Below are 72,089 nucleotides of genomic sequence, written 5' to 3' on the forward strand. Positions count from 1 at the left end.
AACCTGGAATACGTCAATCACGAATGCGTTGAACTTTACATGAACTCATTGAAGGAAAGTTGGTCAGCAGATGGTCAAATGTTCTACGCGAATGCGCAGTGCAGTTTGCGATTGTGGTTCTTTGAAGCATTGTTCATCGCGATCGCAGGATCTTTTTCGCAAACACGTAGCATATTAACTAGGCAGAATTTTGACAAAATTGGAATTTTACATTTTTGGCTCCCAAACCATCTAATACTCGACCCAGCTCATTTGGAAAATATCTTTGGATATCTTTGGCGATCTTTGAGTTGAGAATACAAGCTTGGAGCTAGGGTTCTTGCACACACACTTGGGAGTTGAAGATTTGAAGATTTCGGATGAGAATTTCTTACCTATTTTTACTCATTTCTTCATTTCCTTAATTTGTATTGAATATCTAAGTATGTAGTATTTGTTCCAATACTTGAAACTTGTTTATGGGAATATTCATTGTTAAAGTTTGGATTAAATCCCTTGTTATGCTTATGTATTGAATGATTTTTATTAATATTGAAGTGAGTTAATTGTTTCTTTAATTATTCTTGTTCTTTAATGTTTTCAAAAGGATAACTAACCCTAGGACTCGTCCATTAACTTCGAATTAATCTTAAAAAAGGTAATTTGGGGTTGAGAAAGATTAATTAACAAGAACTTGAGGCGTTAACCCTCATTTTATATATTCTACCTAAGGATAGGATTGAACTACTTGTAGCCATATTCGGGTGTACTTAATCTCTTAATTGTTTTACGGATAATTCAATTTGGAAGTCTGATTAGTCTTCGAAAAAAGCGAATATAGAATTATTATCCGAGGCTAATTAACATAAACTTACTCATATTTATAAAATCGTGAAATACATTGTTTCGTTACTTGAGTGTAATTCCCCGGGTATCCATGCTTGTAGCCATTGATCATTTTACTTGCTTTCTATGTTAGTTTAAATTTTCACAGTAACAACAACAACAAACCTAGTTTGATCCCATAAATGGGGTCTGGGGAGGGTAGTGTGTACGCAGACCTTACCCCTACCTCATAGAGATAGAGAGGTTGTTTCCGATAGACCCTCGGCTCGAGGAACAGTTAAGATAAAGCAACCAAGTAGCAAAGAATATTAGCAACAATGTAACATAGTAACAGGTGTGAATGCCACAACATGCATAATAAAGAACCATAAATAGGAAATTACAAAAATAGTCCTGGTACTACTGTCGGCCTAAGAGGAACACACTACTATCTGTCAACCTACAACCCTAATCATCGACCTCCACACCTTCCTATCATGGGTCAAATCCTAGGTAAGCTGAAGCAATGACATGTCCTGCCTAATTACCTCTCCCCAATACTTCTTAGGCCTACCCCTTCCTTTCCTCAGACCCGTCATGGATAACCTCTCACACCTCCTGACCGAAGCATCTATGTCTCTCCTCTTCACATTCCTGAACCATCTTAGCCTCGATTCCCACAACTTGTCCTCCATAGATACCACTCCTACCTTGTACCTAATAACTTCATTCTTAATCCTATCTTTCCTAGTATGCCCACACACCCATCTCAACATCCTCATTTCAGCTACTTTCATCATCTGGACATGGGAGTTCTTGACGGGCCAGCACTCAGCTCTATACAACATATTCGGTCTAACCACCACTCTATAGAACTTGCCCTTAAGTCCAGGTGGCACATTTTCACATTAGTTATAATATTTTCTCAAAATCTTTATTAGTGTTTGGCTTAGCATAATAAGCGAAAATTCTCTTACTTGCCTCATCGCCTACATATTGTTCTCTGTAGGATTCGATCACGGCTCATAGTTGGGTAAATTATATTGCATGCGACCGTGTCCGCGTACTCTTTGAGGAGTGAATTTGGACGTCATCACCCACCTTGGTCTCTACCTCGGCCCCAGCCTCTCACGGCCCTGACTGGAGGCAGTGGTGCCTGCTCTACTGATTTGGCTGAGCGTATTCTCACCATCTGTGAGAGAATAGAAGAGTAAAGGTTCAAACTTGAGAAATAACAAATTTGCACAACAAGAATGAAAGAAAGTGGAATTTTCCCAGGGTAGCCTCTCGAAGATAAGTATAGACGTCTCCGTACCAATCCACAAGACTTTACTAACTTTCTCATGACCTCTAGAACCTGTGAACCTAGGGCTCTAATACTTGCTTGTCAAAACCCAAAACCCATCATCTGGTCGTGATGGCGCCTAGCTCACTTGCTAGGCAAGTCAGCATAACAAAATCGGAAGAAGATAACAGAATTAACGAATATAGTACAAAATCTAAAGCCAAATGTCAAAAATAAACTATATCAATACATAAAAATCCCCCTGAACTTGTAATATAGAGTCGTGAGCTGTATAATATAGGTAAAAGTATGAAAATATTAAATGAAAATACTATCTGAATAATGACAACAACAACTAAAATGGAAAGAGACGTCAAAGACTGCGGTCAGAATCCAACTCTACCTCGTCTCTCAGTAACTCACAGCAAATCATAATGGCTCTAGGCTGGGTCAAACACCTGGATTTGCACAATTAAGTGCAAAGTGTAGTATGAGTATAACCGATCTCATGTACTCAACAAGTATCATAGCTAATCTTAGCAAGGTAATAGTGGCAAGAACTACCAGTGATACTCGCTAATAACTTGCTCGGTTCATAATTTCACAATTACACAACAATGGTACCATCTAATCATAAAACACAGATAAAATCACATTGGTGCACAAAGAGATAATGTGCCAAGTCTTGTATCAATTATCAACCCAGCATATAGAGAAGATATGCACCGTGCTCTCACTAATCAAACCAAACAGCATATAGAGAAGATATACACAACGAGGCATGTTATACATTCTAGATCTATCATATAGAGAAGATATGCGAACAAAATATGTATACATCCAAGGTATTTGCAAATAAAGAAGAGATGAAATAACCAAACATTGATCAGTTTTCTCATACCGTGTGTACACCATCAAGAGAGAAACATGAGAGGGTGACCCTAGGGGGGTGGATCTGTATCCACACGTTGCACAGACAACTCGTGTGTTATATATAACAATCGCACGGACCACTCACATGCTATCATATCTTAGACCTGCATGGACCACTTACGTGCTATCAACCTAGTCCACATCACACAGAAAGCATATAGAAGAATACATGTACATGAACAATAGATATCAAATTACATACTCATGAACTGATATAAGTGACATGCTAAGGTGTATGTATGTGCAAAGTGTACGACCATAGCCCAAATAAGGTGATTATGCCACAAAATAGCAATTATCATGTTTTAAACGGATATTAACCTACTTGTAACCTTTAACATGATTCAGCTAGTTCACAAAGGGGTAAAAACATAAGAAATATGATAGCATAAAGCTTAGCAATTGATTCAAGGCATAACATAGCCTAAGCACTACCCGAGCATGGATAAAACCCCGGAGTACGCACATGGGCGCATCCCCTCGCATGTGCGCCACCCATAGCACATAGTTAACACTAATAACTTAGACAACTAGTGCCTCAACCAAGTTTAGGCAAGATACTTACCTCAAGGAAGCCAAACCAATACTTTAGAAATCCCTTCTCGCGCGAATCGACCTCTGAACGGCTCGAATCTAGCCAAAAACAACTCAATAACATTAAATAAGGTCATACAAAATAACCCCAAACAATAAAGCTTTGATCTTTATACAATTACACAAAGTCAACAATAAAGTCAACCTGGGCCTACACCCCGAAACCAACATAACTTATAAATTCCAAACACTCATTCGAGAACGAGTCCAACCATACAAGTTTCATCCAATTTCGACCTCAAATCGGTCCCCAAATCTCCAATTTTTACTCTCCAAAACCATAGCCAAAACCCCCAAATTTCTCCTTTAAATCACATAGTCAAGGTGTAATAATCCTTGGGGAAACAAGATCTAACATCAAAATCAAGTAGATATTACTTACCCTTCAAGTGTGGAGAAATATCCCCAAAAACTGTCTCTAGCTGAGCTCCAAACCTCCGAATGATTTAAAAAAATAGACCAAACCCTTGAAATTATATCCTGCCCAGTGATTTCCGCTTTTGCGGACCACAATCTCACTTCTGCGGCTCTAATTTTGCGGAGATATGCTCACTTCTGCAAGACCACTTAACCCCCGACCAGCCGAACTTGCGCTCCAAACTCTGCTTCTACGGTATGGCTTCTGCGATAAAGTAATCGCAGATACGATATCGAATCAGCGCAAATATTATGCATATGCGGACTCTATCGCCCATCCATTCTCCTTCACTTCTGCGCCCCATTTCTCGTAGGTGCGACTTCGCACCTGCGCACATCTTCTTCACAAGTGCGATTGCACCAAACCTACCATCAACCAGCCATGCCCAACCACTTTTCGGGTGGTCTGAAGCCAACCCAAACCCCTCGGTACACCGCTCGAGCATACCAACCAGTCCGAAAATAGAAACGGACCTACTCAAGGCATCAAATCACACAAAATAACATTAAAACCATAAATCATACCTCGATTCAAGCCTAAGGAACTAATCGACTTCCAACTTTCCAAACTTCATTCAACTCGGAATGGCCTCAAATTTTGCAAAACTTCAATCTCGGAACCAAAATCCAAACCCGATATCACCAAAGTCAACCCCTGATCAAACTTATGAACCTTCCAAATCTTCAACTTTCCAACGATTGCCAATTCAAGCTAAAACAACCTAGGGACCTCCGAATTCAAATGTGGACACACGGTTAAGTCCAAAATCACCTAACAAACTATTGGAACCATCAAAACACAATTCCAGGGTCGTTTACACGAAAGTCAAACTTTGGTCAACCCTTACAACTTAAGCCTCCAACCATGGAATTAAGTGATCCAATTCATCCCAAAACCTTCTTGAAACCAACCCAACCATCCCTATAATCACATAGCAACAAATACACATACGGAAAATATCAAATAGGGGAACATGCTAAAATGTGCAAAATGACCGACTGGGTTAGTACAAGGATACTCTGCCGAATTTTTATCGTTAAATCTAAAAAATAAAGTATAAACCGTATGAATTATATAAATATTAATTAATAATTCATATTAAATGAATTAATAAAATAATTAATATATCTCGAGAATTAAAACTAGAAAAATATTGTAGGCATTTATGACTAACGAATAAAAATCTGAATAGTTGTCAGTACAAAGGAGAATCTGCCGAATCTTTATTGTTAAATCTAAAATATTAATGTATAGGATGGAGAGTTTAGCCAAAACTTCCATCTGCAATGCATTGATGATTTTTGGGAGCTTATTAGGGATCACCCGCTACATCAGCACACTCTCGTGTGCCTCGCTCGGACTGGTTTTTATCGAGTTGTCGAGGTCGGCCGGTTATAATTCGACTGGCCATTGATAACGGCTCTAATCAAGCATTAGAGACCAGAGACACATACATTCCATTTTCCTACTAGCGAGGCCACTATCACATTACAGGAGGTAGAGGTTTTATTTGGGCTATCCGTTGACGGTCTTATTATCCACTACCTGCCTGCGATTAGAGAGTATAGGAGGCTTGGCTAACTACAAATGCTGGAGAGGCTCACTAGATTCTGTCAGGTTGAAGAGTCTGGAGTTAGCCGATTAAAGTTATTGCCTGTTTAGGCATCACCTTGAGGCTCTACACGAGCAGATCACGCATCAGAAACCAGTGGAAGGTATTGAGCGACAGTCTAGGTTGTTGTTGTTGATGATATTTGGCGGCATTATTTTCCCAAACACCTTGGGGAACTTTGTGAGCCTACGTTTTTAGGCTCGTCTAGAGCTGTTAGATGATTTACCCATGTACAGTTGGGGCAGTGCTATTTTGGTGTACCTATATAGGCAGTTATGCATCGCGTCGATGGGTAGCATGAGGGACGTTGCTGGATTTATTCGGCTTGAACAGGTGATAAAATTATCAATTCTTTTCATGTATATCATATATGTATTAAAAATTCCCAGTTTTATGTCCACAATCAGTATCAGGCTTGGGCTTGGGAGAGATTCTTGCAAATACAGCCCCCTCCTCGACCACTAGCTCCAGATGCACCACCACCACCACTGCTGCTACCCCGTGCTAGGAGGTGTTAGATAGGAGAGGTTGTGCCCGCGACGTTGAGGATCGAAATCATCTCCTACTCTATATGGATATGTTGGATTTACCAGATGGTGATCAGGTAAATATTCGACTTAGTACATTTTTTAATACCAGATTTATCTTGCGTTTAACTTTTCTTGACGTCCCATTAATATGTCTGGATATAGAGGAGTAGCATCCGACGGGGAGAGTCTTGTGACAATTTGGCTGACCACAACATATACCTGCTCATCCTAGTTGGCCTGCCACTCATTACGAATGGGATGATCATAGTCCAGTTGAACAAGCATACTTGGCCTGGCTCGAGGCCCGGATAGAGGAATGGGATTAGAGGCTTTTCATGTTTCTTCTAGACCCTCCACATGGCGGTGTAATGGTGAGCACCAGTACATGGCTTGGTATCATCGTGTTACTCACACTCTGATAGGTAATCCTGATCATCGGGAGGGTCGTCAATACATTCCATATGTCGGGAGGCACGAGGCACTGGTACATTATTTGATATACTTATGTTAATGTTAGAATTACTTAATTTTTTAATTAATATGGTACATCCTATGTAGGCTATTGGCTTACACTGTATTCAGCAGTTATCCGACGAAGCGGCACACTACTGCACCATTGGGCTCGTCATGTTTCTACGCTTGCTATTGCCACATTGGTAGCTGCACGAGAAGATGCGCAATTAGGTTTTGATCATGCGTATGTACCGCCATAGGATTACCATCATGGCTCTGACGTTCCCCCAGCACTTGGTAGACGTACCAGGTATGGCCAGAGAGGACAGGGTGGCCCGCGTGGTCGGGGTGGTCGGCGCAAATAGGGTGTCCAGCGAGGGGGCATTGAGGCACCTCTGGAGGATATTGCAGAGGATATTCCAGGTGACCAGGGTGAGGCACACGATGCTGGTGATGATATGCCTACATTAAAATTGTTGTTGCCGAAGACTTCACAGTTTAGCCAGCCGTCTACTTTATCAATTGCGGGGCGCCTAAATTCTATCATATGATTGGATTTACACTCTCCTGATGATGTTCCAGGCACATCAAGGGATGCGAAGCAGCATCCAATCACACCGAAGGAGGTCCTCCTATGCAATATGTGCACAGCAACAGACGTTTGAGCTACGGTTCTGATCATGTTAGTACCTTTTCCTATCGACCTTTAAAATATCGCTATTGTAGTATTATTGTTTAGCAAAAAGATAATTATTTTTCATCATGTAATGAAGGAGACATCACCTCCGGTGGAGATTTCACAGCCTTTATCTAGTCCAGTCCACCTCGGAGTTCCCCTCAAACTTCCTATCGATGAGCCAGTGTTCCTGGCCACTGAGATGCAGGTTTGAATGTATTAACATTATTATTAATTTATTTTACTTTAAATATTAGTCAATTATAACTAATATGCTTATGTGTGTGTGTGTGTGTGTGTATATATTGTGTGTATATATATATATATATATATATATATATATATATATATATATATATATATATATATATATATATATATATATACACAATATATATACACACACACACACACACACTAGTGAGGGTATGCCCAGGCTATATATGTACTAGTGATACCTAGCTTGTCAAAGAAGTGGATCTTTGAAGCATGAAACATGTAAACTGAAAATAGTAATCAAGACAAAGTTTATCAATAATACTATAAACAAATATGGTATACACGGCATTTCTTGCACTTTCTAAAACACTTGATACTCTATGAAAAATATTTAGCAACTCGTTTTGTCATATACTTCAAATTAATCTCCTCAACAATCCTTCATAAGTGATGATATGTTATTTTATTCATCCTTTTACAATCTGCTCATTAGGAAAGTAATTTTTTAGCTCATCAATTTGTGAGAAATAATATAGTCCACTAACATACTTGATATATGGGGAATACATCACATAAGCAGAATGTGAGCTACTTGTTATTGGCTTGTGTTGAATTCACAGATGAAGCAAACAATCATTTCTAAGGCATACAAACATCAAAAACCGGTGCATATCCATTTTCCAAAAGCTCGGAATATCAAATAACAAATCCAGACAAAGAAGCTAGTTAACAAAGGCAGTGAAACAACTTTTGAGTTTTAATTTTTCTTTTGTATAAAAAGTGATATATATTCTAAATTTTTACGTCTACCTAATAGCCCATAATAAACACAGTATTATGCTGGGTAAATTGGCTAACAAGTGCATGATAAATTGCTCATTTTATAGTAATAAATTAAGTTACGATCCAATAGTTTATATTTGAGTGCAATTCTTGTCCAATAATGTAACGACCAGACCGGTCGTTTTGAGATATAGCGGGTCATTCAGCAGTTTGAGGCCTTGAGTAGCTTCACTTTAGGTATTATGAATTGTATGTGTGGTCGGAGTTGAACTTTGGGAAGTTCGGAGTTGATTTCGAAAGAAAATTCTAATTTTGGAAGTTTAAAGTTGGAAGAATTATAAGGTGTGACTTTTGAGTAAACGACCTCGGAATCGGGATTTGAAGGTTCCAATAGGTTCGTATAATGATTTCAGACTTGGGCGTATGTTCAGATTGAGTACCGGGTGGCCCGAGAGCATTTCGGCGCTTATTATGGAAGGTTGGCATTTTGAAGGTTTAAGAATTTCCTAAGTTGGGTTAGAAGTGGGCTATGGTTTTATCGATGTCCGTTCGGGATTCTGAGCCTTGGAATAGGTTCGTATTGTGATTTATGACTTGTGCACAAAGTTTGGCGTCATTGCGGATTGTTTTGATATGAATCGGAAGCGTTCGTCGAAGTTTGAAAGTTCGAAAGTTTAAAAAAGGATTTCGATCGTCGATTCATAGTTTTGATATTGTTTGGCGTGATTTGAGGCCTCAACTAAATTCGTAATATGTTTTGGGATGTGTTGGTATAATTGGTCAAGATCCCAGGGGCCTCGGGTGGATTCCGAATGGTTAACGGATCAAATTTGGACTTGAAGCAATTGCTAGAATTCTGCCTTCTGGCGCAATCACACCTGCGGAATTTTGCTTGCATGTGCGAGCTCGTAGAAGCAAGATGGGCTTCGCAGAAGAAGCCAGGCATGACTGAGGCAGGGGTCGCAGAAGCGGGTAGGTGGACCGCAGAAGCGGAGTCGCACCTGCGGCGGATCGATAGCAGAAACGGAAAGTGACAGGGAGGGCTGCTTCGCAGAAGCGGCAGTGTTGCCGCAGAAGCGTGTCCGCAAAAGCGGACCTTTTATCCACAGAAGCGAGGGAAGCCGCAGAAGCGAAGGGGAGCATCACATCTGCAGAGCCGCAGAAGCGGCTAATGGACCGCAGATGCGAAAGGTCGCTGGGCAGAGGACTTGGTTTTATACGGGATTCGGCCCATTTTCTTTCATTTTCACTTAGTTGGGGCTATTTTTGGAGAGCTTCAAGGGGAGATTTTTCGGCATCTATGGCAAGGTAAGTTATTTCTACCTACTGTAAGTTAAATACATGGATTCTACAAGGATTTAAACATGAAAATTAGTGGAAATTATGGGATTTTGGTGGAAAACCTAGAAATTGGTATTTTTGGATTTTTACCACGAATTTGGACATGGAATTAGGAACAAATTATATATTTGAGTTCGTAATGTTATGGGTAATGTTTATCTTCAAACAATTTCATAATCCGGGCATGTGGGCCGGAAAGTTAACTTTATTGACTTTTAGAGCGGAGTTAGGGGTTGTTAAGAATTGATTAATTATAAGCATTGGAGTATATTTTGATTTAGTTGCACATTGTTTGACTAGTTTCGGATCGTTTGGCTTGAATTGAAGAATTAGAGAAGTGTTGGAGCCGATTTTGGAACTTTGGAGTGAGGTAAGTCTCCTGTCTAACCTTGTGAGGGGGGAACTACCCCCTAGGTGGTATTTATTGTTATGTGCAACTAGTTGTGGGTACTACGTACGCACGAGGTGACGAGAGTCTGTATGTAGCTAAAGCTTGTTTATGTCCTGGTAGACTTAGGACTTTATCATGTAATAATTGAATTATTTGAACTCTTTCTACTGGATTAATTAACTAAAGTTATAACTGAATTTGGTTTAGCAATAAATATATGTATAATAGGTCGAGCCTTAACATTTTGAGTTGTGGGCGAGTTATTTGAGAAATAGTAAAGATTATATTCGTTCTGTGCTCATGTACTGTATTGTAAACACATGTCTCATAATTCGGTAACTTCCTTCCTTTATTGTGAAGCGGGCCGCGAACACCTCAGCAGTATAATAGATACATCTATGGTTCGTGCCGCTCGACCCTCGGTAGTGTACACATTATTCTGGATCGAGCCAAACGACCTCGGCAGAATCGTGCGTTATATCGCTAGTAGTCCGAATATTCACGAGATAAACCTTCCATTGATGCCCGGTATTTTTATGGTATTCCTTATTTATTTGATATTGACACTTGGTATTTTTTGAGTTATTAAGGTAGAATAGAAGATCGAGAAATTTATACTTTAAAAGAAATAATTAGAAAATCATGAAATTTACAGATATACTCCACTATTGATGTGCACTTCATATCTGTTATGAATTATCATATTATTTTATTGGACCTCTAGTAAGTGTCGATGTCGACCTCTCGTCACTACTTCTCCGGAGTTAGGCTAGATACTTACTGGCTACGTGTTGATTTACGTACTCATGATGCACTTCTGCACTAAATGTGCAGGATCTGACAGGTTCATTTGGTGATCATCTTGGCGCGTAGGCGCATCTGTTGAGGAGACTTTATGTGAGCTGCAACTCAGGCGACGCATCGCAGTCCACCGAGTCTCCATCGTACTATTTATTTTATCCTGTCTTATTTATATTTTGGATAGATGTTGTATTATTATTGTACTCCTTAGAGAATGCTCATGTACTTGTGACACTGGGTTTTGAGGGTTCTTACGGGTTGTTCATTATTGTAGTTGTATAAATATTATCATTTACCCTGTAAATTCAATTTCGTACTATTTAATTAAGGAAAATTATGATTTTAAAATACTAAAATTAGTAATTAAGTTGATCAATCACCGTTGTCTTGCCTAACGGCGGTGTTAGGTGCTATCACGGCCTTTAGTACATTTTGGATCGTGACAAATAACATTTTCTATGACGAAGCAGTAAGAAGTTATGTACTTATTTTGTACTTTTGTTAAATAATTAAAATCTTTTAAGACATAATAGGCCGATAAAATAAATTTATCGAGTATTCCACCGTATATGCATTCTTTTGCCTTGATAACAAGTTCCAACCATATGGAAAATTCACCACTAAATTTGTCTCAACCAATGTACTCCAATTTTTTCTTTTTTTTAACATCATGTAGCATAGATTCAAAATCGCAGTACACAGTGGAATAATTCATTCAAACAAATGAGCAAACACCTTATGGCCATCTCTTTACATTTACCTATTTAAAGAAGAGAGCTCACATTCTTCTCCCAAGATAGATTTTCAGATAAAGGGAACCAACAGTAATATTAAAAAAATAAGCACATAAATATAAATCATCTTCCCAAAATCACCCATTTACTACTTTAACCGATTTAAACAATTTTAATCCAACAGTGATTTCGAAAATTGAGAAATTAAGAATAGCAAATGTAGAGGATCTGCAGAAAAGGTGAGAAGATTAAGGCAAAAATAGGAAAACATAATTCACCTAATAACTATACAGGCAACTCACATAAACCGAGCAGGGAGAGAGTAGAGCGAAAAATGGAGGAGTACGTTGAGAAAGGTGGGAAATAAGATAGCTATTCAAATTGAGTTCCACAAAGACAACATCAAGCAGATCAAAGCAAAGCGAGAGACAAAATCGACAACGATCAACACTGTACTGTGAGAAAATCTGGTTGCTTGCCACGTTTTTAGCAGAGCTACACGTGCTTCTCTGTGCAAATAGTTGTCCACTTAGTTCCATACAAAGACCAGCTCTCGAACGCAGCGTAAGCAAGTGAAAACCACCAAAATTTACCAAAATATCCTCAAACGACCCTAAGCTCCTCTCTTATCCGCTTCTATAATAGTAATAATAATATATATATATATATATATATATATATATATATATATATATATATATATATATATATATATATATATACTAATTACCACTTTATTTTTTTGTAGCTTCCTTCTGGCCCAACAGGCTCCTCTATTGATCCAGCTAGCCTTCCAGACGATCATGCTACAGTGCACCCTCATATAAAGAGGCAAAGGGATGAGGATGATCCTGATAGCGTGGTCGGTCGGCAAAGGGATGAGGATTATTCTTCTTTTCTTACGTATGACCATGTGTGATATTGTTATAATTTTAAATATTATTGATTAATAAAAATTTAGAACCATAAATAAAAAATACACATTGCATACATTAAAATACATAAAAAAGAACCACAAAATTAAAGTACGAATACAACATAATACATAAATCTAAAACTTAAATAAACAATATAATTAAAGCATCCACGTGTTTGTGTAGTCGCTATCGCCTATTATTCTCTGCTTCAACTACAGAAATTTCTCTTGTAATCGATTATTTTCTTCTTCGGCTTCGTTCAGTTTCTCCTTCAATGCCTCTACTTCTTTTTCAGCAGTGTAATATTTTTCTTCGAGTTTTCATATCTTTATTTCGTACTCCCCGGTACCGGTCACGACTCAAATCCTACCATAAGGGTTGTGATGGTACCTAGTCTCTAAAATTAGGTAAGCCGATCACTTAACATCATTTAAATTAGCAAAACATGATATAATAAGGCAGAATTTGATAATAAAGCGAAGATAGAGTTAACACCGGCTAAAATGGCAATACTCAAACATCTCCCTAGAACTAGGTAGTATAGAGTCGCGAGCTCGAACTGAATATATAAGGATGTCTCAAAATACAATATTGTTCGGATATGAAATTAACAGTATACCTAGTCTTAGGGGCGTATTGTATTTGTCGTGTTTAGGCCTTGCTTGCGGTTTTATCAGATATTATTACTGTTTTTAGACTATTTTCATCTTTCATCATTACATATCTTTGTTAAATAATGAAAATGGACTTTATTTGTTATCTTCAAGTTGGATTGCTTAGCAAGTTTGTTTAGGCGCCATCACAGCCTTGAGGTAGGATTTTGGCTCTTGACAAGTTGGTATCAGAGCTCTAGGTTGTGTAGGTCTCACGAGTCACGAGCATGTATAGTAGAGTCTTGTGGAACGGTACGGAGACGTCTGTAGTTATCTCTGAGAGGCTACAGAATGTTAGAAAACTACACTTCTTTCATTCCTTATCGTGCGGCTTATTGATCCGAAGTTTGAATCCTTGTCTTTCTATTCTCTCGTAGATGGTGAGAATGCGTTCATCGAGAGTAGTTAGTCAGGCACCAGCCCCTCAGGCTACAGTCAGAGCCCTTGCTAGGGCAGCCACCGTGGAGCCACCAGTAGCTCGGGTGGAGGAGCATGTTTTTTATTAGGGCGAGCCAGTGGGACCAGCTCAGGTCCCGGAGGGGTTTATTGCTTCCCCGATACTTCAGGATGCCCCTGTTCCTTTGGTTGGTCTTGTGGAGGGTCTAGCATAGACCGAAATACTTCTTGTGGCACCGACTACTTCTCAGACTAGGGGACGGGCACAGACTCCCGCTACTCACACTCTTGAGCAGGTTGTGGCTGGGTATTAGACCCCATGGGTGGAACAGGTTGGGGGACATCCTCATGTAGCTGTTGGCCGGTACTGGAGGCCGATATGTCTAAGGAGGAACATAATAGGTGTGATCAGTTCAGGAAGATGGGCCTTTCACATTATGATTGCGATCCTTTGGCAGATGCACATGATTTCTTAGATGGTTGTCAGAAGATTCTAGGGAATCTTGGTTTAATGGAGTCCAATGGGGTCGCATTCACTACTTTTCAGCTTTAGGGGCTAGCCAAGAGGTAGTGGCACTTATATGAGCATAGCAGGCCAGCAAGGTCACTTCCACTCACTTGGAGTCAGTTCTCACATCTCTTCTTAAAGAAGTTCATTCCGCTCATGCAGAGGGAGGAGATGTGGGGTCAGTTCGAGCACCTCTAGTAGCGTTGCATCAGTCTGACCGAGTATGAGATTAGATTCACTGATCTATCCCGTCATGCAACATTTTTTATCTCCACCGAGGTTTAAAAGGCGAGGAGGTTCATTGAAGGGTTGAACTTCTGTGTCAAGATTGATATGGCCAGTGAGGTAGAGACTGGTACTACATTTCTTCATGTTGTGGATATAGAGCAGGATTAAGCACATTCAAGGTCAGAGCAGGGAGGCCATGGTAGGGAGGGGCAAGAAGCCCCGGTATTCTGGCAGTTTAAGTGGTGCCTTGTCTGGAGGTAGGGATCATTCTAGGAGAAGCCAACCTAGTAGGACAGATCCTTCAGCTTATCAACCTGCTTGTGGTGCTCCAGCTTAGTCATCATTCAGTGCATTACCAGCATCGAGCTCCTACTGTGCTCCTTCATCCCGGGGTTCTTCTAGTAGGTACTCGAGTTATCAGAGGCAGCCTCAAATTCAGCATCCATTATCAGTTTGAGGTTGTTTTGAGTGTGGGTCAGTAGGGAACATCGAGAGGGATTGACCTAAATGTGGTAGAGGCGCAACACATTAGGTTTCTCAAGTAGTGACTTCAGTTCTAGTTGTTACACCACCAGCCCCACCAGCTAGAGAGGGAGCTTAGGCAGTCAGGGGACACCCTAAGGCGGAGGTCAGGCCCGTTGGTTATCTCTGTATCATGTTATTCTTGATTGTCACGTTAAGACCGTGACGTTGGCTATGCCGGGGTTGCCAAGGTTGGAATGGAAAGGCTCTCTTAGGTATACTGCTAGTATGGTGGTTTTATTTCTGAAGGATGAGGGGATGGTTGAGAAGGGGTGCTTGGCGTACTTAGCCTTTGTGAGGGACGTTAGTGTTGATACTCCTACCGTTGAGTCAGTTTTGATTGTGAGGGAGTTTCTAGATGTGTTTCTAGTAGACCTACCGGGCATGCCACCCGATAGGGATACTGATTTTGATATTGACTTGGTGTCGGGCATTCAGCCCATATTTATTCCACCATAACACATGGCTCCAGTAGAGTTGAAGGAATTGAAAGAACAGCTATAAGAGTTGCTGGACAAGGCGTTCATTAGGCCTAGTATATCACTATGGGGTGCACATATGTTGTTTTTAAAGAAGAAAGATAGTTCCATAAGGATGTGTATTGACTATCGGCGGTTGAACAAGGTTACCATCAAGAACAAGTATCCATTTCCTTGCATTGATGATCTATTTGACCAGCTACAGGGTGCTAGGGTATTCTCGAAGATTGATTTGAGCCAGGGTATCACCAATTAAAGATCAGGGCTTCGGACATTCCCAAGACGGCTTTCAGGACACGTTACGGGCACTATGAGTTATTGGTTATGTCTTTTGGGTTGACTAATACCCCAGCAGCCTTCATGCATTTGATGAACAATGTGTTTCAGCCATATTTGGATTCCTTTGTTATTGTGTTAATTGATGATATCTTGGTGTACTCCCGTAGTTTTGAGGAGCACGAGTGGCATCTGAGGACTATGCTCCAGATTTTGAGGGAGAAGAAGCTATATGCTAAGTTCTCCAAGTGTGAGTTATGTATAGACTCAGTGGAATTCTTAAGTCACGTGATATCTAGTGATGGGATCAAGGTGGACATGAAGAAGATTGAGGTAGTTCAGAGTTGGTCTAAACATTCTACTGTTATTGAGATCAGGAGTTTCTTAGGCTTGGCTTGGTATTATCACTGCTTTGTGGAGGGATTTTCATCTATTGCAGCCCCATTGACTCAGCTGACTCAGAAGGGCACTCCGTTCAGGTTGTCAGATGATTATGAGGAGAGCTTTCAGAAGCTCAAGACAGCATTGACTACGGCTCTAATGTTGGTTTTGCCTTCAGGATCAGGATCTTATACAACCTATTATGATGCTTTGAGGTTTTGGTCTTGGATGTGTATTGATGCAGGAAGCCAGGGTGATTTCCTATGTATTGTGCCAGTTGAAGCCCTATGAGAAGAACTATTTGTTGCATGATTTAGAGCTAGATGCTATTGTACACGCGCTCAAAATTTGGAGGCATTATCTCTATGGCATGTATTGTGAGGTGTATAGTATCTGTACAAATAGAAAGACTTGAACTTAAAGTAGCAGAGTTCGTTGGAGCTACTAAAGGACTATGATATCACCATTCTTTATTATTTGGGGAAGGCCAGTGTAGTAGCTAGCGCATTTAGTAGAAAGGCGTAGAGCATGGGGGGTTTGGCATTTATTCCGGCTGTTGAGAGACTGTTAGCTAAGGATGTTCAGGCTTTGGCCAACAGATTCGTGAGGTTGGATATCTCGGGGCCCATCAAGGTACTTACTTGTGTTATGTCGCAGTCATCTTTGTTTGAGTGCATTAAGGTATTCCAGTATGATGATCCCCACTTGCATGTCCTTAAGGACACAGTGCAGCGAGGTGGTGTCAAGGAGGTGACTATTGGTGATGATGGGGTGTTGAGGCTTCAGGGTCGGATCTGTGTTCCGAAGGTGGATATTTTGAAGGAATTGATCTTTGAGGAGGCTCATAGTTCGCGGTATTCTATCCACCTAGGTGCTACGAAGATGTATCATGATTTGAAGCAGCATTATTGGTGGAGAAGGATGAAGAAGGACATCATCGAGCATGTTGCACGATGTTGAACTATCAGCATGTCAAGTATGAGCATCAGAGATCGGATGGTTTGCTTTAGAGGTTAGATATACTGGAGTGCAAGTGGGAGTATATCACTATGGATTTTGTGGTTGGGTTGCGACGGACCTTGAGAAGATTTGATGTTGTGTGGGTCATTGTGAACAGACTGACCAAATCTACACATTTCATTCCGGTCATGACTTCCTACACTTCTGAGTAGTTGGTTCGAATTTATCTTAGAGAGATTATTTTCCAGCGTGGTGTGCCTGTGTCTATCATTTTGGATCAAGGCACTTAGTTTACATCCCATTTTTGGAGGGTAGCGCAGCATATGCTGGGTGTTGCACCCTATTTTGCACTAGTCAAAATAAGATTCAACTTGTTATTTCTATGTTCTTGATAAAAGAGAGCCGCCACCTAATATTTAAAGGTATACTAGCGTATCTATTTAATTACCAAGTCATATTCATTATTAGTCTGCTAACCGGTGAGATTATGGGTAAGGGTTCTTGTTCTTCTAAGGGGAAGGTGTTAGGCACCCTTTAAAATCTACCTGAGGTAACTCCATAGGACTTAGACTAATTTTAAGAGATCAGTTATTTGTACTATGCTTAATTACTTTTAAAGAGCACAGCTTACTGTATATCTAAGGGAAAGCATGATATTAATAAAAGGAATGTGAGACCTTTAAAAGGATGTGAATTTATAAAGGAGTTTAGAGATATGTTGAAAGAGTTTTTAAATATGTATGTAAGTGGTCTATATTTTTATAAAGCTTGTGAAAAGAGATTAAGTTATGAAAATAGTTGATTTATGGAATAGGTATTCATGTAATTCTAAAATGTTTTTGTAAGAAAGTGAACCTAAATATAACTTAGATTCTGAAATCTTAAATTTTGACTTTGAGAAATGGTTTTGAAATTCTTGTCGGGCAGCAGCACTTTGATCTTTGGAAAGAGTCGATTTTCTAGCATTATGATTCGGATCTGATTTCCTTTTGAAAATGGGCCGCTATTTTTTTACTAAGTTCTGGGCTTCAAAATCTTTTAAGAAAAGGAAAGGTGAGCGAGAACATAGTAATGATATGAGCAGATTATAATTAGCGAAATGGGGATTAGTTACTAACTAATTCCTTTTAAATCCTATATTATTTAAAGCTTGCCTATGTTTCATATGATATTAAAGCATGAAAATAAAGTATGTAATCTAATATATGAGTGTTATATACATGACAAACAAGATGCGACAAATCAACAAGGTAGCAGATAAAAGGTAATGAAGCAGTAAACTAGATTAACGAAGCAATAGACAATAATAAAGGAACTAAGGGAAAGAGGACTAAACTCTAGTAATTGGGCCTCAAGAAGGCAGGCCCAGCAGTAAAGAGATGCGGCTACAGCTGATTTGAACTTCTCCAAAAAAATGCAATAAGGCTGGGATTGGGTTTGAGTTCCTTAGGAACTCAGCATGCCCAAATGGATGTATATGTCCAAAAGAAAGAGAAAATCATTAGATACATGCTCCATATTTTCAGCATATTCAACCATGTATGAAATATGTATATATAAACAGATGATAGGAACCAATTATATTAAAGCATCAATAGTCTAACACTATGAAAAATTATACTAATGTGGTGGTCATACATAGCAAATAATTTACATTGAAAACCTTTCGTTGTCATTAAACACTAAACTCTTAAAGAACAAAAAGTGTCAATGAATTAAAGGCTAAGGAGAGAGTTTTACTCAAAGTCAATGCCCCTTTTGAATCCCCTGACACTTCAAAGTTCCCAAGGGACTCAAGGCCCAAAGCAATGCTTGTGTCGGGGAGAGCAGCCTAACCTAGAGTTAAACTCCACTCCCAAATACCCCTAACAAATAACGACTTATTTTTCCCTCTGGATTTAAATGCCAATGAGACCCTTTCAATGTAAACTAACTACCATAATACCCCTTACCACAGAAGTATACTTTCCCTTTTAACAGAATAACATAAGGGTACACAAAAAAATTCTACATTTTCTAACACCAGATGAACAATCTACATATTAGGTAAATCTGAAGGTCTGACCTTCGAGCACACATAAGAGAGAAACAGAAAGCATTATAACATGTTGTTAAAGGCCTAAACATTAGGGGAAAACACATTCAAAGGGAAGGTAAGGTATACAGAGTTCATATATGCAACACCACAAGAAATAGAGATACTCCTGCCCTGGCAGACTAATGATGAATTGATTAGCTTGCTACTAGCATATGCATGATTCAGTAACACTACTTGGAACTTTTAAAGTACATCAGTAAAGGTTCAAACAAAACGGTTATAACTAACCACTTTTATAGAAGTTATCAGAGATATTAGAAACATGATCAAATTCTTAACATGACTACAGATTCATAGATTTGAATATGGAATCCCTAAGAGGCTCAACAAGATCACATTCATAATAGTATTAACCTTACACAAGCCATTATGTTCAAACAGTATTAACAAATAACTTCTCACAAGATTTTGAGACCAGGTTCAGTTCAAATTGGCAATGAGGAGAGGACTGAGTACAATTTAAAACAAGAGCATGGAATCATGAAGCCAAACAGGGAAACATGCAGCATTTAAAATTAACTATGCATGAATACTTTAATGATCCTACAAAGGCAGGGTAAGTTTTACCTATTATAGAATCAAATCAGCAATGCCGGGAAGGGAAGAATTATACTAAATAGGTTTAACTCAAGTGTATAGGCTAAAGTTAGCATCTGAACCTGAAGTAGTCATACTCAACTTACAATTATCATTTTGGCTACAACAAGAATGACTGGGTCCTACTTTATGGAAGATATCTTATTGACAACTGAATGTAAGCTTTACAAAGTCAAGCAGCAACATTAAAGAGATTAAAAATAGAAAAACACTACATCATATAGATTTTGACTTAAACATGTAACCGAAGGTTTTGCCTAAACATGAGACAACTAAGTTCAGCTTAACAAGACTGTTTCATACAAAAGCAACCAATAATTAGACACAATCATGAGACTATCATAGAGATAGCCCAAAAGTTGCCCTCGGAGTTAGAAGATATAGGTATAGAGAAGGAAAGCATCTAAACATTTAGATTTTTCATGCTACAGTTAAATGGTAGATGATATGAACTTATGAACTTTTCAAGTGATCTCAGTTAGGATTATCAAATAATAAACTTAACCACAAGACAAACAAAAGGCAGGGAAATAATATGTAGAGGCAGAGATCACAATAGAATCATCACTGAAAAAAAACTATGAAGTTTAGATAAACATGAGCAGTTATTTAAAGCAAATTAAGGGAAATTAATCATGTAGACTATTTAGACTCAAAAATGAAAGTCATTTGAGGTCACATAGCAGCTTGATCAATATTGATTAAAGATTCAGAAACATGACAAGTAATCACAAGTGGGCAACATATTATCATAAACAGAAAATAACATTTCTATATTGGTTATAAGCATCATAAACGACTATAGTTCTCAAAAGACAACAAGCATGTTTATAATGTTCAGATAAGACGAACAAAAGAGAAAATTTAGAGGTATACTGACCTTTTCTAGGGCAGCAGACCAAACAAGGATATCTCTTTGTTGCTTAAGACCCCAAAACTTCAAGCTCGAATCATCGAAAGTACTTAGAAACGAAAAAAGGAAATCACTAAGAAACCCTAGGTTTCTTAATCTTAGAATTGATCTTAGATGATTGTTGTTTCATCTAATTAGTGATTCTAGGTTGTGGTAGATGATTGTGTAGGTGTTATTATGTGAGAACATTAAAAGCCCCCTTGTCTAGTGCCATTAAGGCTCTAGGGTTTTAATCGGATTCAAAATTGTGAGTGAAAAATGACGAAAGATTGATGATGATAGAAAAATCAAGTGAAAATCTGAGAGACAGAGGGAAAAAATGGTGAACAAGTTACCTGAGTGAAAAAAGCTGACCGTTAAAGGAAACACCCATCGGTCAAAGCTCCAATGTCTAGAGGTCATTGCATTTGACCTCTGTACTTCGAATAATCATGATGAGGCTCTGAAACATGCACATGCATGCTCCGATTTAACAAAACATGAAGGAAATTTAGAGATTTGATGTTTCACATTTTGGTCTGCGATTTCATAATTGGGGCTTTTGAAATTTCATCGATGAAACGGAAAGAAAACAATAGGCTTCATAGCCCAGGGACAAGATGAGGGTTCTGTATGTTTGATTTGAAAGAACAAGAAAAGAATCAGACTAATAGGGTTTGAGCTTAGGGTTTCAAAACTGGGTGCTTCAATTCCAGTGATTGAAAGAGGAAAATAGTAGGCTGGATTCGTAGATAGAGAGACAGAAGAGATGAGTCGGAGTGTTTTCGAGTGACCTTGTACAAACTTATGCAAGGTTTCTAAGATTGATGGTTGATAGAGATGAGAGAAAAGAGATAGGAAAGGGAAATGAGGACGGTTGGTCTCTGAGTGAATGGTTAGGGTTTTGGGGGGAATAGGGGTTGGTCTCTAGGTTAAGGACGAGAGATAGAATGGGAGCAGTTGGATCTGTTGATCAACAGCTCCGATTATTTGAATAATTGGAAATTTAGAAATGATTTAAGTGGAAAAAATCGGTGCCCGTTGGATTACTTTGATCGGATGGTTGAGATTAGATCTCTGGGTGTTTAAATTAAAGAGAAAGCGGAGACCAATTGTGAGCCGTTGATTTGAGGAACAGACGGCTCAGATTCATTATGTTTCTTGTGTGAGTGTTATAGAGAGGTGATGTGACACGCGATGATTGGTGCAAAAGAGATGGCATGGATTGCCACAGTGGAATATGGGGTGTTTGGACTGGGTATATTTCGGACTGGGCTTGATAATTGGGCTTAAATAAATTTAAGAAAAAGCCATTTTACATTTGATTGAGAATTACAATTATAGCCCTTTTGTCTTTTAATCCCTTTTCGAATTTAATTTAAATAAACTTAACAATTTTCAATAAATAAGGTAAAACTTATAATTACTTTATATACTACTAATTGTTTTAATTAATTATTTATAAAAATACTTTATTTTCTAAATTGCAACACTGATTTCGAATTTCACATAATAGTCTAATTAACTAGAAATTAAAGAGTAATTCATTAAATTAATTATAGAACCTATGTATTGTATATATAAGAATTATTTTAACAATCTTAAAATAGTAAATATATTTGTAATTATATAATGTTAATACTACGCAATTAATTTTAAAACTAATACTTAATTAATTCGTAAAAATATGTATTTCTTTTTACAAGAAAACACTTTCAAAATATTTATTATAAATTATTAAGTATAAGTAAATTAATTTAATACAGGAGGGTCAAAATTGGCCGTCAACAGCTGCCCTTCTTTGACCGGAGATGGTGAAAGAGTTTTCGGAAAAAGAAATTGAACCAAGGACAATTTTTTCCTGACTTCAGGCATGTATTGTAGGAATGAGGATTGTGAATTGCAGGATTGAGTTAAGGAAGAATTTAGGAAGATTTTTGGGAAAAATTTTGAATTGCTTACATACCTCGGGCTTAATGAGGATCAGGCCTTATGTAGTTCTGGAGTGAAGACTTTGGGGAAGCAACACTCATAGAAATTGCCCCAGTATCGTATTATGACGATACATCGAGATGGAGGATTGGGCACTCATGATAGCTTGAATTTTGTGGCTTGATTTGAAGGATTTTTGAGTTTTACTTATCGTCTTGAACTTGGATCCTTGGACCGCTAATGGGTTGAATGTCCCTCATAACATTGTAGTTTGGTTTGCTACTAAGAAAAGTTCCACATTGAGGTGTTTGTTCCTGCAAAACAAATGAATTACACGCATACAATACATTGTAATGCAGAATATATTATGATGTGATATACATGATGCATGAATGATGATGCATGGCTGCCGGCGAGCCGTTATTTAGGATCGAGATGATAGGATACTTGATCTTGACTCGATTTTTTAGTCGGATTGTGTACCTTTTTGCAGCTGTCGGAGCATTTGAAAATTATCTCCGCTTGTTGGGAGAGCTTGATCGGTAGAGTGCGTCTTCGCTTGTTGGGAGAGCTTTGCATTGAAAAATGTCTCCGTTTGTTGGGAGAGCTTTGTACTGAAATATAAAGTAATCTCTACTTGGGAGTGATTGACTAAACCATAATCATGCCTGAAGCCACATGACAAAAACGTTAAAACATTTAAAGTAATAGCAAATGAAATAAAAGCATGCCCAAGAGATACTCTTGACTGCGAAGCTAAATTGTGGTCGTCGATGGGCACAACATCTGTGACGATGTTTGCGACTATCTATTTTGGCATCCATTGTGACGGGGCGGTGATGTGAATTGCTTTTGTCGGTGAAGTTTGCAGTTTGCTATATACAAGGCTTCGATTGGCGAAGCCGACATTCGATTTGTACAGGGTGCTCCAATTGATTGAGCTGATGGTTTTCTATATACAGGACATCAATTGGTGAAGCCGGTGGCTCGTTTGTACAGGGTGCTCCGATTAGTTGATCATGCGGTTTGCTATATACATGACTTCAATTGGTGAAGCCAACGGTCCGTTCTGTACAAGGTACTCTAGTCGTTTGAGCAGGCGATTTGCTATGTACATGTTTTTTTGTATCAACTCTCTGATTCTGAGGTACCTGCAAAGGATTCAAATATTAGCCTTAGTTGTACCAGAAAAATTCGAGTAAAGAAGTATGAGAGATTATCTTAGGCAGCTGGCGGGTCCGTCATTTGCCCTAGTGTGGTCTTAGTGCTTCCTTGCTCCCTATTGATCCTACACTTAAAGAAAATTTCTTAGTGTGGATGGGAAAGTTGGTTTGTGTTGACAACAGTGTTGGTTTGCCCCAGCCTTTGACATGATTACACCGCGAAGTTTGGTAGATGGAACAAATTATTATATATACATTTTTTAGAAATCATTTTGAAAATACTTTGTTTTTAAGGCAAATGTCGTCGTTTCGTATTATGACATGTTGTGAAAGGTTTTCCACGCGTAAGCGTATGTTCTTGAAACTTTGTCCTGTTAATGTCGATCTTCTGTGATGTTTCTGACAATGCGGTAGCTTGCTGTCACGACTGCATCCTAATTTGAACTAATGCATTACAAGGCTTTTCCTAAGGTTATGACCGAACCCTTTCAGGTTGACTACGTATCCAAAACGGAATCAGGTCTGAATGTAGTTCGTGGGTTATGAAATATGATGAAGATGACTGAGCCTGATTCAGGCAGCCTACGTATCCAAATAGAATCAGGTCAAAGCGTAGTTCGATTACAACAGATGCAAAATGATGAGATTAAGAATGAAAATGGCCGAGTCGGACTTAGACAACCTACATATCCAAATGGAATCAGGCCAGAACGTAGTTCAATTACAAAAGACAACTGAATCTGATGAGGATTGCCTGCGTATTCCTTTCTGAGGAAATCAAGTCGGCGTAGTTCCTGAGTAACATACAAAAGTGATATTTGGTTTTCCTATTACAAGATAAAGTTGGAGAGAAACTGAACCCTACGTGGGTTGCCTATGTATCCCTCCGTGGGAAGTCAGGTTGAACGTAGTTCTGTTACATCAAAAACCTAACTCTATTTGTCTTCAGACAAAGTATCTCTTGATTGCGTCTGAGTTGATAGGCTTTGTGTTGATTCTTTCATCCATTTTTGCCAAGATTAGAGCTCCACCTGACAGTGGTCGGTGAACCACGTAAGGACCTTGCCAGTTTGGTGCGAACTTTCCTTTGGCTTCTTCTTGATGGGGAAAGATTTTCTTCAAGACCAACTGCCCCGGTGCAAACTGGCGAGGCTTCACTCTCTTGTTAAATGCACTGGCCATCCTGTTCTGATATAGCTGGCCATGACATACTACATCCATTCTTTTCTCATCAGTGAGCATGAGTTGTTCCTGTCTAATCTGTATCCACTTTGCATCGTCTAATTTTGCCTCTTGAGTGACCCTTAAAGACGGTATCTCAACCTCTACGGGTATCACAGCTTTAGTGTCGTATACCAACATGTACGACATTGCCCCAGTGGATGTTCTCATGGTAGTCCGATAACCCACTAAAGAGAAAGGTAGTTTCTCGTGCCATTGTTTGTGATTGTCCACTATCTTCCGTAGAATTCTCTTGATATTCTTGTTGGCTGCCTCGACTACCCCATTCTTTTGTGGTCTGTAGGCTGTGGAATTACGGTGGATGATTCTAAACTTCTTGCATATTTCTCTCATGAGATCTTTGTTGAGTTTAGCAGCATTGTCAGTGATGATAGATTTCGGTATCCCAAATCTGCAGATGATGTTATTTCCGACGAAATCTGCCACTACCTTCTTCGTGACGGCCTTGTAAGTAGATGCCTCCACCCATTTGGTGAAATAGTTGATAGTTACCAAGATGAAACGATGTTAGTTTGATGCGGCAGGCTCTATAGGTCCAATCACGTCCATGCCCCAAGCGGCTAACGGCCAAGGTGAACCCATTACGTTTAACACATTCGGCGGAACCCGGATGAAATCCCCGTGAATCTGGCACTAGTGACACTTCTGTATGTAGTGGATACTGTCACTTTCCATAGTCATCCAAAAGTATCCAGCTCTCAAGGTCTTCTTGGCTAATGTGTACCCGTTCATGTGGGGTCCGCATGTTCCTACATGTATTTCCTCTAATAATCTGGCTACATTAGTGGCGTCTTCACATCTCAACAAACCTAAGTCTGGGGTCCTCCTATACAGGACTTCCCCGTTGAGGAAAGAATGATTTGCCAACCTCTTGAGGGCTCGCTTTTGGCCATTAGTAGTATTCTTTGGGTATTCTCTGGTTGCAAGGAATTTCTTGATATCATGATACCATGGTTTACCATCTTATTCTTCATCTACATGGAAGCAATAGACATGTTGATCTCTGATCTCTACCTCGATAGGGTCGATGTAGTTCTTGTCTGGATGCTGAATCATAGATGATAGGGTTGCAAGGGCGTTGGTGAACTCGTTCTGAATCCTGGGGACGTACTTAAACTCAATCTTTGTGAACTTCTTGCATAGCTCCTTTACGCAGTGTAGGTATAGAAGTATCTTGACATTCTTGGTGGACCATTCCCCTTGGACTTGGTGTATCAACATATCGGAATCTCCTATGACCAAAAGTTCTTTAACGTTCATGTCGACTGCTATTTTGATCCCAAGGATGCATGCTTCGTATTCAGCCATATTATTGGTACAAGGGAATCTTATCTTTGCCGATGCTGGATAATGCTGTCTAGATTCCGAAATCAGGACTGCCCCAATTCCGACTCCTTTGAAGTTTGCTGCTCCATCGAAAAACATTCTCTACATAGGGTACGATTATGCAGTATCTTCTCCAGCAAATAACACTTCTTCATCGGGAAAATACATAGTGAGTGGCTCATAATCCCCACCCACCGGATTCTATACGAAGTGGTCGGCTAAAGCTTGTCATTTGATAGCCTTTTGAGTTATGTACACAATGTGAAATTCACTAAGGAGAATTTGCCATTTAGCTAGCTTTCCGGTAGACATCGGCTTATGGAAGATGTACTTGAGAGGGTCGAGCCGAGATATTAGATGTGTAGTGTAGGATGACATGTAATGCCTTAGTTTCTGGTCAATCCAAGTTAGGGCACAATAAGTGCGTTCTATCAGAGTATACTTGGTCTCGCATGGCGTGAACTTCTTACTTAAGTAGTAGATGGCCTGCTCCTTTCTCCCATTTTCATCATTCTATCCCAACACACAACCAAAGGCATTATCAAAGACTGACAAGTAGAGCAATAATGGCTTCCCGGGTTCGGGGGAATCAGCACTGGTGGATTTGAGACATACTCCTTGATTCTGTCGAAGTCTTTCTGGCACTCTTTTGTCCATTTTGTGGCAACATCATTTTTCAACAATTTGAAAATGGGTTCATAGATTACCGTGGACTGGGCTATGAAGCAACCGATGTAATTCAATCTACCCAGGAAACTCATGAAATCTTTCTTGTCTTTGGTGGTGGTAATTCGTGAATGGCCTTGATTTTTTGATGGGTCCAATTCTATCCCCTTCCTACTTACAATGAAGCCTAACAGCTTTCCAATGGGGACTTCGAACGTGTACTTTGCTGGGTTTAACTTCAAACAATACCTTCGCAGGCGTTCAAAAAATTTCCTCAAGTCGTCCAAGTGCTCCGAACTCTTTCAAGACTTTATGATGACATCACCCACATACACTTCAATCTCCTTATGAATCATGTCATGAAAGAGGGTCGTCTTAGCCCTCATGTAGGTGATGTCGACGTTCTTGATACCGAACAACATGACTCTAAAATAATAAACTCCCCAAGGTGTGGTGAAGGCTGTCTTCTCTGCATATTCTTCGTGCATCAAGATTTGATGGTACCCAGCAAAACAATCCACAAACGACTGCAATTCATACTTCGCGTAGTTGTCGACGAGGATATGGATATTTTGTAGCGGGAAATCGTCCTTTGGACTAGCTTTGTTAAGATCTCGGTAGTCAACATATATTCTGATCTTTACGTCTCTCTTGGGTACTAGGACAATGTTTGCCAACCAGCTTGGATAGTTGGTGACCCTCACTAAATTTGCTTTTATCTGTTTGGTCACTTCTTCCTTTATCCTCAAACTTAAATCAGGTTTGAATTTTCTGGGTTTCTGCTTGACCGGCGGTCTGGTAGGATCGGTGGGCAGTCAATGTGAGACAATGTTAGTACTTAATCCAGCATGTCATCATAGGACCATGAGAACACCTCGATGTACTGTCGGAGGTACTTAATTAGTTTTTCCTTCTGCTCGGCTTCTAGGTGAATGCTGGTTCTGGTTTCTTTTACATCTTCTTCACTTCCAAGATTGACCACTTCCGTTTCTTCGAGATTGGGATTTTTCTAACTCTCCAACTGCTCGATCTCCTGCGGGATATTGTCGGGCATCATGCTCTCGTCGTACTCTTCATAATCTGGGTCGTTGCGCTCGACGGTATTGTTACATGTCATAATCACGGAATGCGGGTTTTTAGCAGTTTGATTACAGAAAAGAAAAGCTAAGTATAAATAAAGCGGTAAATAAAGTTGCAATATTTGAAAATGATTCTTTTTATTTCATCAAAAGAGGAACGTTTTAAGCGTTTAAAAGAGGCAAATGACAAAAAGGTACAGACACGGTGCAGGCCTCAATTGATCGTGCGCTTTTCAAAAGAAAACTTTTAAAGTTCCATACTACCAAGACTCCTGGAGAACCAAAGATGGACTGGCGGTCCAATTCCGTAGCTCTTCCACTAGTTCAGCATCCCTGATAGTCGGTGTCTTGATGTCAGCCCTTCACAGCATTCTTCAATCATATTCACGAACAGTTTTCCCATCCCGTCGATGATATCATCTTCAGGTACTGAACTCTGTCCCAGTCCTGCAACATGCTCTGGTACAAAAACCTTTTTCCCGGAACTAACGGTATGAGCTTTCCCTTCCGTAGGCTGATATCATATGCATTCCCTTCCTTTCTGCCTATTATGTTCGATTGGCTCTGTGATTCCGTCCGACCTGGCCCCCAGCCCTGTTCCTGGCCTGTATCTATATTTCATCATCTCCCTCATAGCCATCTTGGTTCTATACCGTGGTTGCATTCCCAAATTTTGTTCAGTCTCTTCCATCTCGGTAGTCTGCATGATTTCCACTGCATGGAAAGCAACTCCGTCTAGCCCTTCAATGAACAGAACAGCATACTCCAAATAAGCGGAGGGACCCCACTCGCCATGAACCATGATCTCCTGACATCCCCACTCAAATTTCATGCATTGGTACAAAGTGGATGGCACAGACCCTGCCATATGTAACCAGGGCTTGCCCAACACAAGTTGTAGGAAGAGGAGATGTCCATTACTTGAAACAATATGGGGAATTCGACCGGCCCGATCTGCAAGGCCAAATAAATTTCTCCAATAACATCCTTTTGCAAACCATCAAATGCTCTCACCCTTACGTGACTTTCCTTGACTTCCCTCAAATGAATTCCTAACTCTCGTAGGGTGGAGAGTGGACAAATGTTGACTCCTGACCCTCCATCGACCAACATTTGGGACACCACTTTGTCCCCGCATTTGACACTGATATGAAGAGCCTCGTTGTGGCTGGCGCCTTTGAGAGGAAATTCGTCTCTTCTGAAAGTGATCATGTTTGCTTCGACCATTTTTCCAATTGTCGTGGCCAACACTTCACTAGTGGTGTTACTTGGTACACTTACCCCACTTAGTACTTTCAACAGGGCATCCTTATGACTGTCGAAACTCAATAATAGATCCATAATTGATATCTCTGCTGGAGTTTTCTTCAGCTACTTTTCCATAGAATACTTTTTGCCTGACATTCTCTTCCAAAACTCGGCGGCTTCTAGGTCTGTTATGTTCCTTCTTTGAATTTGTTCTTCCCCGATTCCCTCGATTGACATCTTCATGAGCATAGCATCTCCCAAACCTAGTCATACCATGGGTTGCGGCAGAGTCTGTGATTTTGGCCTTTCCCTTTTGCTGGTACGTTCATGGGACGGTTTTGTATTCCCAACCTTCCTCATCTTTTGTAGTAATGGCAGGTTGTCGTTGCTAAGTTTGAACAGTCATTGTAGGTCTCACTTGTACTGTAATCATTGGAGCCCTTTGAGGAGGGATCCTGTCAGCTTCTGCATTTCCTATAATGATAATCGTTCCCTTTAGGTCATACTCTTCTTCCAATGTGATCATGTTAACTCCCTGGTTTTGGTGATTTGGTAGTGGATTGCAATTCACATTGGGCGGTGCCAGAGTGCACTGAATGGTTCGCTCTTGATCAGCATTTCAATCTCATTTTTTAGCTTAAAACAATCTTCAGTATCATGTTCAGGTACATTAGAATGGTACACGCATCTTTTAGTAGCATCAAAATACTTGGAGGGGTATTCAGGAACCCTTCCTTCAACCAGATGTATCAATCCTACTCTTCTCAATCTCTCAAACAATTGGGCTAGAGGCTCAGCAATCGGGGTATAATTTCTAGGACCCCTCTCTTCAAGTTGGGACGAGAGTGTGGTGCATAAGCAAGTCAATTTTGGTGAGTAGTGGTTTGGACATGAGCATATGGTCGTTGTGTGTTTTGGTTGTTATTGGCTTGAGGAGGGTTGTATTGTGGTTGAGGGTGGTAATATGGCTGGGTGTTATAGACTGGAGCATAAGTGGGTGGAGGTAAATGATTGTTTGGGGAATAAGAAGTGCTTCCGTGATGTGAGTTGGGTTGGTAGTAAGGGACGACTACTGAGACATCCTCTTTCTTCTTCTTTCCGCTACCGATTGACCCTAATTGGATAGCCTTGTTGTCCGCTTGCAATGCTGTCATGGATTGTACTTTACCTGATTTTATGCCCTCTTCTAAGAAATCTCCCATCTTGACCAGCTCGGGGAATTTATATCCTATCATTCCCATCATCTTTTTGAAGTATATCCCTTCCTGGGCTCTGATGAAATACTTGGTTAATTCACTGTCGTCCAACGGAGGTTGCGCCCTGGCAGCCTCTGACCTCCACCGACATGCATATTCTTGGAATGACTCGGATGGTTATTTCTGCAGGTTTACCAATGCGAACCTATCGGGAGTGATCTCTGTGTTGAATCAAAAATGATTCATGAAGTCCTCCGCCATATCTTGCCAAGTTCTCCTATTTCGCGGATCATGTCAAGTGTACCAGGTGAGTGCTTCTCCTGTCAAACTTCTTATAAATAACTTCATCCTTAGCTTCTCATTCCTCCCCATCGAAGATATCAACCTTTGAGGGTTTATACCCTGTTGGCATATCTACATCCGGATGAATACACAGATCCTCGTAGTCCAAACTTTCACTTCCTCGGGCCATTTAGAGACTCTTCATTTGCTTTCTCAAGATTTGCAACTGCTTAGATACTAACTCTTCTTCCTTACGCCTGGCCTCCCTCTCCATCTTCGTGTATTGGTCAATCTCATAAGGCACCCTAGTCGTGACATGGGATGTAAAGGTAGGTTCAGAAATGGCATATACAGGGGGAACGTACCGCTCATGGGTGGCGGCATGTGCCATAGGTATGTGCTGGTTGGTAGTAAAAGTGAATCCCTCACGAGGAGGGATATGAGTTGCATTGGTAGTAATAGGCGGGTTTTGTGGTATCTGAATGTACTATGGTACGTAAGGAATGTGGATAGGGGGATTTGGTGGGTTAGCTGGTGTCACCGGAGGTATGCCTTGAGTGGTAGGAGCTGATGTTGGGGTGTTGTTGTTTTGGTGTGAAGTGGACGGAAAGTGGTCAGGGAGTGAATCAAAAGAAGGGAATCTAGGTGGTTGAGGGAGTGTTGTCACAACCAGGTGCGCTAGTTCCCTGATATGCTATACATCTTCCCTTAGAGACTCCATTTCCTAGTCCATCCTGGCCACGTGTTCATCATTCCTGGTGTCGTCTTTTTCCCCCGATCGCCCTGAGATGTCGGCTATGACCAGAGCATGTTCAGTTGGGTTTTCTGCGGTTGACATCTTTCCTTTTGACCTTAGATTGTATGGTGGTTCCACCAGTTTTGGTCGACACAAACCAACTTACATTCTTTTTAGGGGTAATAATAAAGCAAAAGAAAAATAAGAAGAAAGAAAAGAAAAAGGAACAAGAGTCACTTTCTTCATTTATACAAGCAGGAAATCACATAGAGCAATTAATTCATGCATTACAGCTAGCGTGTTTCCTAGAATTCATAGGGACCTCTCATTGCTGGAGGTAGGCCTAAATTACAGATATTTGACAAACATTTAGACTTGACACATTTAGATCCGAAGCAATTTGTTTTCATTGATAATTTAGACGGATACAAGTGGGAACAAAGATTACATCATTGTTTCACATAATTGCATGGGCTTGGACAACTCGCCCTTTTGGAAAGTAAAGAGAGAACTGGGGATAAAGGTATAAAGTGGGAAAGAAAGGGGAAATCAACCAACTCTAATAACCACCCCCTGAGTCATTTCCCACATCCTCCTCTTCTTCCGGCTCCTCTTTTGGATCCTCCTCCGGGTCTTCCTTAAACTCCACCTCATCATCGTTGAATTTTGGCTCCTCCGCTGGATCTTGTTATGGCTCTGTACTAGACTCTATTTGGATGCACTCCACTACCCGGTCATCGTCTTCAGCATGTGGCAACATGTAGTCAATGGATCTTAGGACTACTTGACGGTGCATTGAAGTGGTCACAAGGTAATGTGGCAGGATCTCATGGTAAATCTGCAAAGCAACCACCGCGTCCTCTAACCAGGCTATACCCTCTCTGCTTGGCCGGGCCAGCTCTTTTTCCTTATCGATCTAGACATAATACACAGGAGTACACCACGAGTTTTTACCCATAGGCATAGTCCAGAGTACCAAATGAAAGTAGATCGATTTTTTTTCATTCCTGAAGAGGTGCATATCTTGCCCGGATCTTCTTCCATAATGGTACGGAACAATAGTATCATTGGGGTAGATACACAAATCACCTTAAATCTAAGAAGCCGAGTCGGTGGGTTGGTCCGGGTGGAGAGAAAAAAAAATTGAACTTAAAATCTTTTCTGGAGATATCCATTTTCCTGGAGAGACAGATAAGATATCTCGACATACTGGCATTTTGATACAACCAGGAACAGGAAAAAGACATTCCAAGGAATCCAAAAAAGTGAAAAATATAATTATGCTAAATAGGTTTAACTCAAGTGTATAGGCTAAAGTTAGCATCTGAACCTGAAGTAGTCATACTCAGCTTAAAATTATCATTTTGGCTACAACAAGAATGATCGGGTTCTACTTTTATGGAAGATATCTTATTGACAACTGAATGTAAGCTTTACAAAGTCAAGCAGTAACATTAAAGAGATTAAAAATAGAAAAGCACTACATCATATAGATTTTGACTTAAAATGTAATTGAAGGTTTTACCTAAACATGAGACAACTAAGTTCAGCTTAACAATACTTTTTCATACAGAAGAACCCAATAATTAGACACAATCATGAGACTGTCATAGTGATAGCCCAAAAGTTGCCCTCGGAGTTAGCAGATACAGGTATAGAGAAGGAAAGTATCTAAACACTTAGATTTTTCATACCACAGTTAAATGGTAGATGATATGAACTTATGAACTTTTCAAGTGATCTCAATTAGGATTATCAAATAATAAACTTAACCACAAGATAAACAAAAGGCAGGGAAACAATATGTAGAGGCAAAGATTACAATAGAATCAGCACTGAAAAAAAACTATGAAGTTAAGATAAAGATGAGCAGTCATTTAAAGCACATTAAGGGAAATTAATCATGTAGACTATTTAGACTCAGAAATGAAAGTCATTTGAGATCACATAACAGCTTGATCAACATTGATTAAAGATTCAGAAACATGACAAGCAATCATAAGTGGGAAACATCTCATCATAAACAAAAAAATAACATTTCTATATTGGTTATAAGGCATCATAAATGACTATAGTTCTCAAAAGACAACAAGCATGTTTATAATGTTCAGATAAGACGAACATAAGAGAAAAGCTAGAGGTCTACTGTCCTTTTCTAGGGCAGCAGACCAAACAAGGATATCTCTTTGTTGCTTAAGACCCCAAAACTTCAAGCTCGAAGCATCGAAAGTACAGAAACGAAAAAGGGAAATCACTAAGAAAACCTAGGTTTCTTAATCTCAGAATTGATCTTAGATGATTGTTCTTTCATCTAATTAGTAATTCTAGGTTGTGGTAGATGATTGTGTAGGTGGTGTTAGGTGAGAACATTAAAAGCCCCCTTTTCTAGTGCCATTAAGGCTCTAGGGTTTCAATCGGATTCAAAATTGTGAGTGAAAAGTGATGAAAGATTGATGATGATAGCAAAATCAAGTGAAAATCTGAGAGACAGAGGGAAAAAATGGTGAACAAGTTACCTGAGTGAAAAAGCTGACCGTTAAAGGTAAAACCCATCGGTTAAAGCTCCAATGTCCAGAGGTCATTGCATTTGATCTCTGGACTTCGAATAATCATGATGAGGCTCTGAAACGTGCACATGCATGCTCCGATTCAACAGAACATGAAGGAAATTCATAAATTTGAAGTTTCACATTTTGATATGTGATTTCATAATTAGGGATTTTGAAATTTCATCGGTGAAATGGAAAGAAAACAATAGGCTTCATAGCCCAGGGACAAGATGAGTGCTCTGCATGTTTGATTTGAAAGAACATGGAAGGAATCAGATTAATGGGGTTTGAGCTTAGGGTTTTAGAACTGGGCATTTCAATTCCAGTGATTGAAAGAGGAAAATAGCATGCTGGATTCGCGAATAGAGAGACAGAAGAGATGATTCATAGTGTTTTCAAGTGACATTACACAAATTTGTGCAAGGGTTCTGAGATTGATGGTTGATGGAGATGAGAGAAAAGAGAGAGGAAATGGAGATGAGGGAGACTGGTCTCTGAGTGAATGATTAGGGTTTTGGGGGGAATAGGGGGGTTGGTTTCTAGGTTTAAGGACGAGAGGTAGAACGCGAGCCGATGGATCTGTTAATCAACGGCTCCGATTATTTGAGTAATTGAAAATTTAAAAATAATTTAAGTGGGAAAAATCGGTGGCCATTGGATTACTTTGATTGGATGATTGAGATTAGATCTATGGTTGTTTAAATTAAAGAGAAAACGGAGACCAATTGTGAGCCATTGATCTGAGGAACAGACGGCTCACATTCATTGTATTTCTTGTGTGAGTGTTATAGAGAGGTGACGTGGCACGCGGTGATTGGTGCAAAAGAGATGGCACGGATTGCCACAGTGGAAGATGGGGTGTTTGGATTGGGTATATTTCGGACTGGGCTTGATAATTGGGCTAAAATAAGTTTAAGAAATGGTCATTTTACATTTGATTGAGAATTGCAATTGTAGCCCATTTGTCTTTTAATCCCTTTTCGAATTTAATTTAAGTAAACTTAATAATTTTCAATAAATGTGGTAAAAATTATAATTACTATATATACTACTAACATTCATTGTATTTCTTGTGTGAGTGTTATAGAGAGGTGACGTGGCACGCGGTGATTGGTGCAAAAGAGATGGCACGGATTGCCACAGTGGAAGATGGGGTGTTTGGACTGGGTATATTTCGGACTGGGCTTGATAATTGGGCTAAAATAAGTTTAAGAAATGGTCATTTTACATTTGATTGAGAATTGCAATTGTAGCCATTTTGTCTTTTAATCCCTTTTCGAATTTAATTTAGGTAAACTTAATAATTTTCAATAAATGTGGTAAAAATTATAATTACTATATATACTACTAATTATTTTAATTAATTATTTAAAAAATACTTTGTTTTCTAAATTGAAACATTCACATAATAGTCTAATTAACTAGAAATTAAAGAGTAATTCATTAAATTAATTAGAGAACCTATGTAATGTATATATAAGAATTATTTTAACAATCTTAAAATAGTACCATTCAGATCTTGGAGGATATGCTGAGAGCCTACATCATTGATTTTGGAGGCCAGTGGGATTAGTTCCTACCGTTAGCAAAGTTGCTACAACAATAGCTACCAGTCGAGTATCAGATGGATCCATACGAGGCCTTATATGGGAGGCGATGTCCTTTTCAGATTGGTTGGTTTGAGCCTGGGAAGGCTAGGTTGTTGGTCATTTATCTAGTTCGTGATGCTTCGGAGAAGGTGAAATTAATTCAGGAGCGGCTTCGTACAATGCAGTCCAGGTAGAAGAGTTATGATGATAGGAGGGTTTACGATGTAGCTTTCATGATGGGTGAGAGAGTTCTTCTCAGATTATCTCTATGAAGGACGTGATGAGGTTCTAGAAAAAGGGCAAGTTGAGCCCTCGATACATTGGTCCATTTGAGGTTTTGGAGAGAGTGGGTGAAGTGGCTTACCGGCTTGCTTTGCCACCCAGCTTGTCGAGAGTTCATCCGTTGTTTCATGTTTCCATGCTTCGGAAGTATCATGAGGATCAGTCACATGTGTTAGATTTTAGTTCGGTGCAATTGGATAAAAACTTGGCTTATGAGGAGGAACCAATGGACATTTTGGACAGGCAGGTTCGAAAGTTGAGGTCGAAGGATATTGCATCGGTAAAGGTTCAACGGAGAAGTCAACTGGTCAAGGAGACGACTTGGGAGACTGAGAATGATATGCGGAGCAGATATTCACATATTTTTTTCCTTCCAGGTATGTTTCTAAACTTGTTCGAGGATGAACGTTTGTTTAACAAGGGAAGAATGTAACGACCCGGCCGGTCATTTTGTGTATTTGATCCACGTTTTCCTATTTGATGCTTCCTGTATGCTTCTTTTTTATTTTGTGACTTGTGAGGATGGTTGGTTTGGTTTCGGGGAAGTTTAGGATTGAATTAAAATATTTAGTTCCAAGGTTAGAAACTTAAGTTATAAAAGTTGATCGAGGTTTGACTTTTGTATAAATAACCTCGGATTAGTATTTTGATAGTTCTAATATATTCATATGGTGATTTTGGACTCCAGCGTATGTCTGGATTTGGATTTGGAGGTTCCTAGGTTGATTTGGTTGTATTTGGCGAAAGTTGGAAGTTGAAGGTTTGGAAGGTTCATAGTTTTACCGAGAGTTGACTTTGGTGTTATCGGGTTCAAACTGTAGTTCCGGGAATTGGAATATGTTCATAATGTGATTTGGGTATTGTGTGCAAAACGGTCATTCCTAGTTGGTTAGATAAGGTTCGATATGAGTTTTGGAAGTTAGAAATTTAATTAGTTTACTAGGCTTGAATTGAGGTGCGATTTGTAGTTTTGATGTTATTTTGTAAGATTTAAGACCTCGAGTAAGTCCGTGCTATATTTTGTGATTGGTTGGTATGGTTGGACGGGGTCCCGTTGCACCTTGGGTGTGTTCGGGTGGTTTAGGACCATTTCCATGAATTTTGGACATCAAATTTTTGCTGGTGTCTGATGTCCTTCACATTCGTGTAGAAGCATCGTGTTCACGATGAAGGAATTTGGGAGCTGGGAGATTTTCTCTTCGCATTCACGGAAGGCTGCCGCATTCGCGAAGAAGGGAGTGGTACTGGGCAGCAGGCCTTCGCATTCGCGAGGCTACTGGGCGCATTCAGGAAGGGAGAGAGCCTTTGGTCTTCGCGTTTGCGATGCTCCTATCGTGTTCGCGAAGGAGGTTTTGTTCTGGCAGTGATTTTGTGCTTCGCAAACACGAGGCACGTGCCGCGTTCGTGAAGGGTTTAACTGGGCAGTCTTTTAAGATGTCTTTTTGGGACTTTTACTCATTTTATCATATTTTGAGATTGAGAGCTCGGATTTGGGCGACTTTTTAGGCGATTTTCACCACTTGAATTGGGGTAAGTGTTCTTGACTCAGATTTGATTATTATTCATGAGTCTACCTTTGATTTTTGCATTTCATGGGTGAAACTAAAAGAGAATAATTAGGGGTTTTGGAAAAACTTTTTTAAAGTGAAAAATGGAGATTTGAACCCCGATTCATAGTCGGTTTTGGATGAAACTTATATATTTGGACTCGTAATGGAATGGGTATTCGGGATTTATGAATTTTGTCGGGTTTTCGGAGGCGGGCCTGGGTTGACTTTTTGGTTGACTTTGTGAAATTCATTAAAAATTCAATCTTTATTGTTTGGGTTTGATTCTATGGCCTTGTTTGATGTTATTGAGGTGTACTTGGCTAGATTCGGCTCGTTCGGAGCTCGATTTGAGAGGAAAGACTATTTTGGGAGATTAGAGGCTACCATGTAGAGGTAAGTCTCTTGACTAACCTTGTTAAGAGGGAAACCCCTAAGATTTGACTTGTTTGCTATGTGTTTAAGGGTATTGGGGGTAGTGTATTTACATAGTGGCGAGCGTATATGCATTTACCGAGTTTATATCATGACTGGTGGTAGAAATGGAATATTTCATACTTTGTTTGACTATGTGCTCATTTGATTCATGATTTATTTAGCATATGTGACTACGTTTGCTCTCTTATTCATGCTAGAAATCATGCCTAGGCTTATGATTAATTGTGAAGGCATGAGAACTTATTCTTGACATGTTAAAATGCATAATTATCCGTATGATATTTTATTAACTTTGTGTGTACCTTTTATAAAAAATTCTTAAACTTATACATACATTTTGATTAATGAATACGTGAACCGGACTGAGGACTTTGGCACAAAGGGTAAGCATGCGAGTGAGATACAGTTTGGCACATTGGATTAATGATTAGTTATTGATTTATGAGGGATGCTATTATACCCCTCTTGCGCTTGGATTTGGGTCCATCCCTCCGAAGTCAGGTGATAACTCATGTTGCTTTGGGCCCTTTGAGCGTGGTCGGTACATGGATATTGTACCGCGTCGATACATGGATTTGTATCGGGTTATGTGATACATGGATTGTGTATTGGAGTATATGGATCTTGCACTGGTTGAGCATGCATTCTTATTATTGATTCGATTTGAAGTATTTATCTCATTATAAATTGTTACTCGATGTCCTTTTATACTAACTGGAGTCCCGGCTCCGTTATTTGAGCATGTCATCTTTCATCGTCATATTTGAGAAGTGATAAGGTTATTTCTGTAATAGAAAAACACGCTTAGTACCATTCAATTGTTGATATTTGTGGTTCCTAATATTCATGATATTATTCACTGTTTTAGTTCTTATTCTGTTATTATATCTGTGTGGTAAGTATTCGGAAGCATCTAGCCTCGCTACTACTTGTTCGAGGTTAAACTTGATACTTACTGGGTACCAACTGTGGTGTACTCATACTACGCTTCTGCACATCTTTTTGTGCAGATCCTCAGGTTGGTCCTAGCAGAGCTTCCCAATTGGGCTAGGAGATGTTACAGAGACTTAGGGTGGGCTTCACTTTATGGATCTACTTCGTAGTTCCCGAGTCCCTATTCCTTATTATATTATGTCTTATTGTTCAGACAGCTTGACATGTATACAGACTTGATCTCATTTTCGTAGTTTACTCGTTCACTTATGCCACCTAGTTGGCGTATTCTATTGGCCGTGTTTAGGCCTTCCTTGTGGTTTTATCAGATATTATCACTGATTTTTAGACTATTTCATCTTTCATCATTATATATCTCTGTTAAATAATAAAAATAGACTTTATTTGTTATCTTCGAGTTGGCTTGCTTAGCAAGTTCGGCTAGGCGTCATCCTAGCCTTGAGGTGGGATTTTGGGTCGTGACAGCGACCATGAACCAACTGGCAACTCACGACTAGAATGTTGATACATCTCCAATGCTTGCTCTCAAACTTTACAACATCTCCAATTTATATCTACACACAAAGTGTAGAAGTATAGCATGCGTATACCAACACATACTCAGTAAGTATCATCAGTTGTGCCCAACAAAGTGGTGACAATGGTTTATCGAAAATATTCACTTTACAAAACTATTTGTTTGTTCCCCAATAGATCGGATACAATCTTACAAGGAATACAAGTTTCTAATTAAAAGCATGCTTGCACTTCAATTCCATGGGTCCATGTGTTGTGATCTAGTTACGACAACACTAGCATCTGTCATCATTCTTACAATGTATCCTAGGGAAGGCTTGGCATACAGTTTGACCAAGCTGACCCGCCTTATTCCTGTGCCTAGCCTTACCTAGATGGAAGATCTTAATACACGACCTGATTCCTATCGATATAAGTCATGTACAACTTGACAATAGGGACTTCACTACATACGAGCTCTAACAAGTTGACTTTGCGTATGGACCTTAGCTCACGCTCTCACTCATTTACAAGTCCTAAAAGGTCTACGGTAGTGGAGTCCTACCAACAATCTTTTTAAACCTAGGGAAGGACAGAAATTATAAAGAGTTGACCGACCCGCCATATAACTCGGACTTGGCCCTACTATTAAGGAAGATAATAGCATACACGGGCAAGATAATGACTAATACTATGCTACTCTAGCGCAACACGTCGCCCTCCTAGCATATCAAGGGCTCGTTCCACACGAGTACACCCTACAAGCCTCAACACTAGGGACCCGCTTTGAGCGAACACGACCTACTTCAAGCCCCAACACTAGGGACTTGCCCCGAATGAGCAAGGGCATTCGATGCTAAATAAACTTCCCTAACTAGATACGCCATACTATAATTTGCTGAAGCACATAAGAAGGATCAAATATAGGCCAAAAACCAAAACATATGCAACCTTCCATAAATACAATACAAGAGTGCCTCAACCAAAAAACTAGAGATTGTTTCTTACATACATACGTGCCCAATAAACTATGGGCATAACAAACCACTACTAAAAGTCTTCATTCAGGATCCTCCATTACTGCCTTCCCCTTCAAATCACTGATGCCTGAACCAGCACCCAAACTGCTCCCAAGGTCTAGCCTGCCACTAGCACCACTCCCGAAACGACCCAATTCATGGGTCAATCGCTCAACTTCTACAATGAGAGGGGTGAGCTCTATAGCCTTTATTGTCAGGCGTGATGTAGCCTCGCCAACTCTCATCAGAGCACGACTTTGATCAACCATGATTCGAGTCAGCTTCGCCAAATGCGCTTGACATAACTCACTCTTAGTCTTCTATTGTACCTTCAAATTAGCCACCCTTGATTGTAACACAACCATTGACTCCTCAGCACCTGCTACGAAATTTCCATGATTGCCGACTTGGACAACCGCAAGATCTGATGGCCAAGAATATATCCGCAAGATCTGATGGCCAAGACAAAGAGACCAAGAGGGAAATACAATATTGCAATGCAAACACAAGATTAGAAAATCAAACAAATAGAAGGTCAAAGCATATGAAAGGATCATCACCTCTAGGGAATGACACACCATGTCCTCAAACAGTAGATATGGGGCAGTAGATATGGGGCAGAATCCTTTTGTCTCTCCAAGACTTTTCAACAAGATCAAGTGTTGGAGGGTGCCAAGTGAGTCAAGATCTGATTCGAAACACCACCTCATCCTTTAACAAGGATTGAAGTACATGCCCTTGAAGAAGATATCATCGCTCAAATTGTCGATACCATCAAGAGAGGCAAAAGGTCAGAATAAGTTGTCAATAAAGGAAAAGAAGTAACAAACAAACACTCTCAAAAGTAAAGGCATTAGGTGCGGCTAGTGGAGAATGAGCATCATCAGAAGGCGTAGCCACCACCGCGGAGGAAAAGGGTAAACTTGAGGGGATGAAATTCGAGATGAGAACAAGATTTAAATCACCCTGAAAAGAAAGGAACCTAAAGCGGTTGGCAGAAATGTCACTTTGGACGCGCGCTTTTTTTTTGCCGGTTCACCCTCAGTGAAAACTAAGGTTGCTCTCTCCCTCTTTTCTTGAGCCAGGCGGTGTAACCCATCCATGCACATTGAAAGGCGAAGAACATGCCTGTTTTTTCTCATCCTTGAATCCTTGAGCCAATAGGATTTTGGTCCCTTGATCTGATAGCTAGCGCTACAACGATACTAGAAAAAGAATAATCCACGAGTATGATGGAATTGAGTTTCCTCACCCACTTCTTGGTGAATTCAGTTAAGCGCACCTCAATAGTTGAAGCTGCAAAGTAAGAGTATGATATTAGCTTGTTAGGTATTTAAGAAAAATGAGGAGAAAAGTGAAAATACTCGCAACAGAGGTTAAACTGGATCCTCAAAGGAGACTGTCTAGGTGCAAATAGAGAAGATAGCCTGATGAAAACAAAGTCCCCCCCACCATTGACTTTTCAGTGAATCCCTACGATCAGAAAATGCAATCCTAGGATAAGGGATAGGAAACACTTCATCAAGTGAGTAGAACCTCCTCTCTAGTTAAGTTATGCAAAAAAATGTGAAACCCCCACTATAGAGTTTTACACCTGCTACATCATTCCTATACTTCAGGAAAATGGCTACCCTTCATACTTTGGGTGACAATTATGCCAAAGCCAGACTACGATCGAAGCAAATTTTGTGGATAATCAAACCCAAGGAAAGTTCAAAGTTAAAGGAGAAATGATATAAAGGTAGAGCAATACAACCTTCGACCGAAGACCACAATCTTTCATTTGGATTTGAAGCCCCCATTTCAATTCCTACCAATGGTAAATATTATTTGTAAAAGAAAAGGAAGGTCATCGTCCAAAATCAATAGAGGATCGTCAGTCATAAATATAGGATTTAGATCCACGGAGGGAGCTGGAGGATCCGAGATATCTTCATAAAAGAAAGCGTATTCATCTTAATCAAAAGTCATGCGATAAGTTTCACTTTCTAGTAGCCTGGTCGATGATCCTTTATGGAAACATACTGTAAAAGTGAAAAAATATAAAAAATAAAAAGTAAAAAACTCACATGGAAGTGCTAATACCCTAAAAAGAGTGGTAATTCCTGAAAATATTATATAAAAAGAGTTTGATGGAGAAATCATGTCAAAGCAAGATGATCATAATAACTCTGATAATCGAATGGATGTGGCTACATCACAGTAGCACCCTATTCCTATCAATGGGAGACACATCTCCCCATGATTCAAAATGAAACACATTTTTGCTTTGTGACATCTTATCCACTTGTCAAGGAGAATATGATTTTGCCTTAGCAATTGAGGGGACTAACTGTAGTGGTCAAAAAATTCACTCTCAAAGTGCCTTGAACACATGATCTTTGACCTAATCCACTGTACAACCCAATACCTAATACAAACATCCCTATAGAAGACCCTCAGCCTATGGCCCTACCTACAACTCAACTTGCTATACTATCAATTTTTAAGGCTTATGACCCCAATCATTGCAGAATATGGGCCTTGGCCCCGCATGTTACGCTCACACGGGCCATGACTTCATATTGCTTGCTGCGTCTTGATCCACTATAACTCACTTTGACTAGGTCTAAAGGGATAAGACGCACGTCCAACAACCTCCACATATAGTCTTTGCGATGATCAATGGATGAAATATTGGACCCAACAATTAAGTTAGCTTAACTAACTAACCGAAAGTCCTACAAGTCAGTCGTAGAGTCCAAGCACCCGGTCTACTATAAATATTGGGTGAAGGACCAAGCTTCAAGGCCATTCCAACTCAACTCAACACAGCATGAACGAGCTCCCAACCTATCCCTACTAGTCTTTATTTTTCTTGTCTAAACACTTATACACATTATATTTTTTATTGTTAAATCTCTTCGGAGCTTATTGCTTGTACCTTCATTATATAGATACTAGCTAGCTTGGCTGCAACCGAACCTCCCCGGAAGCAGCACTGTACTACGTGAAATCGGGCATGATTAATAAAATTACTCTCTCATCTTTCTCTCTATTTTACGTTCTGCCATTTCATATCATTCATCTTTGTTTTACGCGCATCAAATATAGGCCTTGCTCCATAATTAACGACCGAGCAGAATTTAGCCTCTACAGTGTCCTTTACTCTTATGTCTTGGCTTTTTATAATTGTGGTTATTTTAATATAATACATGTCATGTACCTGCTATATAAATGTTAAATAGAGATCCTAGCTTTAAATAGCAATAATGAGACACCGAGGAGTTTAAAAATGAAAAAAGTAACAATAAAAAGGAACTGAGAAGGATTTTGGGAAAGAGATGAACAGTAATAATATGAAAATAAATATATAAGGCATCTTTTATTATTTGCGAATTTGTAGGCATAAATAAAATAGAGAAAAAGGACATACAATCTGAGAAAAAAGATAAAATACTTATGAGAGGTATTATGTCACCCTTTATGACATATGAAATCTTGATAGTCTAATTATATGTTACACTAATATCTTTAATCAAATACTACATTAGACTACTTTATGCGATATATTATGTTATAGATTATTTTCCTAATATTTTTAATGAAACAACTCCTCAGGGAATTTTGTTTTATTGGTCTTTTATTTGAGGCTTTTCTTTCTGAGAAATATAGGTCCTATAGGTTTACTCTCAAATTTTCGTTTGCATATTTGTGCTAGAAAGCTTTTTTAAAATTTTCATTTATTATAAGGGGAGGGTAAAGGGAAAGGGAAAATCGGGAGGGGACTGAAAGCTCAATCGAGTATATGACATTTGAATGGGTTGAGGCACTGAGTAATAATACTAGGTCGAATAAGCGGGTATAGGTGACCCGAAAAATAGAATCGAATAACCCGCTGACACTTGTTGTCTAACCATGGATGGCACTCCATTATGACAGTGTTCTAGGGCACACAGACGAAGTGCAAAGAGAGCAAAAAAATGCCGTTCATTTCGAAAATAGAGAGGCAATCAGATTACAGTTCCTTCAGCTCTAGTTGCCCCATTGTCATTGACAACGGCGCTTCCTATTTCCGTGTTGGGTATTCATCCCTAAATTCCCAAATTCTCTCTGTTCTTGAGACTTTTTTCCGTTTTATTTAGCTTCGGATTTGTCGATTGACAGGTGGGCAGGAGAGAATGACCCTCGCGTAATCTTTCGAAACATTGTTCAGAGGCCTCGCCACAAAACGACTGGTATGCTTTTTTTTTTTTTCTTCCAATTGAGGTCAAGGAGAATAACAAAAATGAACCACATTTTCATGATTCTATACAAGACTGGGGAGATCTTAAATTATGATAGCTGATTGAGAAGGACGGATTTGCATTTAACTTCTTAACTTCAGAATGTGTTGACCGGTTGTCTCCATAGATATGTTAGCATTTTCACCTGCTTGGATTGCCTCTAAACTTCTATCTTGTTAAATGTTAATCCTCTGGCTTTTACTTTCTTTTGATAAGTGAACGGAACATTCAGAAGGTTAACTTAACACCTCTTATGAAATTTTCACAAACTTTTTTTCCCATGAAAAAGAAATCATTTTTCTGTTTTGGAATACTTTACAGTATGAATTCATGTACTTTGATTTCATTTTCCTCTTTTGATTTCTTTTCTGAGTGCTCAATACTCAAAAGCAAATGCACAACCCAGATAGAATTGCTTGGTTCCTATGCCATTATACATGGAGGTTGTGATTGAGACCATAACCATGTTGTATTCCGGTCATTCTTAAAGCTGCATAAGCCCAATTTTTTTTTTTTTTTGGGGGGGGGGGGGGGGGGGCAAACAAACTTGAATTAAGTGTCATGCAGCAAGGGTGATGAGGGAGCAGTATCAAGATAGCAGCTCATAATATTCGGAAAACAGAAAAGTCAAGAGACTCAAGGCCATGATAATTTTTTGTTTTCTTGAGATTCATGGATATAACGAGGAGTCTGTTAACAGGGGCAGATGCCTCCTTCTTCGCAAAAGAATACTACGAAGGAGGAAAAGTAAGAGAAAGTTTATTAATTAGGAGAAATGGTAGACCCAGTTTTGGTTATCCAAAAAAATTAGTAGACCAGGGTTTTCTAGTACATAGTCTTTCCTAGGTGGCATTGACTTTTCATTTGCTTTAATGCACTATAGTAGAACAGGCTGACATGTGTATTGGTGCTCTGCTTAGGTCCTTCAGAATAGACTCTAAACTGCTGAAAATTGAAAGTACCCATATCGGTGCTTACCTGTACCCTTGTCACAAAGATACCTGTCTGAGTCCCTATGTTAAACTTTTATTCCTTGCTTATGAGACGCTTAAGTAGCTGCTATATTTGTTGTTTTTAGCAGTTGTTTTTATTTCTAGTCCCAGAATGATAAACTTTTGCAAGCATGTTCTTGGGAAAATGAGATATTATCTTTTGATTTTCTTATGAGATGCTTAACTTTAAGTTCCTCATTACAGTTTCAAATAAGGCATGAATAGTAGTTAGATTTGGTATATTAGAATCTTGCCATTTTGCTTACCTGGTCGCTCTTATTTATTTGTTGGTAAGTTCAATTTAAAGGTGCTTTTTTTTCTTCTTAAAAACAAAAAAACTAGTAGTTAAAAGGTATTATGAGGGTAAAGGAAAATTTTGGTCCTTGTGAATAGTGAAACTAAATGGAATTAAGCGATAATGTTGAATTTCGATAATTTCCCTTGTTTAAACATCTAGGATGCACGGCATGCTTTCATGATCATCCATTGATGTTTTTATTTCTAGTCCCAGAATGATAAACTTTTGCAAGCATGTTCTTGGGAAAATGAGATATTATCTTTTGATTTTTTTATGTGATGCTTAACTTTAAGTTCCTCATTACAATTTCAAGTAAGGCATGAATAGTAGTTAGATTTGGTATATTAGAATCTTGCCATTTTGCTTACCTGGTCGCGCTTATTTATTTGTTGGTAAGTTTAATTTAAAGGTGCTTTTTTTTTTTTCTTAAAAACAAAAAAACTAGTAGTTAAAAGGTATTATGAGGATAAAGGAAAATTTTGGTCCTTGTGAATAGTGAAACTAAATGGAATTAAGCGATAATGTTGAATTTCGATAATTTCCCTTGTTTAAATATCTAGGATGCACAGCATGCTTGACATGCTTTCATGATCATCCATTGATGTCTATCCTTGATGTGCATGTTAGTGTTTTCAAAAGCGAAAAGTGCGAAAAGATCCAAAGGAGAAGCGAAAACGGGGAAGCGAAGCATTGTTGAAGTTAGGCGCAAAGCTACATAAAATTGAAAAAATGCCAAACACATATGAATTTAGTACTATAATAATGTAATTGCAATTAAAATAACTAACAATATTGACGATATTAATCCAACTCCTCAACTTTATCAAAAAATAAAAATAATAATCCAACTCCTTAAAATTGAGATTCAAATAGCCGACCACTTCTTATTAGGATCACTTTGCGAATCATTGTTTAAAGTGCAAATTTCTCTAAAGCATGACTTCATCAATGAAGTAATAACCCCTCGCTTCGCATCACCTCATCACTTTAAGAGACAAGCGATGTCTTTTAATAACACATGTCAAATGAGAATGACATGAGTATGGATTTTGGGGGCTCCTTCAAAATAGACTAAAAAGCTTTAAAAGTTGAACACACCCATTTTGGATACCTAGCAGTACCTTTTCTAGATGTATACCGTCCATAAGTCCATGTAGCGTAGATTGATGTTCTACCAAATTTTATTGCTCCACTTAGTTATGGAAGAAAAGAAAATAAAGTTGTCACCTTAGGTTTTGTTCTTAAACTTCATAACTATGGCTAAATGTATACACAAGGAGGTATTTAAGACTTGATCCTTAGTCCTTACGAGTGCTACCTAACTGGAATAAACACATCCTCGCAAGGAGCCTAGGACAGAGTCAAAGATATAAGTTGGTGAATCTAAAATCTCCTTTACCCAATCCTAAGAAAACAATGCACTAAATCTTGATATGCAATTATGCACTAACTTATCATGTGACTATATCTCAATTAGAAAGATGCATTTGAAAGTATTAATTCGACCTACTCTTCTAAAAAAATAGTATTAATACGACCTACTAAACCTATGAAATGTCTTCCTAGTGGCTTTCTTTTGTTCAGTTAAAATTTGATTTAAACAGTCACATAAGGGGCAAAATTAATAATTTTTTTATCATTTCAGATAAAAAAGCAGGTTTGGTTGTTCAAGGGAACTTCCAACCTCCAATGAGAGTTAGGACAGGGTAGACAAATGTGCAAGTTAATTCCTTGAAGAAACAATACCTCTCTTTTGATGAAAGACTCACTTTAATTAACAGCGTGTTGAATGGGATTCTCACCTGCATGATCTCATTATTTCATATTCCTTTATTAGTAGAGAAGAAAATAATATGAGAAGTCAGTTCTTATGGGAAGAAAATGTAGAAAAGAGGAAGATGCATTTAGTAAAACTGCAAGCTCTCATGAGAAACAAGAAAGGTGTACTTTGGGTGTGAAAAACTTGACCTGTTGTTTAAATGGCTTTGGAAATATAATGAGGATGACAAACAACTCTGTAAGGAAATAATTATTGTCAAGTATGGTAGGAAAGACTTCTGGTGTCTTTGCCCTGTTTTAGCTGCAGGAGTTGGTTTATTAAAACAAATATGTAAATTGTCGCCAGAATTTCAGCAAAACATAAGATGGAAGGTTGGTATTAGGTGGATAGATTTCATGTTTTGTATAGCTTAACCACCGACAAATACTGTACAGTGGCAGGTTGCTTTACTAACTCAGTTTAGCAGCTTACCTTTAGGAGAAATTTTGATGATTGGGAGGTAGAAGTTAGTCAATTACTGCACTTCTTGGAACCTTCACCCTTGATGTTAACAGGTTGGACTCTCAGATCTGCATAGCTAGTAAAGAAAGGAAATTTTCTGTCAAAAGCTGTTGCAGACTAATTTAGAAACGAGTTGGCCATTGGGACTTAACTTGGTGTTGGGCCATGTTTTGGAAGCTAACGCACCATGAAAGGCTGCTTGCTTTGGATGGGTTGCTGCCTTAGATGCCCAAGACAGGCTACAGGACAAAAGTTTTGTTTTATGTAGCAGATGCTTTCCTGTGAGGAAGCTCAAGAATCTGCAAGTCATCTTTTTTCTTCACTGCAGACAAACAAGGTAGATTTGGGAATTTTTCCCAAGTCTTTTTGGTGTGCAATGGGTGATGCCTCTAAGTATTAAAAACTTATTAGAGTGTTGGCAGGGTCAGAGAGTATGCAGAAGATTGAAGGAGATATGAAAACCCATTCTTCTACATATCATGTGGACTATTTGTTTAGGAAGAAATAAGAGATGTTTTGACAGCCAAATATATCATACTTCTGTTGTAAACAATAGATGTTCACAAAACTTGTATTTTGATGCAGGGATAGCATGTAAGGGATGGCATGTTAAAAGGCACCTCAATATCATCATCTCATCATCTTTCATTTTTCCTTTCTTAACCTTCCCATCTGTTGGAGTAATTCTTTTCAGTCTGACATTATGTGATAGAAGTGTTTGGTCAAAGCTCAAAATAACTCTTCATAGATAAACCGGACAGCTTTCAACTCACACCATCTAACTTGTATCTTCCCGTATAACAACGATGTTTAATTTTCTCTATCTGTGTCTGTTCTGCATAATTGGAACACTAATAATCTGAGTCATTAGGCTGGTTATATTATCCTATGTGATCGACCTCTCTGCCTTGCGTGAAGGATAGAAGTGATACTAAAGGCGTGTTTGGTTAAGATATTAATCTTTTACTGATCATGTAACTAATTGATCATTTGGTAGTTGATTGAAAAATGATCACTCTTTTGGAAGCAATGTAGAGACCAGTTTGGATGTTGAGTTTACTTTTTTTTTTGATAAGGTAAGTGAAATGTCATTAAAGGCATCAAGAAGATGCAAAGATTACAAAAGAAGGAAAATGCCAGCTCTAATACAAAAGACTATAAGGCTAAGGGGCTGACAAAATCCAGAAACATATCATAGTTATTTACAGGAGAAAGATTCACCCAACTAAAAAGGTTAACCAAACATCTATCTTTTAGATAGCTTCTAGGAGTTGAAATACCATCAAAACATCTGTGGTTTCGTTCAATCCAAATGCACCAAAAGATACAGGCAGGCACCATGAGCCAGATGTGCTTGATGGCTTTGTCAACTCTCCGGAGACCCCATGCTTCATAGAGCTCTCTGACTGAATTAGGCATAGACCAGTTCAGTCCAAAGATGGTTAAGAACATGTTCCAGATATCTGCTGCTACTGTGCAATGAATGAACATGTGTGGGATGGACTCTGAACTTGTGTGGCACATATGGCATCTATTGGCTAGTTGGAAACCTCTTCTGATAAGGTTATCCTGGGTTAAGCAAGCTCCATTTAATACTATCCAGCAAAAGCACATAACCTTTGTGGGAAGTTTAGTCCTCCAGATTAATTTCCAAGGCTATAAATCTATTAGAACTTTGTTGGAGCTCTCTGCATAGGCTGCTTTAACTGAGTATACTCCATCTCTAGTATTACCCCACTTCAATCTATCTGCTGCTTGGTTGTTCACTGGATGAGACTCCAAACTTCCAAGAAGAGCCATTAGGTCATCAATTTCCCAATCCTGCAGGTGCCTTCTCAAAGATGGGCTCCAAGTGTTGCCCTCCCAATACTGTAATTTGTAATTTGACAAGTGCTTAATAATCCATTTATGATTAAAAATAATCCATAAGATTATGGCCTAGAGGTCAATGAAGTTGAAATGGACCAAGGGAGACCAGGGTTCAAATCCCCATAGAGCTACCCGATTATACCTGTGCCGGTGGGAGGTAGTAGGCACTTGGTAGATTTGTTGAGGTGCGAGCAAGCTGATCTGAACACTATCTTATTAAAAATAAAAAATTCTACGACGATCAGATCGTAGAAAAGTTTGGTGAAGAAATGATCAAAATTACTCCTTGCTAAACAACACTTCTTATGACCATGTTTTTAAATAGTCAAGGTGCGTGCAAGCTAGCTTGGACACTGCCATTATCTCGAAAAAATTCCATAATGAACAAACTGTAGTGAAGATTGGTGAAGAAATTATCAAAATTACTTCTTGCTAAACAACACCTACTATAAACATGTTTTTAAATAGCGAATGCATAGAATGCATCATCATTTGATTGGTGAATATTGGCTTCAAGTTTTGTTATGTTCTTATCATATTGCAGGTGAAACAGTAACAGTTGTCGGTGATCACAATCCTGCACTACTGAAGTACTTTGATTGCACGCGTTCAGGACCTCGTTCAGCATTCGAGAGCAATGTTGTTTATCAGTTTGAGATAATGGAATATGTAAGACTTCTATTTGGTGGGATTCCACTGGGTTGTTGTTGTTGTTGTTGTTGTTGTTGAGTTTGTAAGCTTGACCATGAAATTTGTGATGAGTAAACTTTATTCCCAACTCTCTCCCCCAAAACAGAGAAAGAAATATCAACGACCTACCAGAGCATGAAAGCTAGTTGAGCTGACAATTTATCTAGACTTTAGGTCTAACTACTGTGTTCTATGTTTTCATTCCTATTTTCAAGAGAGAATACTCTCTCTGGATTTTAACTATAACCTCTTTGGGATGTAAGGCCAAGGGGACAAGGCAAATTCACGATGTTATTTTAGAGTGTCAAGACAGTGCAATCTGACTAAGATATTGATGCGCGGCCAATTGTAGCGGAAAGCTTCTCGATAATGACTCGTTTTCCTCCTTTTGGCCGGCACTGATGCCATACATGGCACTCTTGGTGTAAGTGATAGTTGGATCATATATTTGGTTTATGTGATGCTATGTTGCTAAGCAGAGTCTGACATATGAAACATTGATGATTGTGGATTAACTTGTCTTGCTGCTTTGTCTTGTTTGCATTAATCATGTTACCATTATTCTTATTATCTTTTTTTCTGAAATGGTACTCATGTTACCATTATGTTCGCGGTTTGCTGTATGTAGATACTGGACTTTGGGTTTGATCGATTAGGTGCCGATCAGTCACAGGTATGTTTGCTTTCATTCAATTGTTACTCAGGATGATAGACGAATCTGATGCTATTACATTCAGCTTGGTTTATTAAGATTTGCTTGGTGCTTGCTGTCTGGAGTGAAGCTGTAAAATCCTTGTTGTGGCCTTTGACTATTGCTTCTGTTTGATTATTTGATATAAACTGTTTATGTCGGTCATTGATGTTTTGATCCTTGTCAATTATCAAATTATTCTATCTTCTATTTTTTCCCGCAGAATTTTTATCCAACTGTATTTTCTGGGAATATTGTACAGGATGCAAATTGATATGCTAACACAGAAAAGAAATAGAAGAAACAGCTCTACTCAGAAGCTAACGATGAATTGTATCTTGCTGTACATGGATGCCAGCACAATCTTTGTGCTGTGATTTTAATACAAATATTACTTTCTTTAAAAAAAAAAAAGAATTAGAAGAAACATGGGCTAAGCAAGCATCATATAAGTCCTTATAGTTTTACTGACCTTATGATATCAATATCATCAGTTTACACATTAAAGTAAATTGTATGGTGTGACACAGTTTTTGTTAAAGGAGATTCTCTGACACTATCCTCTTTCTCTTCTCTCTCTTTTTCCCTCTTGCAAGAGATTCCGTGTCAATTGATGTGCCTCCGTATCTAGGTTTTCTCGATGTCAGTGGCTTAAACAATTGGGTGATGATGTATGTTGCATATGTATTGCATATAAGTAAATGAAAAGATGCACTTCAGTTTGCATACCTTTGTTTCTCATAATGCGTACATACATATATGCACAGAGATACCAATACTTGAGCTAATTTGCCTACAATCCATTTTTATACTTCCAAACTGGTTATTACGGCATAGATTATGGTGCATAGCATGTATGTTTGGGATTCAGTGGGTGATCTGAGGGACGGTCAGAGAGTTACTACCCTAAGATAAGGAGAAAACGGGACTGGACTCCTCTGGCGCTTATGTGAACAATATATATATATATATAGAGTATAAGGCTGTTGAAAATTCTTTTGTACACATGAACGAAACTTTCTTTTTTTACAGTGTGAAGTTCTGGAGCCCATATGATATTCCAGTGAGCATGACTAAATGCTCTTTCTAAAGAACAGTCTCTTTGGTAGAATTCTCTATGTATACATCCACAGTTTTCCTATCATATCAGTAGAACCATTACCTTTATTGAGAACAAAATAAGTTGGAGCGGCAAAGCTAAGATGTTTAAGATATGGTGAAATACAGACCTTTCACTTTTTGCCCTTTTCTTCAAACGTATCATGTCCATCTAATTTTGCGCATTTACTTTCTGCTGCATATATCCTGTTATTAAACTTCAGCTTGTAGTCCCTTAAACCAATTCTTATTCCAATTCGGTGGCAGGACAGATCGACCATCCTATCTTAATTACTGAATGTGCTTGCAATCCAGTTCAGTCTCGTGGCAAAATGGCTGAGCTTCTTTTTGAGTCATATGGAGTTCCTTCAGTAGGTATGAACACCTATATCGGTTGCCTGGAGCTGTTTGCATTGCTTTGGATTCTAATGTTGTTAAAGTTGTGTGGCACGCTTGCAGTCATGCCATTTTTTTTGTCATCCTAAAGATTCCTTTGTTTTATCTTGATCTTGTTGAAAGTTCTTGCATGTATGACAATATTCACTTGGTTCACTTCTCACCAAACAACAGTTCGTGGATTTGATAATTAAGAACATAACTTTCTGTGGCGTTTATGTGCACTTTTTGCTCACAATAGTCGCTTTTTTTTATATTGCAGCATTTGGTGTAGATGCTGCATTCAGCTATAAATACAACCAACAGCTTGGAATTTGTAAAGATATTGGTCTTGCAATCAGCTCAGGATTTACTACAAGTCATGTCATTCCGGTATGCTTTAGAGGCCTATTATGCAGCTTTTATGAATTAGCGGTGGTATTAAGATAATTGCATGATAAAATTTGATTTAAGGTTAAAAATGCATTGTACCCCGTGTTTTAAAAGGCGTTTTCGGGGCGAGTCCCGGGGAGAGGCGCACCAAAAATGCCCCGAGGCGATGGTGTGGGGAGAAAGTCTCAAGAGGCGTACGCCCGGGCGTTTGAGGCACATTTTTGTAGTGAGGCGTAAGCCTCAGAGACTTTTTCAAATTAAAACAAAATTTGTTGAGTACGTCCTTCATATAATACCCAAATTCTCAAAAGTCAGCTTATAATTACTCAAAAGTTTTAAAAAGGAACTAAAATGTATTAAACTTAAAAGTCAAGACATTTTTTATTGATTGAAGCCCTAATTTATGGTCTTTTCCAATTCTTTATCTTGCCCGCTAGTCTGCTAATATCTCCCAAAAGCATCGAATAATCAATTTTTTTTTTACAAATACAAATAGAACTCCATTCTCCTTCATAACAGCAAGTTCAAAGTTTAATTGCAGGTTAGTCATCCTTTTTGTTCCACCATGTAGAGAACTTTATTTTTTTCGACTCAAGTTACTTGTGCTTGTAAGTATAATAGATTGTTTTTGACTAGTTTTTTGTGGGGATGGAGCACATCTATATATATATATTTCACATATTTATAGTTTTCTTCAATTTTTATGCAATTTTACTTGTTTATAAAATATTTACTGTAATTATATTATTTTATAAAATATTAAAAATTAAATACCCATGGGGCTTATGCCCCGTGCCTTGGGGCTTACGCCTCGCTGAGGCATATGTAAAACGTCTCACCTTACGCCCACGCCTTTTAAAACACTGATTGTACCTTATCAATTTAGAAAGAAAAAAAACAATTATGGGTAGTGTTAGCTTCGTAACCATCTCGTCTAAAAGTTTAAACTGTCAGAGAGAAGTGAGAACACTCTTATTTACTTAATTATATCTTCAACATGCCCCTCACATGCAGTCTTGATTCTTTTTTTTGTATTGAACCAAGCACGTAAGAATTCTTTTTTATCGTTAAAAGATATTTGCATTAAAAAGTCAGCACGTAAAAATTCCTTTGAATAAAAAATAAAAAGGAGAAACTGAATGACAATACTCGGTGAAAAAGAGATATCAATCAGGTTGTAACTGAGAATCTGAGATAGTTCAATTTCTCAACTTATCTCTTGTATCTCCTGTGTCTCCCAAACTAAGTAGTTAGAACTTTCAAGTAGCGGGTCCGAATTAATCATTGGACTCGAGTTTCCGAATTCCCTTTTTGGAACCAAAAACGTCAAAACAAAGCGACATAATGTTGGATTGAAGAGAATTCTAACCAAAGTAACATACCACAAAATATAGTTTAAAGGTTGATCAGAGAGTATATTTCAGAGAATGGTATTAGATTTGCTGGGAAAACTCGTCGGTAAACGACCGAAGAGCTGCTTTTCTGTTTGAAACTGGCTGGAGAATCAATGAGAAATTCTGTAAACTGAATGGGAGGAAGCAATGGCACAGACGACTTCCACACTGACGGAAATCTGCAGAAAAGTTGCCAGAGAAGAGATATCTGGTTGGTAAACATTCTGGAAATCCAGAACCCTACTTCTGGTGGTCGGAAATTGCAGGAATTTAGATGGGTGGATGAACCCTAAGGAGTAGAAATCTCCCTCAAAAAGTGGCCAGAAAAGGGGTTACCCACCGGTGCGTGAGATTGACGCGTCGTGGGAAGTGGAACTGCCAGTGGCGTGTGGCGGCACACGCTGCGGTATTTGGCGGAGCTTCTGCTGGGGTCGGTCACTGGAGGCTGAGCAACCCTGTGGTGGTGCCGTGGTGGTGATTTTTGCACAATACCGATGGAAAAAAGATTTTGACATGAACAGCCCCTTAAGTCACGGGAAAGTTGCATGGTTTCGAGTTTTTCTTGCTAGTCGCTGGTATGTAGTTATATTTTCGGCGTGTGACCATCTCTTCTAAACGTTTAAATTGTTAGAGAGCACAAATTTATTTACTTAATTATATTTTCAACTGGTAGGTTATCACATGTTAAAAGGTGTCAACCGTGCCCCTGTCCGGTGATGCCAATGTAATACAACTAAGTGTCATCTTTGAAAGATATTTTTCGATTGGTACCGGTCCCAGTATGTGAAAGAGATCAATGTTAAGACCTTATACCCTTTCAGGCTAATTTCTGTTTGACATATCATGATGCAGTTTTTGCTAGCGGTAGGCTAACATTTCTCATTATATGCTACTAATATATGACAATTTGTTGCATTTTCAGTTTATTAACGGAGAACCTGTCTATGAAGCGTGCTGTCGAACTAATGTTGGTGGATACCATGTCACTGATTATCTGAAGCAGCTTCTTTCACTCAAGCACCCTCATCACATGTAGGTGTTAATAGTTTTTTGAATTCATGACGTTGCTATACTGCTTTGGGTGCTTTTCAGGCTTCATCCTTGAATGCTTAAACAGATCAAAGCTTACATGGGAAAAGGTTGAAGAACTGAAGATGGAATACTGTTACATAGCCGCAGACTATGCTTCAGAGGTTCAATTATTTCAGGTAATTAGCACTTTTCTCTCGTCCTTCTGGTTTCCAGAGGTAAAATATTTGATTCTATTGTGACAGAGGGGGGATAAGGAAGCTGAAGAAAAGACCAGATGTTGGCAGCTTCCTTGGACTCCATCACCAGCCGATGAGCCTCCATCAGAAGAAGAACTTGCAAGAAAGGCGGCTTTGAAGGAAAAACAAAGTCAAAGATTGCGTGAGATGGCTGAAGCGAAAAGATCCTCAAAAATAAATGAACTTGAAAATGAATTAAAAGGTTTGGAATTCCTCTTAGAGGAGCTCAAGGACACTGAGGATGACCAAATTGTGTCGTTCCTTGAAAGTAGAGGTTATACTTCTAAACGTGAAGTGGAAGCTGCTTTTGCAAAAGTTACTCAAACACTTCGGAAGGCCAAGGGTGAGCAGGTTCCTAGTGACGAGAAAGCAGATGCTTCTGCAGCTGAGAAGTATTATCTCATTGATATACCTGATGAAGAACTTTCAGCAGAGCAGGTATGCACGTAAATCTCCATATTGGTAGTGGTATTTCTTGTCAGATAATACTTGAACTAGTTTATTGTTGCAATTGTCTCTTCCACCTCACTCTTGGCCAGCTTTGTGCAAAATCATCTTCCACTTATTTTCTCGTTCATTTTCTATGTTAACTGACAAATGAAAATGTTGAAACTTCTTAATAGCTCAAGGAGAAGAGAAGACAAGTGTTCCTGAAGTCCACAACTGAAGCACGGCAGCGAGCTAAACAAAAGCGTTTGGAGGAGGAGTTAGAAAAGGAGAAGGAAAAGAAACTTGAGGAACAAAAGCGCCTGTATGTTGTATTTCTTGTCAGATAATACTTGAACTAGTTTATTGTAGCATTATTAAACTTGTTTACAATGATGTGCTATAATATCTATGTTTCTTCTCAAAATGGATATAGTTATTTGTATTGATGAGGTAAAAACTAATATTTTATAATTACAGTTTTGCTGCATTCATCTTATCTTGTGTAGGGAAAACCCAGAACGCTATATGGAGCAGTTGCGAGCCAAATACAAAGAGCTGTCGGAAAAACTTGAGCAGCGAAAGCGATTGAAGACAAATGGGAACCATGCAAATGGCAATAATAATGTTTCTGGAGGTGTCGGTCGTGGGGAGAGGTTGAATGCTGCCCAAAGAGAGAGGATGCGCTTGTTAACCACGGCAGCATTTGATCGAGGGAAAGGTGAAGATACTTTTGGTCAAAGGGATGAAGATTGGCAACTCTACAAGCTAATGAGTAGAGATAATGATGATGATGACAGTGATAAGCCAGATCAGGATGAAGCTGAGTTGGCTCGCATCTCCTCTAGGCTTCTGGTCAGTACATTTCCTGATGCTTCATGCAGTGCTTAGTCTACGTTGGGTTGTTCTTTAATAGATGTATCCTGATGTAACATATCTGCGCAGGAGATCGATCCTTCGTTTTTCCCAGGATCAGAGTCTGGAGCCTCTGCCTCAGAGGTGCCACGTTTCCGTCCTCTAACAAAGGAGGATTTTCAAATCATACTTGGGGTTGAAAGATTTAGATGTCCTGAAGTTCTATTCAATCCCAACTTAATTGGAATTGACCAGTCAGGGTTGGATGAAATGGTTGGAGTGTCTTTGAGAAGATTGCCTACTTGGGGACAAGGCTTGGGGGATAAAATGACAACTTCAATACTTATGACTGGCGGGAGTTGTCTCTACCCAGGTATGGCTGAGCGCTTGGAAGCAGGAATTCGGATGATCAGGCCATGTGGAACTCCTATAAAGGTTCTCAGAGCAACAGATCCAATTATGGATGCATGGCGAGGTGCTTCAACGTATGCTGCTGCTATGCAATTCCCACAACAAACATTCAGTAGAATGGATTATTATGAAAAAGGTGAAGATTGGCTTCGTAGATATAAGTTCAGATACAGGATCTAATTGTTCAAGTTGAAACTGAGATTTTACATAGGTTTAGTACACTCAGCGGGCTATGTTATATATGAATAGTGGACCATTAAGACCATTTTATACAGGATAATATTGTGCTGTATTCGTAATGAATGTGTTTCTCAACTTGCTTTTTAAGCAATCTTTCTATTGCCTGACGCCTTGATCTTTCTTTTAATTGTGCTGGTCCTTCCGACCTACACCCTTCCCACTCGAGCTGTCAGATGGCAGATAGGTAATGGATCACTCATCAATGTTTGGAGTGACATCTGGCTACCGAATCACTGTTCTCTCCGTAGTCTTATTCAAGATCCACTAACTTCTTCAGAATCGACCCTAACGGCTAACACACTTCTCGCCCAAGGCCAATAGAATATCTCCCAATTTCATTCCAATTGCCCTCCACCATTCTCCCCCTAATCCATAATACATACTTTCCCAAATCCCGAAACAGCAACGATACACCATCTTGGGGTTTTTCCCACAACGGCTTCTCCACTACATCGGCATACAGACTTTTATCTCCTCACCGCCTTCCCTGACCAACCGGCCACACCAGACTTACACTTGACCTGGAAGTTAAACATTCCTCCCAAACTTAAAACTTTCCTCTGGCTTCTTTTATTACACCGCCTCCCCACAACATCCTATCTAGCAGCCATTAACATTCTTCCTATACCAAACTACCATTCATGTCCACAGCTCCCTGAGACACTATCCCACCTATTCTTCCATTGCCCGAATGTGCACCACATTTGGTCATTCTTCAACATCCCCACACCAAATACCAATTTCCCAGCCTGGCTCAAGCTTCATTGCGCCACCCCCACATGAATCTTTTACCTACCAAGGTATCAATGTTCCTGCCTCGCTCTTGGTTCCTTTTATCCTTTGGCATATTTGGAAAATCAGAAATGAGAACCTTTTCAACAACCTACACAACCCACGGCACCCCCAACCATCATATTCTACGTTATCGAATTTTACTTCTTATCTCCCACACCACCGCTACCTCCTCCTACTTATGTCCAACACATCAAATGGTACCCCCTTGACCCTCCCTTCTTTAAGCTTAATACCGACAGTTCTTTCCATCCTTGAATGCGACGAGCTTCTGCCGGAGGAATTATTCGTAACCACCATGGACAGTGGATAAGAGGATTCACTATGCCCATTACCTGCTCTACTGCTTTAGAAGCTGAACTACGCGCCCTACTCTTAGGTCTCCAGACTGCTAAAGACTTACTTCTGCTTCCCTTACAGATTGAAACAGACTCACAGGTACTCATCTCCATGATCCATAATAGGAAAATGATGTATACTCACATCCTATTTCTGATTGCAGGACCTTACTCCGCCAACTGCGGACATCTACACTCACATCTACCGGGAGGTAAATGGTGTAGCAGACGCACTAGCTAAACATGGCATGAGCTTAACTCCTTTTGAAGGCCAATTGCAGTAGAGTCCAATACATTTTATGTCTCCCCCACCCTTTGTTTTAACTGCTTTCAATAAGGACCATTCAGACTGTCACGATCCGGAATTCCCAATCTCGAGACTGTGATGGCGCCTAACATATACTTGCTAACATAGGGTAATGATATTTAGCAATAAATAAACTCAGAATTTAAAACAGTGTTAATAGAAATAACGCGATGCTAACTACTCCCAGAAATTCGGAGTCACCATTGCATAACAAACTAGAATACTACATATATGGTCTGAAAAAAGTACAACTGTTTGAAACTAGATAAACAGTATAATGGAGAAAGAAGGGGACTTCACGGCTACGGTCGCCGTGCAGCTATACCTCAAGTCTCCAAATGTAGTTGAATCCGAGCAGAACACCACTAGACGCCGCTGGGATCAACAATAGTATCTGCACAAAAAGTGCATAAGTGTAGCATGAGCACAACCGACCCAATATACTCCGTAAGTGTCGAGCCTAACTTCGTCGAGGTAGTGACGAGGCTATGACAAGACACCTACGTAAAATCCTGTAAAAATATATAAATAAAGCAACAAAATAACAAGTAGAACAATTAAAATATTAATTGGGAGGAGACATGCGAAAGGGTTTCATAAGACTCGAAAAGTATGAAATTACCAAATAATATCTTTTCGAAATGAGCAACATTGTAACCAAGTAGATCACCAATCCAGGAATTAAATAAGGCAATGAAATAAAAATGGCACGACATCACCCTTCGTGCTTTTACTATTGTCCTCACCATATAATATCATAAATAAAATGGCACGGCGTCACCCTTTGTGCTTTTACTCTCAACCTCACGTGATATAATAAATGATGATAAGCAATCAAATGCACAGGATCACCCTTCGTGCTTTAATCCTCACAATCTCTCAAATAAATGATAATGTATGCAAATAAGGCACGACATCACCCTTCGTGTTTTTTACTCTTCCTCACCAAGCAACAATACAAATCTAAATTAACAATGCAAGGGGGAGAAGCAATTTCACTTCAATTATAGTGCCATGATAATAAACTCAACTTTCAAAATTCCCAACATCTTCAAAATAAACAATAAATACGAGATGAATGATTAAAGAAGTAATAAGCTAACCTAAGCATGGATAGCATAGTCAATGAAATAACATAGTACAAAGAAACAGTTTCCACCTGCATGCTTTAACCAAATGACAACGCATATATACTTGTCACCTCACATATACGTCGTCCCTAGCAAATAAACCAAGTCCTAATCCTTCAAGTCAAGGTTAACCATGATATTTACCTCACTCGGTAACCAAATCAAGGCATAACTGCAAATTTTCCTTTAGAATTAGCCTCCAAACCAATCAAATCTAGCGAAATATAGTTCAAATAATTCAAATTAGGCTTTAGAAACTAGCCATGAGTAAAAAAGATTCAATCCTTAATGATTTTGAAAAAAGTCAACAAAAGTCAACCCCAGGCCCGCTTGGTCAAAACCCGAGATTCAGACCAAAATCCAATTATCCATTCACCCCGAGTCTGGTTATGTGATTTGTTTCGAAATCCGACCTCAATTTGAGGTCTAAATCTCAAAATTTTAAAATCCCCAATTTCTACCTAAATCCCTAATTTCTACCATAAATAATCTTAGATTAAAGGTTAAAATCAATGGGTGTTTATCGAAATATAATAAAACAAGTTAAAATCTACTAACCAATGAAGTTGGGATGAAAAACCTCTTCAAAATCGCCTCTAGGCCGAGCTCTAACTAAAAAATGGTGAAAATTGGTTCAAATCCCGACTTTAGAATGTTTTAATACCTGGGCGTCAGGCATTCTTTGCGTTTGCGAAGAACAGCGGCCAAAAGGCCTTTGCGTTTGCGAAGGCTTACTCCCCCCTGCCTTCGTGTTCGCGAGCTAAAGAATGCGTTCGCGAAGAGTAACTGACAGACCACCCCCAGATTCCCACAACCCTTCGCGTTCGAGAGAGGACGGTCGTGTTCGCGAAGGATAAACCCCCCACTACTTCGCATTTGCAACCCAGTCCCCGAGTTCACGAAGAAGAAATTCACCCCAGCCAAACTTCCCCTTCGCGATCGCGAAGCACGAAACCTCAGACACTAGAAACAACTGAACCAACAATCTCTTAAGTCCAAAAATAGTCCGTAGCCTATCTGAAACTCACCCGAGTTCCTTAGGCTCCAAACCAAGCATAGACACAAGTGTAATAATATCATACAAACTCGCTCGCGCGATCAAACACCAAAATAACATCTAGAACTACGAATCAGACATCAAAATGCATGAAATTTCAAAGAAAATTCAAGAAACTTTTAAAATCACAACCGAGCGTCCGAATCCTATCAAACCAACTCTGATTTGCACCAAACTTTACAGACAAATTTCAAATAGCAAAATGGACCTATACCAAGTCCCGGAACCAAAATCTGAACCAGATAACCATAAAGTCAACCTACGGTCAAACCTAGGAAATTTCCAAACCTTCAAGTTACTAGCTTTCAAAAAAAAAAATCAAATTAACCTAGGGACCTCCGAATTCAATTTCGGGCATATGCCCAAGTCCAAAATCACGATATGGACCCACCGGGATCATCAAAATACCGATCCGGGGTGGTTTATACAAAATATTGACCGTAGTCAACTCAAGTTATTTTTAAAGACAAAAATCATATCTTCTTCAAAAGTTTACGTAAAAACTCTCCGAAAAAAGACACAGACTGTGCACCAAAATCGAAGAATATCAAATAGAGTTAATAGAGGTCTCAAAACTCGGAAATAAGGGCTAGTACTCAAAACGACCTATCGGGTCGTCACATTCTCCACCTCTAAAAGAAATGTTCATCCTCGAACGGATATAGAAAAGTACATGGACTGGTGAAAAGGTGTGGGTATCTACTCCGCATATCAGACTCGGACTCCCATGTAGCTACCTCTATCGGCTGATCCCTCCATTGCACTTTTACAAAAGGAAAACTCTTAGACCTCAATTGTCGAACCTGCCGGGCTATAATAGCCACCGACTCCTCCTCATAGGCTAAATTCTCATCAAGTTGAACTATGCTGAAGTCCAAAACATGCGAGCTATCCTCATGATACTTCCGAAGCATGGAAACATGGAATGCCAGATGTACTCCTGATAGATTAGGAGGCAATGCAAGTTTCTAGGCAACCTACCCAACTTGCTCCAGGATCTCAAAAGGGCCAATATACCTAGGGCTCAACTTGCCATTCTTCCCAAACTACATCACGCCCTTCTTAGGCGAAACTCTGAGCAAAATCCTCTCTCCCACCATATAAGCTACATCCTGAACCTTCCGGTCCGCATAACTCTTTTGCCTAGATTGTGCTGCACGAAGTTGATCCTGAATCAACTTAACCTTTTCCATAGCATCACGGACCAAATCGGTGCCCAACAACCTAGCCTCTCCGGGCTCAAACCAAACAATTGGCGAACGACATCGCCTCCCATATAAGGCCTCGTACGACGCCATCTGAATACTCAACTGGTAGTTATTTTTGTAGCCAAACTCTGCAAGAGGTAAGAACTGGTCCCATGAACCTCCTAAATCTATAACACAAGCATGTAACATGTCCTCCAAGATCTGAATGGTGCGCTCAGACTGTCCGTTCGTCAGAGGATGAAACGTTGTGCTCAGCTCAACTCGCGTTCCCAACTCACGCTACCGGCTCTCCAAAAATGCGATGTAAACTGCGTGTCCCAGTCATAAATGATGGAAATGGGCACGCCGTGCAGGCGGATAATCTCCTGAATGTAAATTTGAGCTAACCTCTCTGAAGAATAGGTGGCCGCCACCGGAATGAAGTGCGCAGACTTAGTCAAGCAGTCCACAATAACCCAAACCGTATCATACTTCTTCCAGGTCCGTGGAAAGCCTACCACAAAGTCTATAGTGATGCGCTCCCACTTCCACTTTGGTATCTCTAATCTCTAAATTAGTCCACCCGGTTTTCGATGTTCATACTTCACCTATTGACAATTCAAGCACCGATATACAAAAGCAACGATGTCTTTCTTCATTCTCTGCCACCAATAGTGCTGTTTAAAGTCATGATACACCTTTATGAGACCTGGGTGAACAGAATAGCGTGAAATGTGCGCCTTCTCAAGGATCAAATCTATCAACCAATAAACATTTGGAACATAAATTCGGCCTTGAAGCCGCATAACACCATCATCACCAATCACAACATCCTTGGCACCATCCCTCTACACCGTATCCTTAAACACCAACAAGTGAGGATCATCAAATTGGCGAGCCTTAATACGCTCCAAAAATAAAGGCTGTGATACAACACAAGCACGAACAAAGCTGGGCTCCGAAACATCTAATCTCACAAACCGGTTGGCTAAAGCCTAAATATTCATAGCTAGTGGCCTCTCTGCTACCAGTAAATATGCCAAACTACCCATACTCTCTGCCTTCCTACTCAATGCATCGACCACTACATTGGCCTTCCCTAGGTGGTATAATATAGTGATATCATAGTCTTTCAACAACTCTAACCATCTCCACTGCCGCAAATTAAGATCTTTCTACTTGAACAGGTGCTGGAGACTCCGGTGGTCGGTATAGACCTCACAATGAACGCCGTATAGATAGTGCCTCCAAATCTTCAGCGCGTGAACAATGGTTGCCAATCTATGTCATGAACAGGGTAATTTTTCTCATGAACCTTCAACTGCCGAGATACGTAAGCAATCATCCTACCATCCTGCATCAATACTGTACCAAGCCCAATACGTGATAAATCACAATATACAGTGTAAGACCCTGAATATGTAGGCAAAACCAACACTGGGGCTGTAGTCAAAGCAGTCTTAAGCTTCTGAAAGCCCAACTCACTCTTATCAGACCATCTGAAAAGTGCACTCTTCTGGGTCAACTTGGTAAATAGGGCTGAGATAGATGAAAACACCTCCACGAACCGGCGATAATAACTTGCCAAACCCAGGAAGCTTCGAATCACTGTAGCTGCAGTAGGTCTATGCTAGTTCTGAACTGCCTCAATCTTCTTAGGATCCACCTTAATGCTTTTGGAAGATACAACTTGGCCCCAAAAAGGCAACCGAGTCCAACTAGAACTCACACTTTGAAAACTTGGCATATAACTGACTATCCCTAAAGGTTTGAAGTACAACCCGAAGATGCTGCTCATGCTCCTCTCGACTACGGGAGTAGACCAAAATATCATCAATGAAAACGATCACAAAAGAATCCAAATAAGGCTTGAACACCCGGTTCATCAAATCCATAAATGCTGCTGGGACATTTGTCAAGCCAAATGACATCACTAAGAACTCATAGTGACCGTACCAAGTCCGAAAAGCTGTCTTAGGGACGTCTGATGCCCTAATCCTCACATGATGGTAGCCAGATCTCAAATCAATCTTCGAAAATACTTTGGCACCCTGAAGCTGGTCAAATAAGTCATCAATCCTCGGCAAAGGATACTTGTTCTTGACTCTGACTTTGTTCAACTGCCAATAGTCAATACACATCCTCATCGTTTTATCCTTCTTCTTTACAAACAACACCGGTGCACCCCAAGACAAGACATTAGGTCTAATGATTCCCCTGTCAAGCAAGTCCTGCAATTGCTCTTTCAATTCCTTCAACTCAACTGGGGCTATACGATATGGTGGAATAGAAATGGGCTGAGTGCTCGGAGCCAAGTTAATACAGATGTAGATATCCCTATCGGGTGGCATCCCCATCAAATCTATAGGAAATACCTCCGAAAACTCACGCACAACTGATACTTAATCCATGGAAGGAACCACCGCACTAGGATCATGGATATAAGCCAAATATGCTAGACATCCCTTCTCGACCATATACTGAGCCTTCACATAAGAAATAACCCTACTAGTAGAATGGTCAAGAGTCCTCTCCACTCTAATTGAGGCAACCCCGGCAGGGCTAATGTCACTGTCTTGGCGTAACAATCCAAAATAGCTGATAAGGTGACAACGAATCCATACCCAAGATAACATCAAAGTCTACCATATCAAGAAATAGAATATCTACACTAGTCTCAAGGCTCCCGATATAAACCATGCACAAACGATAAACACAATCTACTATAATAGAATCTCTCACAAGCGTGGACACATAGACAGTAGCAGTCAAAGAATCATAAGGCATGACAAGATATGATAAAGAATAGGATAACACGTATAAGTAGAGCCCAGATCAAATAGAACTGAGGCATATCTATAGCAAACCGTAACAATACCTGTGATGATGACATCATATGACTCTACCTCAGGCCTGGCTGGGAAAGCATAAAAATGGGGATGCGCCCCACCACTATGACCTCCTCCCCTTGAGAGACCTCTAACTGGCTAGCCTCCACCTATAACGGTCTGACCACCACCTCTAGCCGCCTGACCTCCACCTCTAGCAGCCTGACCCCCGCCTCTTGCTAGCTGAGCGGGCGGTGAAGCAACTGGTGCTGAAGCCATGGGACGAGAACTTTGCTGTGGCATGCCTCCCTATGACCTAGGGAAAAACCTCGCGACGTGCCTCAGATCTCCACATGTATAGCAAGCCCCTCATTGCTGTGGCTGCTGAAGTTGAGACTGACCCTGACGGCCCGGATACTCACAGTAATAGCTCTAAATTAGTGGTGCACTGATGAGAGCTGAAGGTGCATTGTAGGCTGACTGCTCCAGACGATAAACATATGAACCACGACTACCTAAGTACCGTGGGATGCTTGTAGAGCTGACTGAATCATCCTGGGAGGATTTTCTCTACCAAAAGAACCTCTACCTCCAAACGAGGCACCGCTGAAGCCACCGAAATGACGAGGCCTCTTCCCAGACACCATATCTCTACCCTGACTACAAATCATCTCGATCCGTCTAGCAATCTCTACGACCCTCTGGAAAGAAATATCATCCCCAGTCTCCTTGGCCATTTGTAGCATGATACCGAAAGTAAGTCCATCATCGAATCTCCTCCCTCTCTCCCTCTCAGTAGGAAGTAAGATAACTGCATGGCGAGCTAGGTCCACAAATCGGGTCTTATACTAGGTAACAGTCATGCTACCCTATTAAAGGCCCTCGAACTGCCTGCGGTACTCCTCTTTCAGAGTGAAAGGAATAAACTTCTCCAAAAATATCTGCGAAAACTTATCCCAAGTGAGGGGCGGCGAACATGCTGGTCTGCTCCGCTTATAACCCTGCCGCCACCTCTTGGCAGAACCAGTCATATGGAATACTACAAAGTCGACCCCATTGGTCTCAACAATGCCCATGTTGTGCAATACCTCGTGGCAACGGTCCAAATAATCCTATGGGTCCTCAAAATGTGCACCACTAAAATGAATAGGGAAAAGCTTTGTGAACTTATCCAATCTCATCAATCCCTCACAAGACATTGCGAGTCTCTTCCCCGTCTGTGTAGCAACAATAGGCTAAACTACTCCAACTGGTGAAACTACTGGAGTCTGATATATGTGAGCCATCTGCTCCGGAGTGTGAGTGGCGGAAGTCTGTGCTCCTCTCCCAGTCTGAGAGACAACTGGTGCCATAGGAAATACTCCAGCCCGAGCCACACTCTCATAAGTCTAACTAAGCGGACTAGAGCGTCCTAAAGTATGAGAGTGGCTATAAATCCCTCCGGGACCTAAGCGGGTCCGACTGGTACGGTTTGGACTGGGATCTCTTCCTCGTGATCAACCTGAGGCTCAGTAGTGGGTGTTGTTGCACGTGCTCTAGGCTGAGCTCTGCCTCTGCTTCGGCCCCTACCTCGGCCCCGGCCTGTGCCCCTGGTAGTGGCAGCAATAGGGAGCTATGGCTCCTGCCCGGCTGTAGATGTTGTGCGTGTTTTCATCATCTTCGAGAGAACAAGAATGGAATGACTCAAACATCAATTATAGAATAAAATCACACGATAGAGAAATAAAGAAGAGAAATTTTCCTAAAGCTCTAGCCCCTCTAGAAGATAAGTATAGGTATTTCCGTACCGATCCTCTAGACTCTACTAAGCTTGCTCATGACTCGTGAGACCTAAGAAACCTAGTGCTCTGATACCAACTTGTCACGACTTGGAATTTCCAACCTCGGGACCATGATGGAGCCTAACATCTACTTGCTAGGCAAGCCGATGTTATTAAACTAATTATCCAGTTTTTAATAATTAACACGGGGTAATGATATTTAATGATAAATAAACTCAGAAGTTAACATTGTGTTAATAGAAATAACGCGATGCTAACTACTCCCAGAAATTCGAAGTCACAAGTGCATGAGCAACTAGAATACTACTGTCATGACCCAATGTACATCCATTTTTCATTTTTTAAAAGTTTCCACCAAAATCCCCATTTCTTTACTTTAATTCACTAAATAAACGACAAAAACAAGGATGGAATCATTATAAATGAACAAATCCAAGTCAAAAACACTTACCCCGATCCAAGACGCGAAAATCCCCTCCAAAATCTCCCAAAACCGAGCTATACAACTCAAAATGTGAAAATAATACTCTAACCCTCGATTTGGGTTTTGAACTTTCTATTGCCCAGTTATTGTGGATCACGATCGCGGAAACAACCTCGCGATCGCGAAGCACAAAATGACCACTGACCTCAAAACACCCTATGTGAACGTGAAGCGGCGGATGCGAACACGATGGTTACTAGACCTGCACCTACGCGGACACGGTCACAGCTATGCGATTGCGTAAGCCTGACGCCCCCAACTGACCTCTCCTCTACGCGAACGCGTGGTGATTCTCGCGTCCGCTATGAGGTGAGACCCACAAAGATAGGCAAACGTGATCGTTCTTATGCAAACGCGAAGAACAAACTTCCATCTGCCAACAATAGCTCTTCGCGATCACGTCCATATCTTCACGATCGCGAAAGAGGAAACTAGGTACCAGAAATTAGCAACTCAATAAGGTCCAAAATGAGCCCGAACATGATCCGAAACACACTTGAGGCCCCCGTGACATGATACGAACTTAGTTGAAACCTCAAATCACATCAAACAATATCGAAATCACGAATCACACCCTAATTAAAGCCTAATGAACTTATGAACTTCTAACTTCTAAAACTAACGCTGAATCATACCAAACCAACTTTGATTGACCTCAAATTTTGCACACTAGTCATAAATGAAACAACAGACCAATTCCAACTCCCATAACCAAAATCCGAACCCGATATCAATAAAGTCAACTCTCGATCAAACTTTTGATAACGACAAGGTCGGGAATCCAAACTAGAGTAAGAATTTGAAAAGTAAATGCGGAAGCAATAACAATAAGGAATTTAACAACTAGAACTAAAGGGCAAAAAATAATGAATATGGGAAAATTCAAGGAAAGAATTCCAAGAACTTCCAAGAACGCAAGTTCTATAGCCTTGACAAGATCGAAGCAACAACGTCTTGATTTATTGAAGAAATCAAATGCCTTTACTTAAAAGCAAATCAAAACAATAGATTCGGATCTTGACCGCTTTACGAGTAACTTGAGACAACAATTAATAACTAGTATTAATCGCCTTCTAAGAATACCACAAAGAAATCAAAGATATCACAATAGAGAAGTAATCTTACTACCTTGAACTATGAACTAGTAAAGGTTGAAAGATAAATCTCAAAGCACAAGTAACAAAGGTTCAAAAGAACTCTCAAAGTATGATATACTTAATCAATAATGAATTATCTCAATGAATGAGAAGAACTCCTTATTTATAGGAGTACTAAGGCATAAAAAGTCATTACAATTAGGTAGGGGGCTGCTAAGGGGTAACAAAGTCATCAAAATTAGGTAGGGTGGTTGCTAAGAAATAAGAAAAGTCACAAAATTAGGTAGGGGGCCAAATCCCTTTGGGGCAGATTTGGGCCTTAAAACTACTAGTTTGGATCATTGGTTTGGACTCCAATTGGGCTCCATTTCAAACACCCCCATTTGGACCTCTTTTAAGCTCATTTTGGGCTCTTATGGGTGCCCTTTTGCTAGATTTCAAGGGCCGAGTTCGGGACTCAATCTTCCTCCTCTTGGACTTCAATTTGGGCCGCTAAATAATTGTACAACTTGTATAATTTATCTCCTTTGGTCTTTATCTCGTCCTCCACAATTAAAAGCTTCTTTATTTGCACTTGAAGTCTAATGGCCTTATTTTGCAACTCTTTAGCTTGACATATTGTTATAGGCCATCTTTGAGATTCCAAAGCTTCATCCTTGTCCTTGAATAGAGTTGAGCTTCCTAGGATGCTATCATTCCCCTCTTCTTGAAGAAAATTCGTCCTCGAATTTTGACCTTGCAAGAAAAAGAAAATACGCCCTTGTAAATGGCATCCACTAATCTGAAAAACTAGTAGGAATAAAATAAGATAGTGACCATGTGTCAATTTTACCCAATTAATCCTAATAGGTGTAAATAAAGCATATGGATATCATCATCCCAACAAAATTTATGCCTACCTAGATCAATACAATAAAAACCTCTCGTAGATGCGCCATGCAATGGAACTTGCTATTCGATCTTGTCGGTAAGGTAGTCCATAGGTATACATGACAAAGAAATTATAAAAGATTGACCATACATCCATTTAATATAAGTATCTCTACCACATGTATAAAAGAAGATACTTTCATGATATAGCCAACTATCTACAATTACAAATCTCATGGATTCCTCTACATAAAAGAGTATTTGATCACAAGTATTACAACAATCATGCATATCATCTTTACTAGTAACAAATACTTTTACAAGCTCACATTGAACATGAATTGAAGAATGACTCCCCATCACACAACAAAAATCACATTCTAGAAATTTATCACATGAAAACTCATTAGCCACTTGAATAAGAGAAGAAGAAATATTTAACTCATTCACAAGCCTCTTCTCATAAATTTCATGCCTCTTTCCACCAAGTTGGAATACATAATCATCTATGTCATAAACAATTTCAAAAGGAAGCAAATTACTCTTGCACTTTAACTTAGATATTACAGTTAATGACTTGATATGCATCAAAATATCATCATCCACAAAAATTATAAAGTCACCAACATAAGAAATAAGAGTATAATTCATTACCTCCAAAAATACCTTAGGTGTTCTAGAAAGGCCAAGAATGCAAATAAACCAATTATACATACCATACTTGGATTTATTTACCAATGGAACATCATCACGTTGTATTCTTTTATGCAATGGCTCCAACTTAGCAATGCTTTTAGGAAACTCCATGTCATAACACTGTAAATAAGAATGAAAATAGTTAAAAGGTTTAATAACAAAGAATTTAACCAAGCTTTTATTTTCCACCATCCAACAAGAATAGATATCGCCAAATTCATGTTGGAATCCAATTGGATCTTTTGCTACCATCTCCTGCGCCCCACCACCCCTTTCAAAAGGTATTTCAACACGTGGTTTAACAAAATCACAAGAACTAAAACAAGAAAGAGTTAATGGGTTAGGAAGTAAAGAAACTTTTTTCTTGCTTACACTCTCTTTGGCTTTTATCACAAGACTAACGTTTTCCTCACCCTTAGCCTCTTTTCTCTCACTAAAGTGTTTTTCTTTGCTTTCACTCAATCCCTCTTGCTTTTCTCTCTCTACCTCACAGACTTTGTTCATCTTATTACCTTCTCTCTTTTCTTTTCTTTCAATATCACTCTTTACCTCACTTGACATACCACTCTTTTCACTCAAGACAACCTCTCCTTTTTCCTCTCTTGGAATGTCAACATGCACTCCCTTACTCCTCTCATTCTTTTCTCTCTCATATTTTTTCATATTCTCTTTAACAATCTTTTCATCTTCACAAATTTGGGAGGGAGTCAAAGGCCCAAGAATGAGTTTCTTCCCATTAATCTCAAAAGAGTATCTATTTTTTTCAATACTATATGAAGCACTTCTATAGACATACCATGGCCATCCCAACAAGATATGAAAACTATTCATCGGAATGACAGCACACCAAATCACATCCTCATACCTTCCAATAGAGAATGACAAGAACACTCTTTTATCTACTTTTACCCCTTTCAACATGTAGGGTTCAATATGTTCAACACAAGGCAAGTTCAATTTCTCAACCATATAAGTGCTAATTAAGTTATTGCCAAATGCTTTGTCAATTCTAAGGGCATAAATTGCAGACATCACTTTAGCTCTTGTTTGAAAAATAACTTTACCATTGTCTTCCTTCCATTCGGTATACTGTAAATTCGACTTTTCAAGTTGTTGAGTCATAGCTTTCCTCCTTCCACTGTAACTACCTGTTTGAGACATCTTGACATAGATTAAGGGAAATATGTATCTCTCAAATTTGGTTTTTTTTCCTATAATGCTCTCACCTCTCTTGCCTTTTTTTCCTCTCGAAATAACCTTTGAACAAAATACTTTGTAGATTTATGGTTAAACCCAACTCATGTAAAGTTCTTAGTTGTAAAATATAGATTTTTAGGAAACAAATGAAAGAAGAACCAAATCCTAGAACTATTAGGCTCGGTTGAAATAAGACACGAACAAAAAGGAAATGATTATATATTTAGATTAGAAAGAGTAAGAAAAATTATATTTTTGTCTTATCTTTGAAATTTGGGATCCCCTCTTCTTGTTTCCTTTGATAGTTTTTGGAAACAAATTAGATACAAAAGAAAGTTCCTGGAGAGCAAGCAATTTTTTTTTTAAATTGATTTTCGTTTTTTTTTCTTTTTTTTATTTTTAACTTTTTTTTTTTTGCTCTTAGTATTCAAGAAATCCCCAGAATTATCAAGAACGAAACCTTAATAGAACCGCTCTGATACCACTTGATAACGACAAGGTCGGAAATCCAAACTAGAGTATAAATTTGAAAAGTAAATGCAGAAAAAATAACAA

The 72,089-nt window shown here is 39.4% G+C and overlaps 4 protein-coding genes across 5 annotated transcripts; 2 read left to right on the plus strand and 2 right to left on the minus strand.

Annotated features, from left to right (window-relative positions):
• The first annotated feature begins 16,462 nt into the window (after positions 1-16,462).
• Positions 16,463-16,894, plus strand: LOC138892499 (uncharacterized). The gene has a single exon (XM_070176220.1). The coding sequence runs from the start codon at positions 16,463-16,465 to the stop codon at positions 16,892-16,894; it is 432 nt and encodes a 143-aa protein (XP_070032321.1).
• A 5,722-nt stretch (positions 16,895-22,616) lies between these two features.
• Positions 22,617-25,400, minus strand: LOC138892500 (uncharacterized). The gene is made up of 4 exons (XM_070176222.1): positions 25,362-25,400; positions 24,591-25,277; positions 24,263-24,403; positions 22,617-22,727 (listed from the first exon to the last, which is right to left on the minus strand). The coding sequence occupies exons 1-4, from the start codon at positions 25,398-25,400 to the stop codon at positions 22,617-22,619; spliced, it is 978 nt and encodes a 325-aa protein (XP_070032323.1).
• A 381-nt stretch (positions 25,401-25,781) lies between these two features.
• On the minus strand, positions 25,782-26,243 carry LOC138892501 (uncharacterized). Its single transcript, XM_070176223.1, has one exon. The coding sequence runs from the start codon at positions 26,241-26,243 to the stop codon at positions 25,782-25,784; it is 462 nt and encodes a 153-aa protein (XP_070032324.1).
• A 17,758-nt stretch (positions 26,244-44,001) lies between these two features.
• LOC104086425 (actin-related protein 5) lies at positions 44,002-57,877 on the plus strand. 2 transcript variants are annotated; one of them, XM_009590670.4, is made up of 12 exons: positions 44,002-44,287; positions 44,371-44,441; positions 50,474-50,598; positions 51,248-51,292; positions 52,681-52,783; positions 53,067-53,176; positions 55,493-55,602; positions 55,688-55,778; positions 55,845-56,276; positions 56,462-56,589; positions 56,774-57,119; positions 57,210-57,877. In XM_009590670.4, the coding sequence occupies exons 1-12, from the start codon at positions 44,187-44,189 to the stop codon at positions 57,708-57,710; spliced, it is 2,163 nt and encodes a 720-aa protein (XP_009588965.1). In that variant the 5' UTR covers positions 44,002-44,186; the 3' UTR covers positions 57,711-57,877. The 2 variants fall into 2 exon arrangements, with proteins under 2 accessions (XP_009588965.1, XP_009588967.1); XM_009590672.4 differs by having other exon boundaries at positions 44,003-44,287; positions 52,676-52,783.
• The last annotated feature ends 14,212 nt before the right edge of the window (positions 57,878-72,089 follow it).

The sequence above is a fragment of the Nicotiana tomentosiformis genome, chromosome 5 (genome assembly GCF_000390325.3).
Source record: "Nicotiana tomentosiformis chromosome 5, ASM39032v3, whole genome shotgun sequence".
Taxonomy (NCBI): Eukaryota; Viridiplantae; Streptophyta; class Magnoliopsida; order Solanales; family Solanaceae; genus Nicotiana; species Nicotiana tomentosiformis.

Coding starts and splice junctions, on each gene's coding strand:
- LOC104086425 (XM_009590670.4), top strand. CDS start 44,187: ATGCCGTTCATTTCGAAAATAGAGAGGCAATCAGATTACAGTTCCTTC. Junction 50,599..51,247: donor AGTTTGAGATAATGGAATAT/GTAAGACTTCTA, acceptor TGCTGTATGTAG/ATACTGGACTTTGGGTTTGA. Junction 53,177..55,492: donor CTACAAGTCATGTCATTCCG/GTATGCTTTAGA, acceptor TTGCATTTTCAG/TTTATTAACGGAGAACCTGT.
- LOC138892501 (XM_070176223.1), bottom strand. CDS start 26,243: ATGTTTTTCGATGGAGCAGCAAACTTCAAAGGAGTCGGAATTGGGGCA.
- LOC138892500 (XM_070176222.1), bottom strand. CDS start 25,400: ATGGGTTCACCTTGGCCGTTAGCCGCTTGGGGCATGGAC. Junction 24,404..24,590: donor CAGGTGGAGCTCTAATCTTG/GCAAAAATGGAT, acceptor ATCTTGTAATAG/GAAAACCAAATATCACTTTT. Junction 22,728..24,262: donor GCCTGATTCCATTTGGATAT/GTAGGTTGTCTA, acceptor TTTGTTTTGCAG/GAACAAACACCTCAATGTGG.
- LOC138892499 (XM_070176220.1), top strand. CDS start 16,463: ATGGGGGGTTTGGCATTTATTCCGGCTGTTGAGAGACTGTTAGCTAAG.